This window comes from Capricornis sumatraensis, chromosome X (genome assembly GCF_032405125.1).
Source record: "Capricornis sumatraensis isolate serow.1 chromosome X, serow.2, whole genome shotgun sequence".
Lineage (NCBI taxonomy): Eukaryota > Metazoa > Chordata > Mammalia > Artiodactyla > Bovidae > Capricornis > Capricornis sumatraensis.
In genome coordinates, this window is record NC_091092.1 from 113,005,169 (window position 1) to 113,077,257 (window position 72,089).

Sequence of the window (72,089 nt, forward strand, 5' to 3'; positions counted from 1 at the left end):
GGTGCCATTACTGGGCACAAAGATGTAGAATGAGAAGAGGGCAAAATCCAGGCAAGCATTAATATGACAAGAAAGATGGGTGGAAAACAGGCTATTGTGATGTTATAGAGCCCAAGAAAAAAAAAGGTTTGATCAGTAGTGTCAGATGCTGCAAAGGTTAGGGGCTATAGAATCCAGAAGATATATCATCTGGATTTAGCAGGGGAAAGATGATGCAGAGACAATTTCAGTGAACAGTGGTTTGAGCCAGATTAGAGCAGACTTACTGCAAGGAGCAGAATTGCATAGGGAGGCCAGAAAGCCTAAATCTGTGCATGTATGTGTTATCTGTATCTGTATTCTTTTCCTATATTTGTATTTTTTTAGGTTCACTAGCCTCCATGTTGATGTTGGACATCATTAAAGTGGTCCTAATAGCTATTTTTACCTATGGTTAGGCAAAGTCTTACACATAGGGTTTTGTTGCCACCTCATAGATACAAAGAGTGTAGATTACTCTTGACAGTCTTGGCTTAGAAGGAAGAAAATAGAGAGCTTGATGCTCTCAGTAAAAGTCAACAGATTGCATGCAAAATGAAGGTCACTGCTTATAATTAAGGTCAAATTAGAGTTTACATGGTATTTTTTTTCTCCTTTTTTCTTAAATTTATTTCTTTTTAGTCAAAGGATAATTCATGGTATTTATTTTTAATTATATACTTATTATAAATCAGCAAAAGTAATTCAGTATTTTCCTTTAGCATTTTAAAGTTGTAAAATATTCTCTGTAGTTTCTATAGTGCCCCAGACAATGGTATTATTTAAAGTTCAGGGGGAACCTGTGTGCAAGAGACAGATTTCCATGCATCTTAGGAAGATGCTTCTTAATGCTAGAAATATTTAACCCTATCATGAGTGATCATAGCAGAAATACTGTGAGATTGTGTGGTATACACTGAACAGTTTTCCCCTTATAAAAATGGAAAACAGAGACTAAAAAAGGGATCCATTAATGATATTTGATGGTGCCACTTGATTTATGATTTCATTATTAAGTTCATGAGTTGCCTTTATTACATGGGTGCCTAACTTGACTTGTACCAGTGAGATTGGGGGTCACTTGCATCTACTCAAAGTGTGCCCTCAAATCCTGGCATCTTAGCACCTGTGCCAGTTGCACCATAACTAGGTGAGAGCATAGCTGGGCACGTCGGGCTACTGACAGGCCACCAGCATTGTCTTTGAAAACAAAGGATTCTACATGTCCATGTTTGTTTGTTCAGTAGTTTCATTTAGACATTGAGTTTCCTTTACTCAAACTGCAAATTCAAACCTTTTGACTTCAAAGTACAGGAAGAATGTAAGGCAAACAGGACGTGTTTGATTTGTGGTGTTATTATCAATTCCTGTTGCCTGATTGTATTACTTCAGACACTCAAAATGATTAACCCCCTTTAGAGGAGTGACATGTCATAGGCCTTAGGAAACCATGAGTGATGATATGTAAGTAGGACTTGTCAAGACTTGGAAAAATATGGTCCCCAAACAGTAATACTCTATATTTTTTAATGTAGCTGCTGCTTTTTTCAGTTTTTAACTATTAAAATGGAACTGAAGTTTGGGGACTTTTTTGTTGTTATTGTTTTGAAACCAGTAATTAGCTATATATTACATCAGAAAAATCTTTGGCTAAGTAGAATTTGTCAATGTCTCAACTGTAGAATTTGGTATACTTAGAATATGTAGATCTCTCTATTTTATGGTATTGATGGTTTCTTTTGGAATAAAGTGAAATATGTGAATAAATCTAACCATACTTTAATTTTTTAAATAGAAAATGACTGCAGTTTTGGAAGACCATTACTATTGGAAGGCCGGTTAGCATCCATTTCCTAAGAGAAACTTGACCTCCGTTTGCTCTGGCATGGCGCAAAGCAGTCCACAGCTTGATATGCAGGTTCTCCATGACCTCCGACAACGTTTCCCTGAGATTCCAGAGGGTGTGGTGTCTCAGTGCATGTTACAGGTAGATTACCCGCCAACGATAGTGATATTACATGACAGTTTTCCTTATTAGAGCTGGCTTTGTATTGTAGTGAGAACTCAGTTTTCTTGTTTATGTTGGGAGACATCTAGAGGAGGATTTCTCAACCATGGCACGGTCAAGATTGTGGGCTAGATATAGTGTCTGTTGTAGGGATCTGCCTGGTGCATTGTAGGATGTTTAGGACCCGCTAAATGCCATTAGTATCCCTGCACTTGTGACAACCAAAAATGTTTACGTGGTAGACAAAATCTCCATGTTCCACAGGAGGCAAAATCTTTCCCATTGACAACCAGTGATGTAGAGAAAAGAACAAAGGCATGTAGCAAAAAGAAGAAAAGAGTTTTTATGCATTTCGCTTCTTACATTTTGAGCTTTGTGTCATCAGTCCCAAAGTCATTAGAACTGAATTTTGAATTGTAAGATTATCGTTATAACTTCATAGACCATATACCTTTTTAAGCCTATTTTTTGAAGTTTTTAGAGCATTCTTGCCCCTCGCTGTTTTTTTTTTCCTGTTTTTCTAGTTGATAAATGCTCACTAATATCTAATTTTAAGTATAAGACTTCTTTCTTTAATTGTGTTAGTTTTGTCTTATTGTCTTCTATTGAAATGAATCTTTCATCTCTGATAGAACGTGTCTTTCCACTCAAGGGGCAGTAGAGAAACAGGTCTAATGCTCCACCTATTGAGTTTTGCATCATCCTTCACAGAATCTCAGTGTGTTTGGGGTTGTAGCATTTCCCTAGTTGGTTGAGCTTTGAGAGCAGCAGTTGTACCCTCCCCACTGAATTTCCTTCCTCAACCAGTTCAAATTCCACCTTACTGTATATGATCTGCAAGCTCTCTCTTACAGTGTGAGTTGCCCGGGATATAATATAAACCTAGATGTAGCTGAGGTTATTTGAGGCTAGAGACTCCCAGATCAATGGTGGTAACAGAGGTGCTTCCTTTGTTTGCAAGCCCTTCTAGTAGGTCTTGTTTTTGTGTTAGAGCTTGTCTTTATTTTCTCACACATAGAATTCCAGTGTGAATTTCCACTCTTTAGCCCCATTTTGGTTTCTGGAGTGAAATCCTTGTAGTGTAAGCCACTTCCTAGCCATCAGTTTCCTAACTTATCTAGGGCCCCACCTAGGTCTGACCTTGTTTTTTTAATATAATTTAATTTAGTCCTTTATTATCTGTAGTCTACTCATGGCTTGTTTTCATGTTACTAAGTTGAAAGAATGGAATTTTAACTCAGCTCAGTAAAGATGTATTGATAACTTAAATTGTCATCAGTTTTTTAGTCTTTTCTTCATCTGGGATTACTGTTGTTTATCAGTATGGAGACTTATCACCTACACTCTCTCTGGAAATTTTCTGTCTGTGGGTAATATATATAAGACACAGTAGTTTACCTTTTTTTCCCGTTTAATTATACTACAGTTGATTTACAGTGTTGTGTTAGTTTCGGGTGTACAGAAAAATGATACAGCTTTTATATATATAAACACACACATATATAAAGCCTTCCTCAGTGATCAGTGCAAAAAATAGAGGAAAACAATAGAATGGGAAAGACTAGAGATCACATCAAGAAAATTAGTGATACCAAGGGAACATTTCATGCAAAGATGGGCACAGTTAAAGTCAGAAATGGTATGGACCTAAGAGAAGCAGAAGATATTAAGAAGAGATGACAAGAATACACCAAAGAACTGTACAAAAAAGATCTTCACGACCCAGATGACTACGATGGTGTGATGACTCACCTAGAGCCAGACATCCAGGAATCCAAAGTCAAGTGGACCTTAGGAAGCATCACTATTAACAAAGCTAGTGGAGGCGATGGAATTCCAGTTGAGCTATTTCAAATCCTAAAAGATGATGCTGTGAAAGGGCTGCACTCAATATGCCAGCAAATTTGGAAAACTCAGCAGTGGCCACAGGGCTAGAAAAGGTCAGCTTTCATTCCAATCCCAAAGAAAGGCAATGCCAAAAAATGTTCAAACAACCACACAGTTGCGCTCATCTCACATGCCAGGAAAGTAATGCTTGAAATTCTCCAAGCCAAGCTTCAGCAGTACATGAACTATGAACTTCCAAATGTTCAAGCTAGATTTAGAAAAGGCAGAGGAACCAGAGATCAAATTGCCAATATCCATTGGATCATCAAAAAAGCACAAGAGTTCCCAAAAAAACATCTACTTCTGCTTTATTGACTATGCCAAAGCCTTTGACTGTGTGGATCACCACAAACTGGAAAATTCTTCAAGATATGGGAATACCAGACCACCTGACCTGCCTCCTGAGAAATCTAGATGCAGGTCAAGAAGCAGCAGTTAGAACTGGAAATGGAACAACAGACTGGTTCCAAATAGGAAAAGGAGTACGTCAAGGCTGTATATTGTCACCCTGCTTATTTAACTTATATGCAGAATACATGATGTGAAATGCCGGGCTGGATGAAGTAGAAGCTGGAATCAAGATTGCCAGGAGAAATATCAGTGACCTCAGATATGCAGATGACACCACCCTTATGGCAGAAAGCGAAGAGGAATTAAAGAGCCTCTTGAGGAGAGAGAAAGTTGGCTTAAAGCTCAACATTCAGAATACTAAGATCATGGCACCCAGTCCCATCACTTCATGGGAAATAGATGGGGAAACAGTGACAGACTTTATTTTTCTGGACTCCAAAATCACTGCAGGTGGTGACTGCAGCCAGGAAATTAAAAGACGCTTGCCTCTTGGAAGAAAAGCTATGACTGTTGTAGACAGCGTATTAAAAAGCAGAGACATTACTTTGCTGACAAAGCTCCGTCTAGTCAAAGTTACGGTTTTTCCAGTAGTCATGTATGGATGTGAGAGTTGGACTATAAAGAAAGCTGACTGCAGAAGAATTGATGCTTTTGAACTGTGGTGTTGGAGAAGACTCTTGAGAGTCCCTTGGACTGCAAGGAGATCCAGCCAGTCCATCCTAAAGGAAATCCATCCTGAATATTCATTGGAAGGACTGATGCTGAAGCTGAAGCTCCAATACTTTGGCCACCTGACGTGAAGAACTGACTCATTGGAAAAGACCCTGATTCTGGGAAAGATTGAAGGTGGGAGGAGAAGGGGATGACAGAGGATGAGATGGTTGGATGGCATCACTGACTCAATGGACATGAGTTTGAGCAAGCTTCAGGAGTTGGTGATGGACAGGGATGCCTGGCGTACTGCAGTCCATGGGGTTGTAAAGAGTCGGACACAACTGAGTGGCTGAATTGATATATATATATATATCCCTTGTTTTTCAGATTCTTTTCCATTATAAGTTATTAAAGATGTTGAATATAAGATAGTTCCCTGTGCTATACAGTAGGTCCTTGTTTATCTGTTTTATCCCAAACTCTAAACATACTCCTTCTTCCCTCCCTCCCTCTTTCTCCAGTAGTTTGAATTTAATATACAGACTTTAAAGGATCCCTCTAGGCTGTCATCCCCCAACGGAGGATCAGTTTTGTGGGATATGATGCCTTATTGCCTCAGTCCTTTCAGGAGTGTTCATATATGTTTTCTTTAAAGTTCTGACCTCTTTGTCTGGCTAAACAGATTATCATTTTTTTTAATTTTTATTTTTACTTTATTTTACTGTATTGGTTTTTGATAAATTTTTTATTCTTTTTTTCTTTTTAAAACATTTAGCAGGTCTGATACAATGTTTGAATCTGTTGTGGTGTTATTATTAAAATATTTCCATAAAGAAAACACTTAACCATCTTTTATTTATGGTTTAAAATTTTTCTTCCTAAGAAAATATACTCAGCCTGTCACTTATAGACATGTGTATGAATAGGCTGACTACTTCCAACTTTGTATCATTAGAATTTTGTTCTTTTTTTTGTGGAAACTAATTCAGTGTAGAAAACATGAAATTTTAGGGTAATTGATAAAAAAATATCAAATAGTAAAGTGGCTGTAACTGCTTTAGATTTCAAATAAAATTCTAGATTTTGTTCTCCTTTTAATCCATAGATTTGTACAAACCTTGAAGGAGCTATTTTATTTTCTCCCTTTTTTTCTTCCCTTCATGTATCTGTCAGTGGCATTGTCTAGTCAGCAACCAGTTTGAATCTTTTGGCTCCAAATTCACTGAATATCTAACAATATCTATATTCTATCTTAATATCTGTGTCCTCTCCGCCCTTGATCAGCATGATTTAAAGCAGGATAAGAAAAAGCCCAAACGTAAATCTTTTCTTTTTCAATGTCAACAATTTGTTTTTTCCTTGGCTTGGGTAATATAAAAAGTATTTGAATTTTAGTATCAAAAGGTTTATAGAAGGCAAAGGAGAAAAGTTATTGTGGCGTTTTGATAAAGCCAAATTGTTGTATTTCATCTCACACAGGTTTGCTTGACTGAATTTTCTTTCACTCCCTAAAGTTTCAGTATAGCAATGTACTTTTGGCATCATACAGTAGCCCCTGAAATTACTGTATGACAATGGAAAGAGCGCTGGGTGTCCAGAATTGAAGAATCTAGAACTGGCTCTCCAGCTAACTAGTTAAGTACCTCTTGTCAAGTCTTGGAACTTCCCAGGCATGTCTTTTTTCATCTGGGAATGAGTTGAGTTGGAGTCAGTAAACCCTAAGAGTTCTCCCTCTAAAATTAAAGCATTTTATGTCATGCTTTTTATTTAGCCATATTCAGTTCTCAGCAGAAGTGAAATGTTTGCTTTTATTGCTTTTGATAAAATGTACTTCTCCCTAAAGTACAGTAATATGTGTATATGTGCATATTTGTATATATATTTATGAAATACAGAGATGGTCATGATAATTGAGAAACTTTAACAGATTACTTCAAAGGCCATGAATAAATGTGTTTTAGACTAATACAATAGTTCTGAATTCTGTTGTTTAATGGAATACTGCTTTATTGCTGTTGATTGAACATCTAAAATGGCAGTTTGTTATTTACCATCTTTGTGTGTGTATGTAATTCTAAAAATTGAAACTTTGAAAGTTTACCAAGCTACTTTTGAGTAAGTAAAAACTTTTGAGACTGTGGGAATGTGAATGAATTTCATTAAGGCAGTCAAGACTGGGTGGGTTTTGTGTTAAATTACTGTAAGTTTGGCAGACTCTTAGAAACATAATTGAAAGAGTGAATTTTTTTTTTTACTGATTTCTTCTGTTAACTTAATCTTTCATAATAAAACAGTTGAAGTGATATAGGGATAACTGTGGTGAAATAAAAAATATAGGCTGCTTGAGAATTGTTACTGTTTTGAATCTTTAGGAGTTTTATTGTTATTTTTTTCACTTTGGGGTTTGTTTGCCTTTTGAAAACTAACGCGTGGTTATTTTCCTGTGTATCAGTGTAAATATTAATAATGGATATGACTTATACTTGTAGATTACAGCAAGTGTGGTGAATCCAAGATTAGCCCAACATTGTAATTTGTTGAAATGCAACAAGTGTAAGATGAGTCCTGGATTTGGAGTCAGAAAAGTTGGGGTTGAGTCACAAGGTTCATTAGTAGGTACTGTACATTTCTGTAGCAGTAGCAGTAGTGGTAGTACTCGTTATGTGAGCTAAATGTCTGTAAAATAATATGAGTGGTTTGGGATCTGCCTTTCAGGATCAATGACCGTGAAGCTTTTTGTGTGTAAAAATACTATTGTCTACTTATTTTCTGACAATCGTGTTTTCATAAATCTGTGGCAAAGCTTCAGTTCCACTATTAGGATCCGTTAATGTTCCCAATGTTCTGTGTACCATTTTTTTTCCCCTAGAATAACAACAACCTGGAAGCCTGTTGCCGAGCCCTTTCCCAGGAGAGTAGCAAATACTTATATATGGAATACCATAGTCCAGATGACAACAGGATGAATAGAAACCGCCTTTTGCATATTAACCTGGGTATTCATTCTCCTAGTAGCTACCACCCAGGAGATGGCATGCAGCTTAATGGCGGTCGAACGCTGGTACATAGCTCAAGTGATGGACATATTGATCCACAGCATGCAGCAGGTAAACAGCTGATATGTTTAGTTCAGGAACCACACTCAGCTCCAGCTGTTGTCGCTGCTACTCCCAACTACAATCCTTTTTTTATGAATGAACAGAACAGAAGTGCAGCTACTCCTCCTTCACAGCCACCTCAACAGCCATCTTCCATGCAAACAGGATTGACTCCATCTGCTATGCAAGGGCCTTCACCACCACCGCCGCCACCTCCTTCCTACATGCACATACCTCGGTATAGTACCAATCCAATTACTGTTACAGTATCCCAAAACCTCCCTTCTGGACAGACTGTACCAAGAGCTTTACAAATTCTTCCACAAATTCCAAGCAATCTGTATGGGTCTCCTGGTTCTATTTATATTAGACAGACATCTCAGAGTTCATCAGGAAGACAGACTCCTCAGAATACGCCGTGGCAGTCCTCACCACAGGGCCCAGTGCCTCATTATAGCCAGCGTCCTTTACCTGTGTATCCACATCAACAAAACTATCCGCCTTCTCAGTATTCTCCCAAACAACAGCAGATCCCTCAACCTGCTTATCATTCACCACCTCCTTCTCAATGTCCTTCACCCTTCAGCTCTCCTCAGCATCAAGTACAACCGTCTCCGTTGGGCCACCCCAGTTCTCATGTCTTTATGCCACCTAGTCCTTCAACGACGCCACCCCATCCATATCAACAAGGACCTCCTGGCTATCAGAAACAGGGAAGCCATTCGGTAGCCTATCTCCCATATACAACATCTAGCTTACCCAAAGGATCCATGAAGAAGATAGAAATTACAGTCGAACCCTCTCAGAGATCTGGAACAGCCATGAATAGGAGTCCTTCCCCTATCAGTAACCAGCCATCTCCACGGAATCAGCACTCATTGTACACAGCCACCACGCCACCGTCAAGTTCTCCTTCCAGAGGGATCTCCAGTCAACCGAAACCTCCGTTTACTGTCAATCCTGTGTATATTACATATACACAGCCCACTGGACCTTCTTGTGCTCCATCACCATCTCCTCGGATGATACCAAACCCAACGACCGTTTTTAAAATCACTGTAGGCCGAGCCACGACTGAAAATCTGTTAAATTTAGTGGACCAAGAAGAACGTTCTGCAGCCCCAGAACCTATTCAGCCCATTTCAGTGATACCAGGCTCTGGGGGAGAAAAGGGAAGCCATAAGTATCAGAGAAGTTCCAGTTCTGGATCTGATGACTATGCCTATACACAAGGTAATTTCAGTCCTTTTATATGACATGTCTTTGTGGGGTGATGGCAATCTCCTACTCAAAAGTAAATAATTTATATTAGGTGTTTAATTAATGTACTATGTATTAAATATTTGGCAGTAACATTACTATTAAGAATGGGGTTAGTGCTTCAAAATCATCTACAGATTTTACTTTAAAATAGAAAAATGCAGTCATGATAAGAGTGCCTTCAAAGACTGTATGTTAAGAAGTGCATTCATCGGGAGAAAATCGTAGGCCAGTGAAATCAACATGGTCCAAAACGCCAACTACAGAGTAGGAAAAAGCAACTCATAGAGGGTGGCCTAAAGCTTATCACAGGGAAAAATTAGAATATTTTTTAAGCGGATGGACTGAAGGGGGTGAGGAAGTTTTAAGTATTGTGTATTTATGGAAAGTAGGGTTGGTAATGAAGAACATTATTTGAGTAGTTCACAGTGGACCTAACTCAGTATAAAGAGAAGAGAGTATCTTTTTTGTTGTTGTTGTTAAATATTTATTTTTACTTTATTTTACTTTACAATACTGTATTGGTTTTGCCATACACTGAGAAGAAAGTATCTTAAAAGTTTGTTAAAAGATAGGGGAGAATTGACTATTCTTTCAGTATATGTGAAATGACACCCAGGGATCGTTGAAGAGAATCTTAGGGAAACTAAGGACAATAGAAGAGTAGGAATGTATAGATGATATTATGTTGGCGGAAGGAACCGGATCCAAATTAAAGCACACAGGAAGGCCAAATCACATTAGCCAAACTTTAGAATAAATGTCAACTGAAGTTGAATGACCGGGGTCTTTATGGGTATTTCATACATTAGCCATGCATGTACATATGTCCCTGTCACTTGTTCAGTGTTATTTTCTGCAATGACTTTGTCTGTAATGCTATAGCTTTGCTGTTACATCAGCGAGCAAGGATGGAGAGGTTAGCAAAGCAATTGAAACTTGAGAAAGAGGAGCTAGAGCGCTTGAAGTCAGAAGTTAATGGTATGGAGCATGACCTGATGCAGAGGCGGCTCAGAAGGGTCAGCTGCACCACGGCGATCCCAACGGTAAGTAGGATCTGCTAGGATGTATTGGGTGGGGACAGGGGGGGCATGTTGCCTGTCTGGGCTTTTTCTTCTGAAGTTAAGTTCTCTTCCCGGTAGAGTTTTGTTCTGTCAGCAGCACATGAAGGATGTTTGCCTTTTGTTCTCAGCCAAATAAATGGATAGTTTCTTTTGTTCTCTTGGGGGAATTCTGTAGTTTCATGAGTATTTTCAAAGATAATTAATGTATGGCAGCTCAGTCATACATTAGATTGCTTTCTGTTAGAATAGAAATGAGAAGTAAAACTTGACCAAATGCTTTATAAGTGTTCACAGGTATTCAACTATGCTTTTGTGTATTATGTACATATATATTTAAGACAGTTATTTTTCTCAGTACATTCATGCACATGAGTTAGAGCAAGATCAGTATGCATGTGAGAAGTCACTTCAACTAGTCGATCTGCATCCTCCATGTACTTTGCTCTCTCACTAGTCATCCTCTGAAGCTCTCTGTGTAGAACTCTTATGTGTTCTTAAAGAATCAACTTGCTCTGTTCTTTTACCTGAAGGCATTCTTAACCTCTTTTGACAAAGGTTAAGTTCAGAGACAAAGAAGGGAAAGAGAAGCTAAGGGTTTGGGAGCTGCTAGCTGGTAGATTGGTTAGGACTTTGCCTCCAAAGGCAAGGGATATGGGTTTGACTCCTGGTTAGGGAAGTAAGATACTAGCTCTAATGGGAGACGACAGGAGACTTGGGGACTGCCAAGGTGATGCCATATCCTTCTCTAGCATCACTGGAGACTTAGGGATTGCAAACCTCACGCAATATCCTTCTTTAGCATCGTCTCAGGAGATTTGGGGACTGCCAACCTAATGCCACATTCTTTTCTAGCATCACAGGATACTTAGGGATTACAAACCTCATGAAGTATCCCTTCTCTAGCATCATCTCAGGAGAGAGGAGATGCCTAAGGGATGGCAAACCTCATGCACTATCCTCTCCCATCGTCTCTGAGACTTAGGGACTGCCAACCTGATGTCGTATCCTTCTCTAGCATTGTCTCAGGAGACAGGAGACTTAGGCATTACAAACGTTATACAGTATCCTTCTCTAGCATCATTTCAGGAGACAGGAGACTGAGACGACTTAAGGATGGCAAAACTCATGCAGTATCCTTCTCCTGCATCATCTCAGAAGACTTAGGGATGGCAAGTCTGATACAGTATCCTTCTCTAGCATCATCACAGGAGACTTGGGGACTGTGAACCTGTTGCAGTATCCTTCTCTAGCATCCCAGGAGACAGGAGATTTAAGGATTACACACCTGATCCAGTATCCTTCTCTTGCATCCATCTCTGGAGACAGGAGACTTAGGGATTGCAAACCTCATTCATTATCCTTCTGTAGAAACCCTCTATGGAGACAGGAAGCTTATTGTGTACAAACCTCATTCATTGTCCTGCTATAGAAATGCTCAATGGATACAGAAGAGAGGAGACTTATTGATTACAAATCTGATTCATTTTCCTTCCTTAGAATCCCTCTATGGAGATAGGATACAGGAGACACTGTTATTGATTACAAACCTGATTCATTATGCATCTATAGAATACCTCTGTGGAGATAGGAGACTTATTTATTAGAAACCTGATTCATTATCCTTCTATAGAATCCCTCTTTGTAGACAGGTAACAGGAGCCATATTGATTACAAACCTGATTTAGTATCCTTCTCTAGAATCGGTGTATATAGACAGGATACATGAGACAGGAGGCATAGGCAACAGGAGACAGGCGATTCAGGAGACAGGAGTCATAGGAGACTGTCAACAACAGACAAAGGAGACAGGAGACGACACTTATTTATTACACACCTAATTCATTATCCTTGTATAGAATCCCTCTATGGAGACAGGAAAACAGGAAATGACACCCTTTTATTGATTATAAACTTGATACATTATCCTTCTATAGACTCCCTCAATGGAGACAGGGAAAGAAGATGACACAGTCTTATTGATTATAAACCTGATATATTATCCTTCTATAGACTCCCTCTATGGAGACAGGAGATACTTGATTACAAACATGATTCATCATACTTCAATTCAAAATATGGAAAAACCTTCCCAGTACACATGTGACTTTGAATCCCTCTTCTCCTATTTCACTTATACCTCCTTGGATAAGCTACTTTCTTTATATTTGGTTTCTCTTCTACAATATCTATGACTACCCATCTCATAGAATGTTTTTACATTTCCAGAAGAACCTAAGATAATATACATTACACATTTTATATAATGCCTAATAAATAGTCTTCTGACTACATAATTTTGGTTTATAAGACAGTGAGAAAATGTGCTTAAATCTGAAATATTTTGAAAATATTTTTCTTTTCACTTTAGGAACCTGTATAACATATAAATATCAAAGCATTTAGTCAGAATTCCCTTTTTGTTCCTAGAGGCTCATTGCTAATGCTTATATCACTTCTTTAACTAGTAGTGCATGAAAACCTGGTTAGAAACCCATGTGCCTCGTCAAACTGAAATGCATATTTGTGACCAACTATAGGTACAGTTGCAGAAACTTAGAGGATCAGCAAAATAATCTTTCCAAGGAGGACTGAAGTGAAAAATGCCTAATAGCCATCATTTCTCAGGCTGTTGTTTGCAAAGCCTTTTATTAAATGCTGTGAGAGATGTCATCGCTTAACCACATCTGTATGCAAAAAGATACACATAGATCCATGAACCTGTACATGGGGGAGGAGTGACAATTGCATGGAGAAGGGGGAAATTTAAGTTATACCTTGAAGGATAACAAGATTTTACTCATCAGCGCTTCCACTTACTCCATCCCATAAGTTTTTTCCTCTTCATTGGTCGTCTGATTAATTGGGTGGTGGCATCAACCAACCCACAGTCCCGGATGCATAATCAAGGCCAAACCATGAAAGAACATCACTGGTCTTTGACCTTCTTCTCTCTGACAAATATTCTCCAACTGATAGAACAGGTGAATTAAGGTATTTCTGCCACGTTTTGTACAAGCTATTTTTTTCCTTAGAAATGTCAGATGTTAAGTATTCTGGAATTTTACAAACAAGCAAGGTTAAATTACACCAAACCCATCTTGAAACCCCACCTTCATGAAAATACACTATAGTTTCCTACAAATATTAGTGATGGTCCAGAAACAGCTATTGTCCCCTCACTCCAAAGCTGTTAGGAGACATAGGAATCTGACAGAAAAAATCGTAGTTTAGTGAGTACCAAGGGTTCTGTTGTCTTTGGAAATGAGCATGTTGACAAGAGCCTTAAGTGCTTTACTACAATGCTCAGATGTGTTTTACAGTTTTAATAGTTAATATAGACAAGGTATAAGCATTTATTTTACATGTTAACATAGGAATGAGAAGAGCAATCCATGATAACTATTTCTCGATGACGTTTTTGTTCCCCTGTCATTCCAAGGGATTGTTGCAGTTATTATAGACTGCCTGTTACATCACTTTTTTAAAACTTTTGACACCACCTAATTTAATGGACATTCCCCAGATATTCTGAGATGTCCTAACAGGATAGTATCTTGCATCATTTGGAATTAACCCATTTCCCAAATTTTCCTTCACTTTTATATTTACCCTTTTAGTAAAAGACCATGTTTAGCAGAAGATGATTTTCTTCTGTCTTCCTGTGATAGCAGATATTTATCTTTTACTTCACGTAGTTACAGTCATCTTAGTAAGTTAGCTGTACTGTGCTGAAAGCTTCATTACCTCTAGAGTCTAAACACTTAACTTCATTTTTTACTGTACTTATATGTAAATAGTAAAGACATTCAGAACGTTGGGGGAAGTAGAGGCTTCCAAAAAGCTTTATCTAATGGAAAAATAGGGCTCTCTTCACATTTCAATGTCTCATGTTCATGTCAAGGCAGAAAGAAACAGACTTGGGGGGAGAATGGAATCTATTTGTTGCTGCAATTTCCATGCAGTAGGTTACTAGCTTCCTTTTATGTAGGAAAAACAGAAGATGCAAAGATTTCTAGAGAAGTTTCTAAAGAAGACTTCTATATAAATCCTGGATCTGCCCATTACGAGTTTTTAAGAACCTTGGGAAAATTATATGACCTGTTTGTGCCTCAGCTTCATCATATATACCCTGGGGGTGATAGCAGTACTTACCTGGGAAGATTATTTTGAGGCAAGAGTGAGAGACTTCTGGTGAACATAGTGCCTGACAGTAACTATTCATTAAAAAAAGTACCACTGTAATTTTTACCAGCCTTGACAAGACTGAAATCATGGAAACTGCTTGTTTACAAGGTTGATGCTTAGTTTCCCTTACCATGCAAATGTAGAAAGAAAATATTCTCAATGCTGTGTGATTAATATATGGTAGTATTTGTATGAGAGAACATAGTGTAGTATGATAGCCCTGCCACATTATGTGAGGATTTTGTTTTTATGTGTCCATATTGATGTCACCATTTCACCTATTCCTTGGAAAACATAGTATAAAGACTTCTTAAACATGCCCTTTAAGGGATTAAGGCCATTTTCTTGGTAATAACCTATCAGAACAGTTAACATGAATACCAGTTCTTAAATGTTGGGCTTGATAATGACTTTCCCACAATTGCTATTTTGGGTCCTTTCTTACTATAGCCTGAGGAAATGACAAGATTGAGAAGCATGAACAGACAACTCCAGATAAATGTTGACTGTACACTGAAAGAAGTTGACCTCCTTCAATCTAGAGGTATAGACTTGATTATTTGGTAAACCATAAGTAATACTGTGGTGTGTTATGCTGCTTCAATAGCAATTATTTTGGTTTTACAGATAGAATGGGTTAAAACTACCTTTTACAAGATCACAGTCGTGGTATAGACATCCCTTACCCCTCAGTCAGATTAGATTTAGGTGATCAAAAATAATTTTACTTAACAACTTCATCATCAAGTTCTTACCATTTGGACTGTTTTATAAAAGGTGGCACTCTATATTTATCATCTTTTAGTCATAGACTATTTCATAAACTGTTGGGTTTTATTTCTAAAACACAGTAGATTTATGTGATAGTCATCTAGGAAAGTGAAAGAAAGTGAAGTCGTTCAGTCGTGTCCGACTCTTTGCGACCCGTGGACGGTAGCCCACCAAGCTCCTCTGTCCGTGGGATTCTCCAGGCAAGAATACTGGAGTGGGTTGCAAACAGGGATCCCAACTTAGAACATCAGATTACTCAGTTTAAAAGGAAAATCTGTATGCCATTTTGTTATCTGTTACATGAAAACATTCAACTATATCTTAGAGACTTCATTTTTGTGGCTTTCTGATTGAAGTCTACTACAGTAAAAGCTCCCTGAGTTCACTTAATTTACTCAGCTCACCAGGTTAGAGATATGCTTCATTTTCCTCTCTAAACTATCCAGCCATGAGGCTGCATTCTGGCAAGTCCACATACTATTGCTCCCATCAGCTGAATTGTCTGCTTACCAACAGACAGTTGTGCCTGTTCTCAAACCTTCTTAGATTACAAAAGGATGATAACTGGCATAATGTTTTTAAAATGGATATGGATGTAAGAAATGCTGCTCTTTCTATTAAAATGATAGGCAGATGCTTTATAAAGACTCAAGGGCAGACACTACAAAAACATAGAGACTGTGAATTAGATATAGTGAAAACAACTGAAAAAGGCTATGAAGGAAAATCATAAACATCTAATAGGATTCTAGTCTCAAATTAACTGTTCTTAAAATATCTTTTTTTTTCTCCATTCTAAAATGAAAACAGGAAATTATAGATCGCGGTGGAGCAAACTAGCCTGCTGTCTGTTTTTGTAAATAGTTTCAGTGGAACATAGCCACACCCATTTCTCTACATATTGTCTGGGCCTGCTTTTGTGTTTGAACACCACAGTTGAGGGCTTCCAGCTGTATTTCAGGTCTACAAAGCTTAAAATGTTTATTGTCTGGCCCTTTACAGTAAAAGTTTGCTCACCCCTACTTTAAGTCATCATTACAGATAGCATTTATTTCTGAAAGACAATATAGAAGTCTGGTCAACACACACAAAGAAAAGGTCTTGGTCTAACATTGAAATATTGCTTTGATCCTATTTTTCTATCCTTAAGGTTGCTGGGTAATTAACTGTTAACAATTCTGTATGCGAGTCAGCCAACCCAACATTACTTACTGTTCTAATTATGGCAGCTGAGAGAGCTTCTACTCTCTTCTCAAGTACCCCATTACCATTTGAAAGCAAGATTACACAGTAGAGGCAGGAGAATAAAAAGACATGGAACTTTGTACAGTAGACAGAAGCACATTTCTATGTGAAACCTGAGCACTCTGGTTGAGTACCCTTATTTTCAGAAGCCTAGGAACTCTACAGCCTAGTAGCTATAAGCAGTGAAAGACACTGTATGAGAGATTATATAAACTACTGTTAAGATATTAGAAGGTTCCATCCATTATTTTGTTTCTGTGTTCTTTGAAGATAAACAAGAATCCCTGAAACATTGCATTAGGATATTTTTAGTAAAGGCCTTATAGGATCGAGAAATTAAATCAGCAGCTGTAACTCAAGAAATTGAAGAAATAGCATAAACAGCATCGTAAACCATAAAAAGATCTAATAAATAAATTAAGTACCATTATGGCTTTCATGAGCCATCATGGGATTTGTTTTCAGAAAATTATTAAACACAGCATACCTAAATGTAATAAAAGTACTTCTATAGTAGGACGTGCAAGGAAAACCATTCTCAAGGTTTTATAAACAAAGACCTACCTGTGTTTTTGGTCTCCAGTGGGCCACAAAGTGCTCTTTTTGGTGCTGTGTTAGTCGCTCAGTGGTGTCTGACTGTGACCTCATGGTCTGTAGCCTGCCAGGCTCCTCTGTCCATGGAACTCTCCAGGCAAGAATACTGGAGTGACTTGCCATTTCCTTCTCCGGGGATCTTCGTGAACCAGGGGTCGAATCTGGGTCTGTGGCATTGCAGCAGATTCTAATCTCCCTTCATAAGGGGTCCAGATATATCTATTTTATACTAAGTTCCATTCTTACATCCTCTGGAAAATTTTGTACTGAGTTTCCAACCTCAGCTTTTCATGTAGAGATTCTAGACATTTTCTGACGTGCAGCATTTGGATTTGATAGTTATCAGTACATGACTTGATAAAAGGCAGCTTTATTTTTACTTTTGGTGAGCAAAACTTTCTTAGGGAAAAAAACTGGGTTTAAAATTAAGGAGATTCAATTTATTTAAGCTATCAGTCCCACACAACATCCTCTGTGAATAAGCATGGATACAGTTTAAAAGCTTAACTGGAATTGTGCAGAACTACTGGCAGGTTGCAATGACAGGTTCACAGATGTGAACATAGGGACCCAAAGCTGGCATTGGATCAAAACCGACCTTAGAGGAATCATGTCAGGAGAAGGAGCTGAAACAGAAACTGTATCAGGGAGTAAACAGTTTAAATGAGAGAGATGAGATTGTTCTGTTATTCTGAAATTGACAGCATATCATTTTTTTTTTTATTATTGATAAGTCTATGGGCAACGTTCGGAGAAGGAAATGGCAACCCACTCCAGTATTCTTGCCTGGAGAATCCCAGGGACAGAGGAGCCTGGTGGGCTGCTATCTATGGGGTCACACAGAGTCAGACACGACTGAAGCGACTTAGCAGCAGCAGCAGCAGCACAGGCAATATTTAAGATTCTCCTTTTCTTAAAGATTGGAATCCCTAAGCTGCTGATATCATAACAACTTCAATAATCTTTGTCAGTGTATATGTATAGATTCTTTACCTGAATTTATAATGAATAAAAATTTAAGGTAAATACAACAGACACAAATGTAAGCTGTGTCATGGTTTTGTTTATTAACATCAAAACAAACAGGAAAATCAGTTCAGTCATCCTTTCATTTCTCTTCATTTACCTAGCTGTGCCACATACTTAATCCTGTGAAGAGAGAAGCTTTATAGTTAAAAAATGTTCCTTTGCATGATAGATTGTAGAAGGACACTTGGGTCCTTTCTCACAATGCTTAAACGCTTTCAGTGAGAGAACAGTAGGACAGTATAATGAATTATAAACTCCTGGAATGACGCAGGATACAGCATGCTTGGGGCTGGTGCATGGGGATGACCCACAGAGATGTTATGGGGAGGGAGGTGGGAGGGGGGTTCATGTTTGGGAACACATGTAAGAATTAAAGATTTTAAAATTAAAAAAAAAAGAAAAATAAACTATATATCTTTAAAAAAAAATAAATAAAAAATAAACTCCTGGAAAAACAGCTCCACTTTTTACGTTTTTTTCCTCCTATATTTTCCCTAACAAAAAAACACATGTAACAGGAGAAAGACCCCTAAATGCCTGCTGATTTTATTTTCTTTATAGGAAACTTTGATCCAAAAGCTATGAATAACTTTTATGACAACATAGAACCTGGTCCAGTTGTACCACCCAAGCCGCCTAAAAAGGGTGAGTAGCAAAATGTCACAGACATCACAGAAATGCATGTGAAAACCATTTCGGAGTTCATCTAAAAAGCTAAAGAAATTTCATTAGAGATAGCATTTTAAATGTTATGTTATTGATAAACTTTACTTTCTAAAAAACAGAGTTATTGTCAAGTGTAACTAAAATGGAATATATAATTATTTTTTTAAATAGCTTTCAGTTCAGTTCAGTCACTCAGTCGTGTCTCTTTGCAGCCCCACGAACCGCAGCACGCCAGGCCTCCGTGTCCATCACCAACTCCCAGAGTCCACCCAAACCCATGTCCATTGAGTTGGTGATGCCATCCAACTGTCTCATCCTCTTTCGTCCCCTTCTCCTCCTGCCCTCAATCTTTCCCAGCATCAGGGTCTTTTCCAATGAGTCAGCTCTTCGCATCAGGTGGCCAGAGTATTGGAGTTTCAGCTTCAGCATCAGTCCTTGCAATGAATACTCAGGACGGATCTCCTTTAGGATGGACTGGTTGGATCTTCTTGCAGTCCAAGGGACTCTCAAGAGTCTTCTCCAACACCACAGTTCAAAAGCATCAATTCTTCAGTGCTCAGCTTTCTTCACAGTCCAACTCTCACATCCATACATGACCACTGGAAAAACCATAGCCTTGACTAGACAGACCTTTGTTGGCAAAGTAATGTCTCTGCTTTTTAATATGTTGTCTAGAATGGTCATAGCTTTTCTTCCAAGGAGCAAATGTCTTTTAATTTCATGGCTGCAGTCACCATCTGCAGTGATTTTGGAGCCCCCCCCAAAAAAAGTGAGCTATTGTTTCCCATCTATTTGCCATGAAGTGACGGGACCGGATGCCGTGATCTTAGTTTTCCGAATGTTAAGCTTTAAGCCAGCTTTTTCACTCTCCTCTTTCACTTTCATCAAGAGGCTCTTTAGTTTTTCTTCACTTTCTGCCATAAGGGTGGTGTCATCTGCATATCTCAGAGAAGGCAATGGCACCCTACTCCAGTTTGCTTGCCTGGAAAATCCCATAGATGGAGGAGCCTGGTAGGCTGCAGTCCATGGGGTCAGAAAGACACGACTGAACGACTTCACTTTCACTTTTCACTCATGCATTGGAGAAGGAAATGGCAACCCACTCCAGTGTTCTTACCTGGAGAATCCCATGGACAGCGGAGCCTGATGGGCTGACGTCTGTGGGGTCCCACAGATTCTGACATGACTGAAGCAACTTAGCAGCAGCAGCATCTGCATATCTGAGGTTGTTGATATTTCTCCCGGCAATCTTGATTCCAGCTTGTGCTTCTTCCAGCCCAGCATTTCTCATGATGTACTCTGTGTATAAGTTAAATAAGCAGGGTGACAATATACAGTCTTGATGTACTCCTTTTCCTATTTGGAACCAGTCTGTTGTTCCATGTCCAGTTCTAACTGTTGCTTCCTGACCTGCATACAGATTTCTCAAGAGGCAGGTCAGGTGCTCTGGTATTCCCATCTCTTGAAGAATTTTCCACAGTTTATTGTGATCCACACAGTCAAAGGCTTTGGCATAGTCAGTAAAGCAGAAATCGATGTTTTTCTGGAACTCTCTTGCTTTTTCCATGATCCAGCAGATGTTGGCAATTTGATCTCTGGTTCCTCTGCCTTTTCTAAAACCAGCTTGAACATCTGGAAGTTCACGGTTCATGTATTGCTGAAGCCTGGCTTGGAGAATTTTGAGCATTACTTTACTAGCGTGTGAAATGAGTGCAATTGTGTGGTACTTTGAGCATTCTTTGGCATTGCCTTTCTTTGGGATTGGAATGAAAACTGACTTTTCCAGTCCTGTGGCCACTGCTGAGTTTTCCAAATTTGCTGGCATACTGAGTATAGCACTTTCACAGCATCATCTTTCAGGATTTGAAATAGCTCCACTGGAATTCCATCACCTCCACTAGCTTTGTTCATAGTGATGCTTTCTAAGGCCCACTTGACTTCACATCCCAGGATGTCTGGCTCTAGGTGAGTGATCACACCATCGTGATTATCTGGGTTGTAAAGCTCTTTTTTATACAGTTCTTCTGTGTATTCTTGCCACCTCTTCTTTTTTTTTTTTTTTGCCACCTCTTAATATCTTCTGCTTCTGTTAGGTCCATACCATTTCTGTCCTTTATTGAGCCCATCTTTGCATGAAATGTTCCCTTGATATCTCTAATTTTCTTGAAGAGATCTCTAGACTTTCCCATTCTATTGTTTTCCTCTGTTTTTTTGCACTGATCACTGAGGAAGGCTTTCTTATCTCTCCTTGCTATTTGGATCTCCACATTCAAATGGGTATATCTTTGCTTTTCACTTCCCTTCTTTTCACAGCTATTTGTAGAGCCTCCTCAGACAGCCATTTTGCTTTTTTGCATTTGTTTTTCTTGGGGTTGGTCTTGATTCCTGTCTCATGTACAGTGTCACGAACCTCTGGCCATAGTTCATCAGGCACTCTTATCAGATCTAGTCCCTTAAATCTATTTCTCACTTCCACTGTAATAAGTCATAAGTGATTTGATTTAGATCATACCTGAATGGTCTAGTGGTTTTCTCTACTTTCTTCAATTTCTAGGATTATTTGAGAGGCCACAAAAGAATTCTTGTGTATATAACAGGCGGGCATAGCAGTTAGATTGACAGTAGGTGTCTCTTCATCAAGGACAAAATAAATGCTACATAACCAAGATTTGGAGGAGTCCACTTTTGCATCATTTTTAAATCATTTCCGCGTGATATACTGAACTTCCAATTAATCATTTTCTTCTCCATTCTAATAATTCTCAAGAATGTCATGAACTATGCATTTCATATCTTAATTTTTTTTGCTTAATCTCTTTTTGCTTTAAGCAACTCAAGATAAACTGATCATCAAGACATAATATTGATATTTAGAAAATGCATTACCTAAGGATGTAACATTTTATAATCTCAAAACTTAAAGCAGAATTGAAAATTCTACACAAATAATGTTACCTTAGCTACAGTACTTAAATTTTGGTTGAACAGCTTTGTGTGCAACACTCAGTACAAAGTGTTTTAAGTATTTCATTTATAGGTTGCAATGGAGTACATGTTCTTTCCTTTGTTTAATAGTACTATGGATATTTCAACTGACCTGAATTAAAAATAGCCTCCTGCTGTCTAAAAACAGTGTGAAGAAGAATCTTAATGGATGACTACCAAGTACCAGATTTGTGTCTAGTGAATTGATTCAAGGGCTGTCATGGAAGAATCACCCTATTTAAGGGATATATCCAGTGTGAACCACCTTATTAGCATAAATTCTATGGTTTGAAGGGCCCACCATATTTCATAAAAATACTTCTATTTCTTGGGACATTTCAAGATTTTAGAGGTAATCTTCCAGGAGCTAGGGACAAAGCTAGACCTCTCTTTGAGCAAGGCCTGATTCTTTACAGTAGTACATAGAAGGAAATTTATAGCTTTAAATGCTCATGTAAGACAAAGAGATCTAATATCAGTGACATACAATTCTACCTAAGAATCGAGAAAAGAACCAAAGTAAGTGGAAGAAAGAAAATACAAGAACCATCAATGACACAAAAATAACAGAGAAAGTTATCAACACCAAACATTTGATCTTTGAAGAATTAAAAAAAAAAAAACCACAGGAAAAAAAGCCGATTACCAAAATCAGAAACGAAAAGCTAGGATGAAATAACTTAATAGTTGTGTATGTAATTAAATAAATTGAATCCATTATCAAAAGTTTCCCCACAATGAAAACTTCAGAACTGGATGGTGACACTGATGATCCTCATAGAAATCAAGTATTTAATGAAGAGATAATACCATACAAATTCTGAGGAAACAGAGAAGGAAGGAAAGCATCTAATTTTCTTATGAAGCCAGTAGGACTCTGATTCCAAAACCTGATGCACATTACCTACCTCCCCAAAAGAAAACAAACTTACAGATCAAATCCTCATGAACATAAAAGCCAAAACAAAGAATATTCACAATATAAAAAAGATAATACATCATGACCAACTTGGGTTTAGCTCAAGAATGCAGTGTTCAGAAAGTAAAGGAAAAAAGCATATAATAATTTCATTATACAGGAAAAAACATCTGATAGAATTTAGCAGCCATTCCAGATGACATGATTATTTGTGAAGAAAATCTAGCGATACCCAGAAATGACCATTAGAATTAAAAAGTGACACACTTACTAATAAATTTAACCAGATATGTACATTGAATATGATAAAACACTACCAAAAGAAATCAAATAATACCTAAATAGTCATAAACCATGTCTTTTTTAAATCAATATTGTTAAGATACCTATTCTTTTCATATTGATGAAAAGAATTTTAACCAATTTTAACTGTAACTTTTCTTTTTTTGGTATGCATTAATCTGATTCTGAAATTCATATGGAAATGCACAAGACTTAGAATATCCAAGTGGAATATAGATGTTTATCTGAATAATAAGTGTGATAATTTAAGAGAAAGAAGGAAAGACAGAGAAACCTTTTTGGACTAGACTTTGCAGTTAAGCAACATCATATGTGTGTGTGTAAGCTCTTCAGCTGATTCAGAAAGTATCCCCCCCACCTTGACTTACAGTGGAGAGGGCACTGACCTTGCTGTCATACAACTTTAGCACTGGTTCTGATTGTCTTGGCCACCTGACCTTGTTTATATCCAGTTTGTACACCAATAGAGGCGATCAGTGCAAGTATTTAGCTTCTTTACAGGGTTGTTATAAGAGTCAGTGAGAAGGAGGTATGTGATGAGGTTACAAATCTAAGAAATAGAACTTATTCTTTGGCACCTAAAGGAGATGTTTACTTTGCTTCACAACACTTACCATTGTGAAACATTGGTCTCCTCCAAAGGTTGGTTGAACTAGAGGACTGCTTATAGGCTCAGAGCAGATTACAAAATTTAAAATGTTTGTTTCTTAAGGTTAAATAATATGAAGTCTGCCTTTTTTTACTTTTGTGTATGTGTTAGTTGCTCAGTTGTGTCCAACTGTTTGTGATCCCATGGACTGTAGCCCACCAGACTCTTCTGACCACAGGATTTCCCAGGCAAGAATACTGGAGTGGGTTGCCATTTCCTTCTCCAGGAGATCTTTCCAACCCAGGGATCGAATCCAGGTCTCCCACATTGCAGCCAGACTCTACTGTTTTTACTTAATACAAAACACTGCTTACTGATTACCTAAAAATTAATAGAAACAGTATTCTAGCCAGAAATGGGTATGCCTGCAGTCCATGTTGTGAGGGCTGCTGGACTTTTGCACACATAGGTAACTGGAATTTATGAACAACTGGGGAGTGTGTTACCAGTACATAATATTACTTTGAGTTGGTTTTGATTTTTCAAGTACTATTTTGGTTCTTTATTTATAAAATGCTGTAGTCTACTGTTACCTTTAATATGGATAGTGGACTTTAAACCCATAATTTTCTAGTAACTATTGGTTAATCAGGGAATTGCTAAAGTATAATGTCCCAAATTTTGTGTGCATACCGACATTTAATTATTAGCACTAAGTTTGCACCCTAACTCACTTGAACCTGGGAAATTGGTGAAATCAGGCATGCATTCCAAGTAATGAGAGAGGATGAAAAAACTTTTAAGAGCCATTCTGGATAGGTTGTAAAAGCAGTATTAAATACGGCCCTTGCCTTCCTGGGAGAACTAATGGTAGCATCAAGTAACACAAAGAATAAATAACTGCATGTGTCCTATGAAAGATTCTTGAGAGCCTGTCCACTCTCTTCTAATGAACGGCTTGATCCCTTCTTCCTGGCTTTGCTTCTTCTCATGCAGACTCATCAGACCCCTGCACAATTGAGAGGAAAGCCCGAAGAATTAGCGTGACCTCCAGAGTACAGGAGGACGTCCATGACACCCAGGCAGCAGCTGCAGATGGTTTGTACTTGTATGTCTAGACTTTGTGCAGTGTCCAAACACGTGTTAACCCATGTAGAGTTATCATAAGTAAAGGTCAACCTTGTTTTCCTTTAAGACGTTACTCTTTACTGAGTTCCTAAGGCTGTGCAGTCCAATAGCAACACAATTAGAGCCACATACATGATTTAAAATTTTCCCTTAGCCAAAGTTTAAGAGTGAAGTATTTTTTTGTACCTTCTTTATTTCATACTAACTTTTCAAAATTTGGTGTATATTTTCTATTTACAGCACATCTCAATTCAAAGTGACTGCATATCAAGTGGCTAGTAGCCCACCATATTGGACAGATTCTTAGTGTTTAGTCTTCCCAGGTGGCTCAGACAATAGAGTCTGCCTGCAATGCGGGAGACCCAGGTTTGATCCCTGGGTCAGCAAGATCCCATGGGTCAGCAAGATCCCAAGGAAATGGGAATCCACTGCAGTATTCTGGCCTGGAGAACTCCATAGACGGAGAAGCCTGGCAGGTCCCAATCCATGGGGTTGCAAAGAGTTGAACATGACTGAGTGACTAACACACTCAACACAGAAAACAAGGCCACACATGATACTTCTTAAATTCCCCTTAATGCAGAAATAGTATATAACTGGGTGAAAAGGTCTCCACCATAGGAACAAACCAACCATGAAACTACATTGTACTTCATATAATTACAGAACAAACCCTTTCTTTGCCTAGTTGGCATATTTCCAGTTATTTGAAAAATAACTTTTCTATGAGGTTATCTGTAAAACTATAGAAAATGTTGAGAATTTTTTACAGTTTGAGTTGTATCGTTTTGATCAGTTTCTATGTTTCCATTATTATATAATACAAACAATATGGATTAACCTCTAAGTTGCCAACTTTTGACATTTGTAAGGACAGTCATTTTTACGAAAAATTGCCCAATTAAGTTTAATCCATTTAAAAAGAGTCTTAAAGGAAACATTCAGTTATTTGTATATAAATATACATATTCTTTAGATGTTTTGTTTTCCACGAGGCATGAGACATCTTTGCTTTTTAATATTCCATAAAACATTTCACACCTTAAATCACATGAAAGCAAACATCTAAAATGTCTTTGGGATTTTACATGCTTTTATTTAAGCAGTTTCCCTACAATGACTGTTAGTTGCTCAGCAGTGTCCAACTCTTTGTGACCCCGTGGACAGACTGTAGCCCTCCAGTCAAGAATACTGGAGCGGGAACCCATTCCCTTCCCCAGGGTGTCTTCCCAACCCAGGGATCAAACCTGGGTCTTCTGCGTTGCAAATGGATTCTTTACCATCAGAGCCTCCAGGGAATGGGTGCTAGTGGTAAAGAACCCACCTGCAGTGCAGGAGACCCAAGAGACACTGGTTTGATTCCTGGGTCAGGAAGATCCCTTGAAGGAGATTTAAGGCATGGCTCTCCAGGAATCCACTCCAGGATTCTTGCCTGGAGAATTCCATGGACAGAGGAGCCTAGCGGGTTACAGTCCCTAGGGTCACAGAGAGTCGGACACAACTTAAGTGACTTAGCACACAAGCATGCACCCTATGATGAAATGAGCAGTGTCTTTTTTTAGGACCAACAATAATTCTTAGATGCCTTTTACATATTTTTTTGATTAGTTACTTCACCATGACTTGCTGTTCCAAATTACATTGTTATGGTATTGAAGAGTAACATAACATGCCATCCCAAAATATGCCTCTTTGGCATTAGGATTATGCTGAGCAACTGCAGATACTAGAAAGCTCGGAAATATTAGTTATACCCTTTTGTAAGGGACATTTACATTTATAAAGGCAGTCTCCTGTGTCTCTCTTGTGACTCTAAATGACAAGATCATCAATGGAGAAGGCACTGACTTAAATCTGCATAACAAACCTTGTGTTTATTTACTCTGCTTTTCCTGGTAAACTCCCATACACACTCCAATCTGTTCTGTCTTAGCTAAAGATGCTAAGATTTCAGCCATCCCAGCAAGTTACTCAGTTTTCCTGGGTATCGCTCATGTATACGGGAGTATACATGTTAATAAACTTTAATCTTTTATTGCAGGGGTGTCTCAGCCAAGAACTCAGAAAGGTAGAGGAAAAAGAATTTTTCTGCCCTACAGTCAAAACAGTGAAGAGAGCCCCAGGTACCCTAGATTAGTTAGTTTAAAAGATTTTCCAGTTATTTCTGTAGGTTAGAAAAAAAGGAGTTTGAAAAACCTTTACATATTAAACATTTGCATTGCCACAATCTAAAACTGAAAGCTATGTTTGGAGTTAGCACAGAAAGATGGAGTATAACAGTTTATGGGTTTAACATCTGAACTTTTCTGACTATGATAAATTCTTCACAAAATAACAAGTTGCCTGCCCTAGAAAAGCATAAAGACTACTATTCAAGAGAGGCCCTTTTATGGAAATGGCATACAGCACATTTTTCCTCAAACAGAAGCTTCAACAGAAGTGTCTTTTATTCCTCCATATAAGACAAAAGATACAACTATTACACTTACATCTTTAGGAGTCGTGAGCCTGTAGATGCAAAAAAAAATAGTTGATCTGCAGAAGAAATGAAAAATTTTATTTGAGCTAACCTGAGAATTATAATCTGGGAGAGAGTCTTTGAGAAAGTACTGAGGACCGTTCCATCCATTTGAAGTCAAAGCACAGTTATAAGGAGGAACACCATTGGGTTCATAAGCAAGCATGTGAACAATTATTAAATTAATTGGCATACTGGCCTGGCCCAGCATCTTGGATCAGCTGTCTACTTCCTGCGTGTCTTCTCCTCATCCTGGTGATCTGGTAGCACTGGTCTTCATCAGTTTGGGATGTCAGAAATAGGAGTTGCAGAGCCTGATACAGCCCCTTCCAGTGTGGCTGTAAAGAATCCTTTATCTAATGTATTTTCCAGTATGCATACTCTCCTCGTTGCAGGTCATGAGGCATTTGATCTTCATCCAAAGATAGATTACTGAAACAACCTTTACAGTAATTAGTCTTGGGCAATAAATACAAAAACCTTAAAGACAACATGAAAACATAATGTCCTTAGTAGAATTTTTCCCTCTAAAATTACCCTCATTTGTATAGAATATCACCAGATTAAGATTTGCAAAATAAGTCTGGCTTCAGTAAACTTGGCCTGATTATTTACATAAGTATAATTTATCATACAGACTCTTTAAAGTTGACTGTGCTTGAAAGTTGTTGCTGTAAGTCATAATTAGCTTGAAGGGAAGGGTTTCCTTATATATGGAAAATACAAGTTCAAACCCAAAATATTTCAGAGGGAAAAATACTTATATTCATCAATTCACTGAGTCCTATGTGACTAATCTTTGGTCTTGTTATTCTGTTAATCAGATTTAAGAAGCCATCAGGCTTGTCATTCTTTTAATTTCTTACCCAGTTCAGTGGTATGATCTGAAAGTTATTAGAAACCTATCTATACCAATCAGAAAGTCCTTTCTATATATCTTCTTGAAGATGAAGCTTTTTTTTGCAGAAATCATCAGAATAAAGCAGTTAAAGGTCTCTATAGGACTTATAAAGGCATCTTTAAAAGATCTGACTGCAATGCAAATGAACAAAAATTTTCCTATTTCTGTGGCATACCACGATTTATGATAATTACGATTGATAACATTTTGCTAGTGTGTACCATGTACCAGGTTTTTAGGAGCTCAACATAATTTCTATATCTACCCATATAATATAACCTAAGAAGATTTGTCAGCATTTGACCATGCTTCCCATGTAATTTAACATACCAGATAAGCCTAATTTATTATCTTTTCTTTGATAAGTAGAGGAAACATTTCTCTTAAGGTGTTCCAGGGGCCCTTTGGAAAAACCTCAGAGTTATCTAAGAAGTCAAAAGAATTTCACTTAGAATGTGATCTTAAGGAATTTTGTCAAAAATATTAAGATTTCAAAGCACTTAGTCACAAACAGGATCATTAGTAGTTCGTGATCGTGCTTCACGATTACTATGAAGCAATACTTATTTTCCCTTAGTCAAAATGACAATAAAAGGTTTCAAAACCAAATACAGAAAGGTATAAAACAGATTGCTTAAAATGTAAAGGAACTTTACAATATGTTATCAGAAGCAGATTAATAGTAGAAGAAAATTTTGAAAACCAAATTCAGGTTTTGTACCATTTTTCCCTTTAATATTAAAATTCATATACTCAAATTTACTTAGTCCTGACCACCCATAGAATTCCATTCTAAAGATTCTTTTCTCATAAACTTTCTTCAACTTTCTATATTCATATTAATTTGTTCCTTATTTTCTTTCCCATTTATAAATAACCAGCTTTATGACAAAATTACTTACCATTCCATTAACAAAACATTTTCATTTATTATACCTTTTTCTTCCTTGCATACAAAGATGTTTCCCTTATTAGAAACCTTAAGTTTCTAGCAAAAACTTAAGAAACAAGTAATTATGAACTATTTGCCAATCAGGAAATGCTGGCATGACAAACTGTGGACATATACGATAACCCAGTTTCTTTCTTTTTTTTTTTATTAACACAAGCCTCTTAAGATAAATAGAATAGATTTGGGGCATGTTAAAGGACTGTGGGCTTTGGACTGTTCCTGGAGCCACACCTCTGGTTCTGTAAAAACTTGTTTTGTAAAACAAGCACAGCTCTTTTTAATTTCTCAAAGAAGTGCATGGCCCCCTTAATGACATCAGAGGCCTGATGATATGCCCATCCACCTTTGGTAGAATGTTTCTCATGTCCTCATTTAACTTAGTGTGTGCGTGCACACCCATTCATTCAATCATGTCTGACTCTTTGCAGCTCCGTGGACTGTAGCCCACCCAGCTCTTCTGTCCATGGGATTTCTTAGACAAGAATACTGGAGTTGGTTGCCATTTCTTTCTCGAGGAGATCTTCCCGACCCAGGGATCAAACCCGTATCTCTTGTGTCTCCTGCATTAGCAGACGGATTCTTTGCTACTCAGCCACCTGAGAAAGCCCCATTTAGTTTGGGGAGAAGCCAAAAAAATATCCAGTCAGGCTCTGAATATCAGATACATGTCAGTTTAGTCAGAAGTGGCCTCCCATCTTGATTATCTGTTTACAAAAACTTTTGAGGGTCCACCCTGGGTCTAAGAAATTCTTTACCTAGGGCACTCAGTTCAGCCTTTGATCTGAAGACGCTTGCATACAGTCTTAAGTTGTCTCATTTCTAATAACCATTTAATACTCTCTTCAGAGTGGAACGGTAACTCAGAGAATTACTAGAATACAAGGACTCAAAGGACAGAGGAGAGCATAATTATGTCAGCTTATAAAGTTTTTGTTTAGGTACCTTTCATTGAGGTTATTTTGGGAGTTTTAAAGCCTTTGGGGGCTTTGCATACCAATTAAAATAGCTATTAATACAGCATTTCAGGATGAGAGCTCTCTAAAATGTTAACAATTTAGAAGACTTACCAATTTAAAGGATCCAAGGAGCTAGCCCTATATTTTCTCCTGCTAACCTCAGTTTGGAAAAGAGAACGCCTCTCATCACTTTTATTTCCAGTAGAGGAATCCAGGAGATAGTGACATGACAAGCCTATTCTGCTAGGCTTTCTCTTCAGTGCAGTTTTGGAGTGCCCAAGAATCCCATCTTGGCCATTCCAGGGTGGGATTTCCTTTTAATTCCTAATTATGTAAGTACTTGTAAGCATACAGAAACCCAGCTGGTATCCCAATAGGTTGCTGCCCACCTGGAAGCTGTTGGGCCTGAGGCACAATTTCCCAGTATTGATTTAGTGGTTGAATTTCAATATGCATATGATCTGAGCTTTCTGAGGACATTGTGGTGGATCAGATAGATGCTGCTTCTGACTGTAGTTCCCCAAAGAGTTGCCCTTGGCTCAGTTTCTCCCTCTGACAGTCTACTGTGCCTGTGGGTCATCAGAGCACTGGATGATTTATCCTTACCGTATGCATCCTTAGAAGAGCAGTGTTTAATTTACGGTTGTAGTGGAGTTCCCCTGCTGGACCACCACTGCCAGTCACAAGGATTGATCTTCAGACACTAACGCTAGGTTGTCAGTCACCTGAGAACACCATGTGGCTGAAAGGAGCAAAATGTCCTGTGTTCTTAGGAGCTAAATAATGAAGTCTCTGTTTTACTACCAGAAGTTTTTTCCCAGCCATATAGCAACTTTTTTTCTTTAGGCCAGTTTACCAAAAACACAACCACCTGTGTTTCCCTGTGTCTCCTGCCCAAGATCCCATCCATCCTTGTGTAGGAAATGCATGTGGGACTCTTAAAGAGTCCAAGTCTTAAATAAAAACAGCTCAAATAGAATTTTTAGGATTATCAAGGCAGTAAGGTCCAGATATCAGAAGAACTCACTGAACACCTAAGAAGTACCAAGAAGCTGGTGGGGCTTAATGGGCCCATGCTGGTATCGAGTGCTGATTCGGGGTAGACTCCAGCTGTCCTCATGAGTGTATCTGATATCCTGCCAGCTTCACTATGCATATTCAATGAAAAAATCAGTAGGTGATCTGAGAAAGAAATGGAAAATTTTTATTTGAACCCACCTGAGGATTATAACCTGGGAGACAGAAAGCTGTGAGGACTGTTAGAAGTCCAACTACAGTTCTGCAAGTTGTTTTAGACAAAGAATTACACTTCAGATGATGTGTCAACAGTTTATACAATCCAGAACTGCATGTACAAAGTGAGGAGTGGGTCATCCTGACCCTTTACAAGATTAAGAAGGAATGGTATCTCCTAAGGAGATTGGGTTGATACAAATGCACAGTACACGCTAAAGGGGAAGGAGGAAGCCCAAACAGGCAGAAAATTAATTTTCTGTTTAAATTCTTCTGGGCATGCCATAAAATACAACTATTACTTCATCAAGCCAAAAGATACAAGGTGGATGCTAATGGGCAGTTAAAAGCAATAGTTGAAGCCAGAGTCAACAAACCCATCTCTTTTTATAGTCACGAATAGGCTGGAAAAGCCAGTGTTTTTCTGTTCTACTGGAAGGTTGAGAATACCTTCCTGATTGAGCCTGAGCCTTACTATACCTGCAAAAAAGTTCAGGGTTTAAACTCAGTTCTCATTACCTCTTGGGGAATAGTCACACAGACATTTGTCATTAAAGACCAACTGATAAAGCACATTTCCAATGGACAGTGTGCTTAACCCCAGATGGTAACTGATTAAAGCTTCCCCAGATCTCAGTTTCTTTTGTCACCTGCGTAGGAAAGCTGCTTACCTTAGATCTTAATTCCATTTGCAGTTTTTAGTGAGGATTTCTAGGTGTATGGGTAGATTTCCCCAGCCTGCTGACCTTGTTCATATTCCAGGGTGGTTTTCCAGCTGGAACTTGGGAGCCTGCTAGTCCCTAACTCCACTTTCAGTAGGTACTGTTCATGGAAGGCAACTCTAAAAGCAAAGAACCTTTTTGAGTACAAGGCCAGAGAGAATGAGGACCTAGGAGGAATATAAATTTTAAGTTTTTTTTAAATCCTGAGGACCACCATAAGGCTGCCAGCATTTATATTGCCAGGTATAGACATGTTTAATAATGCATATCTGAAAGATCTTTAAATTTATTGACAAAAGGCAGGGAAGAATTGAGGATAAAAGTCATATTGAATGAATTTAGCTTCATGAAAAACCACAGTCTTTTATATTTCTGTTTTAACCTTTCTGGGAGAAACTTTTATGAACTGTCACACCATTGACAAACCATTATTGTTAAAAACATGAATATTTTGGAGCTGAAAGTCTCAAGGAAGAAGGCACGCATTTTATGAGATGTTTGATATAGTATGGCTAGTACTGTGGGTGGTGGGAGTCACTGGCAGGCTGAGGTGGTGAGGGAGAACTTAGAAGGTAGAATTTAACATGCTGTATAACATTTTTCCATTTGATGGAATAGAGCGTAACTGTCCACTATCTAGAGACAATAAACTTGGAAGGTAGTCTGTGCTGGACTTCTGGCTACTTGGAGGAATAAAATAAATTGTTGAGAACAAATTAGAGTGTATATCCTAAACTTACTGTTTGGTTCTGCATTTCTAGCAGCTGTGCATACAACTTGGCTTTCTCGTTTCACAAAACCTTTTCCCTTGCTTTTGGTGGGGGGTAATTTTCAATATCCATTCGGATTATACTTTGAAAAAAAATTCAGTCTATTTTTTGTTTTCTCTCTTTCATTCTTAACTTCTCTTAGAGCACCCAGGTGGCTCCAAACAGAGTCCTCGGACACAACCCCGAGATGAAGACTATGAAGGGGCTCCATGGAATTGTGATAGCTGCACCTTTCTGAACCACCCCGCACTAAATCGCTGTGAGCAGTGTGAGATGCCACGGTACACTTGAATTCCCAAGAGTCTGCACTAGGTTGAGAGTGTAACTTTGAGCACCCGTTAGAAGAAAAGGAAACCTGGGGAATCTGTTCATCTACCCGGCCTTTTCATTTCAGATGACATGGGGTGGGGGGTGGGGAGAAGGACACTGTAGCCACTTGTGCTCAATAAAGGAAAAATGGGGAAGGATTTTTCCCCCCACTGTCTTAACTCAGTGCAGTTAGAGATAGAAAGGGATACTTGAAATGGGGAAAGGATTCACTCCTGAAAGAATGTACACAGAGAAGTCAAGAGCTCTTCTGTGAAACCCCAATCATTCAAGTTACTGCTGAGTGACCCTTATTTTATAAACTAGAACTTTGAATCATGGTGTAACATGTTACAGTTTATGCAGACAAACTGTGAATTGCCAGAGCAGACTTACCTGGTCACAGATCTCTGGAAAACCCAGGCTCCCCAGGCTTCTTCCTGTTGCTTCCTACTGAGGAAAAGGACAGGAAAAGCACTCAGAGGATGTTTTTGGTGGGGGGCAAAACAATAAGGGTATTTGTAATTGCTGCTTTTTTCAGGGGTAATTTCAAACACAGAAATAAGATGTTTTAAAATGTGACTTGTAGCAGTCAGGAATTCGGCATATCATGCCCTTTGTTTGAAAGTACAATCAGAGGTGATAAGATTCCTTTTGCTTGTACAATGATTCATCAAGCTATATCAACACTGGTAACTAAGACCTAATTATGCCGCAGAATAGATAGATTTTTTAAGTTACTGCATGCTTTTATTAGGCCACTGGTTTTTTAAATAACCAACAAGTCCTTATAAATTCTGATTTTATGAATGACCTTCTCGTAAAATTGCGCTTTGCCAATAGCATAGTGAATGTATGCCGAATGTAAATCCATTCCAAAATCCACTTGGAATCTTGAGCTCAGCTGTGGTTCTATAAGAAACGTTTGCAGTCCATAGAGCCGCCCCGCCTTCCAATTTTGTGATGAGTTCATGATGTTTACAGCACAGAGAATACTTGTGCCATAATCCTAATCTAGCTGAAAAAAATTACTATTACTCGTTCAATAAAGATGTATTTGCACATATGTTAACAAATAAGTGTGAGGAAAATTATAGTTAGCCAATATCATAAAGTTGCACACTGCGCTATTTGGGGAGGAAGAAAAGGCTAGTCAAGAAATAAGATTAAGAGAAAGGTGAATACAAAGGACTTTGAAATTTAGAACTTAATTTTTACCATACTGTATTTAGAGATGATACTAGGTTTGTTCAGATAGTTCAGATGATACTAAAGCACTCCTTATTTATGAAACTAGAAACTTAGAGTATAAGTAACTGAGGAGATATAAAATCATTTGAGTCACTAAAGTGCACCACCAGAAAATTATTAATAGGACACTGAATTAGGGCGGTTGACGTTTCTTCCAAGCTCAGAATTGGATTTTGGAATCTCCCCTTATTTGGGTACATATAAACAGCAATAAAATTGGTAAGTTTCCTAATCCTAAAGGATTTTACCTCAGGTTATCACCTGAGGAGTATCTGCTCTCCCATACCAGCTGTCCCCCTTCTCTCTCACTCACACACAGGCACGCACGCTCGCTTCAAGTTGTCATTATATGCTAATTTAGCAGTAATCTCTGGCAGATCTGGAAAAACAAGCTGCACTTAATAGCATAATGAAACCAAAGGCATAATAACTTATCATAGCTTTCCATCAAAATCACAATTTCACACTGTACCTGCAGCTCTGAAAACATTTTTTTCATACGTGGAAAATGTCCTGAAAGTATCTACTTGTCTCACAGAGTTAGCGTGGCTATGTAATTACACTGATAAAACATCTCTCATATAACAACTGTGGCAAAACTGTGAAAATAAAGGTGAGAAAGCAGATGGGCTTAAAACCATTGATCTGAAAATAGCACTCATTCTCTAAAAGCTTTTGTAGCACTGGTGTCTGTCAGTCTCCAGTAAGTCTATCAGTCCTCCTGTTCTGTAATAATGCCAATGCCTTTGCCTTTGTATGGTTTCATATCTCTTTAGAGATGGTAAACCCCACTTGGTATTAAGTAACAATATAGGGTAAAAATACACATATTGCTTGATGTTCTAGCTAAAGGTTTACCCAGTATTCTTAGTGATATGCTGAAGTGGCAGCAGTTAACTTGGCAGTTGTCAGTTGAGGGTGAAGGTAGCATGTATGAAAACAGTTTGATGCTTTATTAAAACCATGTAGATGACTTTAAAACTATTGCATGAACATACATCCAGGTTATTGAACTGTTATCACACAGTAGATGCATGGTTCCAGTCCTCTGGTGATCTATCTAGTAAATTATTGTTTTCACCTGCCAGGAAAAATGAGATACCAGTCTTATTTGATAGGTGTAGAGGGTGGGGTTTGAGACATCAGAGATTGATGTTTACGGGAGTTTTGTATGCATTCATTTCTGGTTCTGCACACGTTTCATACACCAACATAGGCTGTAGTCAGTTTTTTTAATTAGCAAAATTACTTGACACCGATACATTTGATATATTTAACTATGTCCCATAAATAGACTACTTCTGGCTTATGACCAGTTTGAACAAGAATTCTGTCATCTTTAAAGATGCCTTTTAAGAAGGATCTGGCTGCTGAGGTGCCTATGCTTTTTGGATCAGTTGGTGCACTTCTTGTTCCTAGAAAAAGGTGTTTTCTTAAATTACAACCAGTTTGATGTATCTGGTAACATAGACCTGACTATACATTTTACATTATTTCACTGTTTTGTAACTGAGTGTTTTGACAGCACATTTGTCATTTTGTCCAAGTACATTGCCCCTTATGTTTTGAGGTAGGTCTTAAAAGTTTAAAGTGGCAAAAGAGGAGCCAGAAACTTTCTAAGCCTTGTAAAATGTTTCAAATAATGACCTTGTTTGAGAGAGTTAGAGGCGTGGTGTTTTAAACAAAAGAAATGCATTGTAATAAAGGTAGTTTTAGAGCAGATTAATGATGGTGGGGAAAGTGTTGCTAATTTGTTTATTTCCCTGAAAAAATGGGAGTGTGATGAGCAGTTTAATAATTTTTAAGGAGCTGGTCTCAACTTTAGTACTTATAATTATTATAAGAAATCAATGTTTCCTTAAATTTTGACATTGCTTTGTCCCGGTTATCTAAGGTTCATATTCCAACTTTCTGTGGCAACTGAACTTTATATAGTATTTTAAAAGGTAACTAATGTTTTTGACAGTATAAAACAAAAAGAATATAAGGCCTAGAAAAATTGTCCTTCAAAAATATCAACGATGTACCCTGGAATGTGAAGATGTCCCCTTATAGTTTAAATTGATTTATTTGAATATTGTAATCATTCTTCAGAGTTTGAATGAGTCGTTACAGTGTGTATCTGTATATCTGTAGAGAAAAATGACAACTGAAATGTAACTTTAAAATCAGAATAAATTTGGCACTGTCTGTTGCACCACTACTGTATCTTTTTGAAAGAATTAACAGTATTTTCTTTTTTTAAAAGGTAATTCTGATGATGCCACATTCACCAGACATGTATTTTTTTTCCTGTATTATTGGCATCCCCAAATATTTAATACAAGTAGGTTTTGAACGGCTTGAGCATTGAGAGATTAACAGAATGACAACTCAATTTTAATTTCTAAAGCCATGAGATGTTGCTTTGAGACTGAACAATTCTGAATTCTTATTTATAATGACACCCAATGTCCATGTTTCCCTACTGTAAAAGAACTGATCAGTTTCTTGCCTACAACAGCAAGAACTTATTAAATCTTGTAAATACCGTGTCTCTTTTAGATTTCTGTGTATGCTGTGAATCAAATTATTTTGAGGTGAAATTGTATTAAGACAAAGCCATTTGAAAAGGCTATGCATGCATCAAACCTCCAAACAGTACATACTCGGAAAGTCAAAGATTCCTGCGAAATAAATTAATAAAGTAAAAGCAAACACTACATTCTGTATCCTTTCTGTGTAGCTAGAAATGATTTATAATATCAAACCAGTCTAGTTCCTACATTCATATTTCTGGACTGAAATATGCTGTCTCAGAAACCTCATCTTTCATCACATCTCTGTTCTTCTGTTAGAATATGTACTCATGTTATTTTGGGGGTATTCAGTATTTGTACATTACTGTAACTTAGAAATTGGCTAAAAGTATAAATAAGCAAATTTTATATAACAGGTGGCATATGTTAAGAATTTACATTTTTCACTCCACATTAATACATGTTACTTACAAAAGAATGACTGGTTCTTTTTCTTTATGTCATTTGTAGTTAGTTTTTCAAAGGGAAATAATCACCCTCCTAATCTCTAGTCTCTCTTCCCAAACTTGTGCACAAAGAATATTGCACATGAATTTTTGAAGCTAGCTTTCTCAATGATTAGGCTTTATTTAAAGTCAGAATCACTTCCACTACATTTTTTACATATATGAAAATTGGCAGACATACATACACAAGTTCAGTTCAGTCGCTCAGTCATGTCCAACTCTGCAACCCCATGGACTGCAGCACGCCAGGCCTCCCTGTCCATCACCAACTCCTGGAGTTTAACTCATGTCCATCCCACCATCCCATCCCACCCCACGATCCCCATCCCACCATCTCATCCTCTGTCATCCCCTTCTCCCACCTTCAATCTTTCCCAGAATCAGGGTCATTTCCAATGAGTCAGTTCTTCGCATCAGGTGGCCAAAGTATTGGAGTTTCAACTTCAGCATCAGTCCTTCCAATGAATATTCAGAACTGATCTCCTTTAGAATAGACTGGTTGGATCTCCTTGCAGTCCAAGGGACTCTCAAGAGTCTTCTCCAGCATCACAGTTCAAAAGCATCAATTCTTCGGCACTCAGCTTTCTTTATAGTCCAACTCTTAATTCACACATGACTACTAGAAAAACCATAGCCTTGACTAGACGGACCTTTGTTAGCAAAGTAATGTCTCTGCTTTTTAATATGCTATCTAGGCTGGTCATAGCTTTTCTTCCAAGAAGCAAGCCTCTTTTAATTTTATGGCTGCAGTCACCATCTGCAGTGATTTTGGAGTCCATAAAACAGTCTGTCACTGTTTCCATTGTTTCCCCATCTATTTGCCGTGAAGTGATGGGACTGGATGCCATTATCTTCATTTTCTGAATGTTGAGTCTTAAGCCAACTTTTTCACTCTTCTCTTTCACTTTCATCAAGAGGCTCTTTAGTTCTTCACTTTCTGTCATAAGGGTGCTGTCATCTGCATATCTGAGGTTATTGATATTTCTCCCAGCAATCTTGATTCCAGCTTGTCCTTCCTCCAGCCCAGCGTTCCTCATGATGTACTCTGCATGTAAGGTAAATAAGCAGAGTGACAATATACAGCCTTGACGTACTCCTTTTCCTATTTGGAACCAGTCTTCTGTTCCATCCCCAGTTCTAACTGTGGCTTCCTGACCTGCATACAGACTTCTCAGGAGGCAGATCAGGTGGTCTGGTATTCCCATCTCTTGAAGAATTTTCCACAGTTTCTTGTGATCCACACAGTCAAAGGCTTTGGCATAGTCAATAAAGCAGAAGTAGAAACCACAATCACAAAACTAACCAATCTGATCACATGGACCACAGCCTTGTTTAACTCAATGAAGCTATGAGCCATGCAGTGTAGGGTCACCCAAGACAAATGGGTCATGGTGGAGCGTGCTGACAAAACATAGTCCACTGGAGAAGGGAATGGCAAATCACTTCAGTATTCTTGCCTTGAGAACCCCATGAACAGTATGAAAAGGCCAAAAAGATAACACAAGTACAGAAGGATCCTATAATCCCCATTTACTCATTTCCCCACTTCCAAAATTATCCATATATAGGCAATCTTATTTCATCTACATTCTCATCCACCACCATCCCCATTATTTTAAAACAAACCCTAGACATTGTAGCAACTCCTGTAAATAAACTTGAACATAAGCATGTTATCACATCTTACAAGATAATACCCAGTGTGAAATTTCCCTAATGGTTTCACCATTTTTTATAAGCATGTCTAAACGGGGTCTCAATATTGAGAATACTTGAAACTGATTATTCTGTATTGTACATCTTTAACCTGCATGTATACCTTCGCTCCGTCTCAGATGTTATAAGGAAACTACCTCATCAAATATTTGGTTACCCTCTACCACATCTTAGTGTAAAGTAACACACAGAACATCAAAGATAACTTTAAACATAGTATGTGAGGTTTGTTTTTTTCCCCCTCTTCTCATCATTTCCCACATCCTGTGTTGTCCCTTTTAAACAATCTGTTTTGAAATAGAAACTTACTTCAAATCTCAATACCATAATAGTGATTTCCTTATGTTGCTCACTCTGCTACTTAGGCATCTGTGAGACCTCCACCATCTATCTGTAATCCCACTACCCATATAGTGATTTCCCTTCAGGTACTCACCAGTTCCATTTCCCACACAGAAGTGTGGGGAGACTGCTGGGTGTAGCATGTGTCTCCCACTCCGATTCTTCCAAAGACTTCCTGACTTCACTTGGACCAAGAGGCCTTTTCCTAAGGCACTGTCCAAGTGGTATGTAAAAGCGGAGCTTCCAAAGGTTTTAATATGATATAGAATGTATGGGTGGGATTTGGGTACTCCAGTTTCAGACTCAGAGTGTTCAAACCATCTCACTTGTCCTGCCTTCAGAAAAGCAATGGGTATACTTTTAGCCAGCCTCTCCTGACATTCTAGTGGTAAGAAAGAGAATGTGGGAACATCAGGTGATGCAGCCTAGGTTACTCGGTTTCATACGGTGATTTGGGAACAATATAATACTAACTTTTCACTTGGAGACTGAACCTGATTTGAGGGAAGCTCCTGTTCCCTTAGGACTTCTGTGGTTGCTCAGACGGTAAAGCATCTGTCTACAATGTGGAAGACCCGGGTTCAGTCCCTGGTTTGGGAAGATCCCCTGGAGAAGGAAATGACAATCCACTCTAGTACCATTGCCTGGAAAATCCCATGGACAGAGGAGCCTGGTAGGCTACAGTCCATGGGGTCACACCACTAACAGCCATTTCTAAATTCTATCCCCCAGTTATGACTTCTTTTAAGTCAGTAAAAATAGTCTGCTCTGGGTGTACATGACTCAAAAAAAGGTCTTTATCTGAAAGGCACTTGAGGCTTGGGGAGGAAAAATTGGATTAGCATAATGGAATACATTCTGTGTACACTGTCACAATGAATCAAATGGTCACAGCTGGCAGGGGTACTCCAATTTTGAGAGTCTCATTTGAGTGTCTCTTCGCAAATTCTACTGAAATAACTAGTGATAACATTTTTAAGGGTTGGAGAACAGGGCAGGCTGCACTTACGGTAGGAAATGACAAGATGCAGATGTTCAGTTACTTAGTCATGTCCAACTCTGCGACCCGATGACCTGCAGCACGCTAGGCCTCCCTGTCCTTCACCATCTCCTGGAGTTTGCTCAGACTCATGCCCATTGAGTCAATGGTGCCATCCAAACATCGCATCCTCTGTCGCTCTCTTCCTCCTGCCCTCGATCTTTCCCAGCATCAGGGTCTTTTCCAATGAGTCAACTCTTTGCATCAGGTGGCTGAAGGAAGCAGATGGGGGGTGTACTGAGGGTGTTAGCAACCAGTGTCAAGCAGCACACAGTGCCAGCTGCCACTGAAGGTTAACCTATAAATCAAGTCTTTGGGGCTTGCAAATGGAGGCTATAAAGAGCCCTAGATTCTGAGTAGCACATGGATCTGTGCTGAGCAGAAAGTGGGGAGATTGTGGCAACTGCCTTCTGTCTCACTTGCACCACAGCTGACTAAGAAAGGTTTACTCAGTCCAACTTGTTTGCTTCCATTCTTAAGGAGCCTGAGGCACTCAGTCACTTCAAGCTGCCATATGAATATGGAGGAAAATCTTAGCCTAGCTCAACGTTGCAAGGAGCAACCTTCAACCCTGCAGTAAACACCTAAAATCAGCACCCATTGGCATTTGCTTATTGACTAGCTAGAAGCAAATGCTTAGCACAACATTGTACGTCAGGTGGTGCTAGTGGTAAAGAACCTGCCTGACAATGCAGAAGACATTAGAGACTCAAGTTCGATCCCTGGGTGGGGAAGATCCCTGGAGGAGGAAATGGCAACCCACTCCTGTATTCCTGCCTGGGAAATCCCATGGACAGAGGAGCTTGGTGGGCTACAGTCTATGGGGTCACCAAGAGTAGGACATGAGTGAGGCGACTTAGCATGCACACGTCTTTCCTATACTCTGTAACCAAGTAATTTCTGAGAAGAAGCTACAGAAAAAAGTAGAAAACTTAATGTTCTCTTTGTCATTTAGGATTAGAAGATTTAAGCAGTATGACCACATTATCTTTCTAAACATTCCTTAAAAATCAGTCAACAGATGAAAACATTTAGTCTCCTGGAAAAGGGACTTCATTCTAACCAGAATCAGAGCAGAAGAGCAAACTTTGATTTCTGATTTCAGTTCAAAACAAAATTTACTGCTATGTCATATTTCTCAAAAACAGGAATGGTTGTTTTTGAATAAACTTTTTCCTGAAGTTGTAAACCAAAAATGTAGGTAGTGAGACTTCACAAAACTGAGTCAAGAAAGAAACTATTCTAGAATTCAGAGCTAACACAAAAAATAATGTGTTTTCTAGATGCAGGAAATACAATAAGGCATGCCAGAAGGAACCAACACAACAGATAGAGGAGAGGCAAGAAATACAGAAGAAACATGGGGATGAGAGGGTTTTAAAATATTACCTATCAAGATAAACAGTAAACAAAGGTGACATCAGAATTCTAAATTTGTAAAACTTGAACATATCTAATTTTGACATGCAGAACAGACTAGTACATATTATAATCAGTATAATTAAATCTCCATATAATCAAATTTTCTATGTCATGTGAACTAAATGTTTTTTCAATTCACCATTTACAAAAAGATTTATCAAGAAAACCTCAATTTTTACAATAATTATACAGGCCACATTTTTCTGATTGTAAGACATTAAAGCTTTAAAATTTACTTAATCAAATCAAGCCACTCAGTGGACATGAATTTGAGTCAACTCTGTGGCTCAGATGGTAAAAAAAAAAAAAAAAATCTGCCTGCAATGCGGGAGACCCAGGTTCAACCTCTGGGTCAGAAAGATCCCCTGGAGGAGAGGGCATGGCAGCCTACTCCAGTATGCTTGCCTGGGAAATCCCATGGACAGAAGAGCCTGGTGGGCTACAGTCCATGGGGTCTCAAAGAGTTGGACATGACTGAGTAACTAAACAACAACATAAAAGGGGAAAAAAAAAAAAAGCTAAAGCTCTTCATCCAAAAACTAGAATTGAAAACAAAAGATTTAGTGCAGGCTAATCCTCAACAAGAGGCTTTGGCAAAGATATGTTGAAAGCAAGCTTTGAACACCCAGAAAATGGCAGATTAAAAAGTGTGGTATCTCGGTGACGTTTTAGAAAATCCATCTACTGAAATATTTCTAGATGCAAATACATCATCCACACTTGTAATAGAACAAGCTGCACAAAGAAATAATTCAGAACTTGAGTTGATGAAATACATTTCCAGGATTAGATGTCTTTGTGCTAACTAATAGTGAAACCAAAATGTGCAAAGTCAGTTCAACTATACTCCAGGAGAAAATACACACTGTACCTAATACAGCCAGTGTTAAGAAGCCTTAGAAAAGAACTGGATTGGAGGTTTTCCAAGGGCCAGCTGATGTGCAACATACATGGAGAAGTGGTTTTAGAAGACAGCAGCTTGAGAAGGCACATGAGTATACACAAAGGGCTCAAACTCTACCTCAGCTACATGTGTGGGAAGAGATTCACCCAGTGCAACCAGCTGAAAACATACTGGTGAGAAACAATATGAAAGAATTATGTGATAGATGCTTTGCTCAAAAATGCCAGGTTACTCATCATTCATTGTGGTGAAGAAAAAAACCTTGAAGTGTGATTTATGTGATTGACAAGTTATAGCTTCTGCAATTTCAAGATTCACATGTGGACAGATAGTGGAGAGAAGCCTAAGTCTAAGACAGGAGTGGACAAAGATTGACCCAGCCCAGAACGCTGACCTCTCAGTCACAGGCTTACTGAGGGAAAGCCCTCCAGGCCTCAAGGAGACCTGTGCTCTCTAGCTCTCCTATCCCACACTCTCCAAGTGCACAGGGGAAAACCCTAATAGGCAGCTGTCTGTGGGAACACTTCAGCACAAAAAATCTTTCGATCTCATGATTAAGGCCATTTGTTATGTAGAAACACAAAGCTATTAAAAATGGAAAGAATCATAAAATCCAAGTCCAGTCAAGGCAGAACTCTATATTCCAGTGCTAGATTCCCTATGGAAACACCCAGTATTGGAAACTATAGCTGGGAGGCTTTTTGAAAAACAAACTATAGCTGGGAGGCTTTCTAAAATGACTTAACCAGATGATAATCAGTCTCTTTCATCAGATACTTATTTGGTTAGCTAGAATAAGAGTTAATTTGGAGAGGGTGGTGGCCACAGTTAACTGACTTTGTGAGCAAAAGAAAATTGCTTGTGTGTCTCTGTTATGTGTTAAGAAACAAAAGCATCTCTGGTAATACTTTCTGCACCTTCAGTGTGCAATGCTTGTTTCGACATTTTGCTTTTGAAGTCTAGTTATACACACAGCTTTTTAAGGAATGAATGACTATGGCAATACATCTGAATAGAGTGCTATTTTGCTTTTTAATTTGTTAATTTTCAAGCTGGCTTCATTCCATTTTTATTTTGCATTCACTATTGCCTTTCATTTATTTAAGTAGAATCTATCTTAGTGGTATCAACATATAATCTATTCATGATTCATTTTTGACCTAGGAAATTTTTTTCTCTCCTCAAAATGTAAGCAAAATTCTTAACAATATCAGCCCAAGAGTGTTGTTGTTTGTAAGCCCAATAGACCAATATGCAACCAATGGAGAAAAAATGAAATTTCACACTTCTAAGATATTTGGGCTATTTTTCTTAACATATTCAACTAGAGTATAAACGTTTCTCATAAAAAGCAAGACAGTATATAAGTGTTAACATTGTTTTGTTGAAGTATAATGGATATGCTTGTACAGAACTCAGTATTACAGAGAAAATTCAAAGACACTGGTTTTGGTTTGAGACATTTTCAAAATTAATTTTAAATAACTATCTGGTGTTTTTATGTTGCCAAAGACAATTTCAAAATTCAACTTGTTTCATTTTTAATAGATGTATTTGATGAAGATAAGGAAAATATACTGAGTTTTGAAATTTTTTGAGAATCCCTTGGTGTACCTGTTACACATTTTTTTAAATGCATATTAAAATCTAAATATAAACAATGCATAATTGGAAATCCCTTGTTTTCTGAATCAGATGCATTATCTTCTATAAAGACTGAGAAATTAATTTTGATATTTTGAGCTACTAGAAGGCAAATTTATTTTACATTTGAGTGTCTATAAGCTGTACATTTAAAATTTTTCATGTATTGAAACATAGCATTTGGTTATTATAGTTTCAAAGGGCCCTTTTCTTGCTTAATGGATATTTTTAAAATGTAGGATTATCCAGTGTTAATTATTACCCTTCCCCTTTATTCTTTGATCCTGCACTGATTTATTTCACTGCTTGATCTTTCTTCATTAAGTAATCAGTTCCACAAATTCAGTTCCTATACTGCTGACCAAACTACCAGTGACAGTATTATTTCTGCCCAGCATTACCTGTGGTTTACTTATTTCCTAGTTTTAAGCTACACCTGTAATAAAGTTAGTGTATTTTCTACTGGTGGCGATTTCTTCAATTGTCATTTTCTCTGTTTAGAGGTCCAGGTCAAAAGAATCAATCTAATATAGCTTGAATTTAACAGTAATCTATTTGAACAAATACTATCAGTAGATATATGAAAAATGTAATACCCAGAACTTGGGGGCCTTCCCACACTGCTAGACATCAGTTTGGCAACATTTAAACTAAGTCTAAATGTGGGTCCATCGACTTCCCTGGTGGCTCAGTGTAAACAATCCGCTGGCCAGGGCAGGAGACAGGTTTGATTCTTGATCTGGAAAGATCCCACATGCCAAGGATCAGCTAAGCCTGTGCACCACAACTACTAACCTGCAGTCTAGAGCCCTCAAGCCACAACTACTAGCCCTGAGAGCCTAGAAACTGCACTCCCCAGCAAGAGAAGCCACCAGAATGAGAAGCCCACACACCACAACAAAGAGTAGCCCCTGCTCAATGCAACTAGAGAAAGCTCACATGTAGCAACAAAGACCCACTGCAACCCAAAACAAATAATTAAAAACTGAATGTGGGTCCAGTTCTGGCAAGTTTAAAAAAAAAAAAAAAAAAACATTGAACTGTTCTTATTTTATGATGCAAAGTGACAGTAAAAGTCCCTCAGTCATGTCCAACTCTTTGCAACCCCATGGACTATGCAATCCATGGAATTCTCCCCGTCAGAATACTGGAGTGGGTAGATGTTCCCTTCTCCAGGGGATCTTCCCAACCCAGGGATTGAATCCAGGTCTTCCACATTGCAGGCAGATTCTTTACCAGCTGAGCCACCAGGGAAACCTGGGCATGTAATAATTTTGTAATCACAAGTATCAAAAGGTCTAAGGAAAGGAAATTGGCCAAGATGGCAGAGTAGGAAGACCTTGAATTCATTTCTTCACACAGGCACACCAAAATTATATCTAAGAACACCTAACAACAAGAAAGAGTAGAACCTACCAGCAAAGACCTTCTACAACTAAAGATGGAAAGAAGAAACCTCAACATGGGTAGGAGTGGAGCCATAGTATAGTCAAGACCCTAACCCCAGGTGGCTGACCCACAGATCAGAGGGTAATTACAATTGCAGACGTTTTCTCCAAGGACTGAGGGGTCAAAGCCCCACATCAGGCTCCCCGGCCTGAGGATGCTGCACCAGTAATATTAAACTCTGGAACTCTTGGCTTTGAATGCCAGAAAGGCTTACCTATGGGAGTCCCAAAGGGCTGTAAGAAATAGAGACTCCACTCTTAAAAGACCAAAAAATGCATACACTCTGAGACCCAAGGCAGAAACAGTAATTTTAAAGAAGCCTGGGTCAGACTTACCTGCTGATTTTGGCGAGTCTCCCAGAGAGGCAGAAGGCCAGTGGCACTCAACCTGGGGTCATAAACACTGGTGGCAGCCATTTGGGGGAGCTTGTTCTATCATGTGGACACTGGTACTGGCAAGTGCTATTTTGGAATCCCCCCATTTACCTTATGAGCCTCAGGACTCTGCCCTACCCTCGCCTATTAGCCTGTAGGCACCAATATTGAGAAACCTCAGTACAGTCAACTAGCCAGGTGACCACAAAGCCCTACCCACTAGCAGACAGGCTGCTGGAAGACCCCTTGAGCCCAAGGATGCCCCTAGACATAGTCCTATCCAGTGCTCAGTTGAGTCACTCAGTTGTGTCCAACTCTTTGCGACCCCATGAACTGCACCATGCCAGGCCTCCCTGTCCATCACCAACTCCTGGAGTTTACACAAACTCATGTCCATTGAGTCAGTGATGCCATCCAGCCATCTCATCCTCTGTCATCCCCTTCTCCTCCCACCTTCAATCTTTCCCAGTATCAGGGTCATTTCCAATGAGTCAGTTCTTCGCATCAGGTGGCCAAAGTATTGGAGTTTCAGCTTCAGCATCAGTCCTTCCAATGAATATTCAGGACTGGTCTCCTTTAGGATAGACTGGTTGGATCTCCTTGCAGTCCAAGGGACTCTCAAGAGTCTTCTCCAACACCACAGTTCAAAAGCATCAATTCTTTGGAGTTCAGCTTTCTTTATAGTCCAACTCTCACATCCACACATGACCACAGGAAAAACCATAGCCTTGACTAGACGGACCTTTGTTGGCAAAGTAATGTCTCTGCTTTTTAATATGCTATCTAGGTTGGTCATAGCTTTTCTTCCAAGGACCAAGTGTCTTAATTTCATGGCTGCAGTTACCATCTGCAGTGATTTTGGAGCCCAAGAAAACAGTCTGTCACTGTTTCCACTGTTTCCCCATCTATTTGCTTTTCAATATGCTGTCTGAATTGGTCATAACTTTCCTTCCAAGGAGTAAGCATCTTTTAATTTCATGGCTGCAATCACCATCTGCAATGATTTTGGAGCCCAGAAAAATAAAGTCAGCCACTGTTTCCCCATCTATTTGCCATGAAGTGATGGGACTGGATGCCATGATCTTAGGTTTCTGAATGTTGAGCTCTAAGCCAACTTTTTCACTCTCCTCTTTCACTTTCATCAAGAGGCTCTTTAGTTCTTCTTCACTTTCTGCCTTAAGGGTGGTGTCATCTGCATATCTGAGATTATTGATATTTCTCCTGGCAACCTTGATTTCAGCTTGTGCTTCCTGCAGCCCAGCGTTTCTCATGATGTATTCTGCATAGAAGTTAAATAAGCAGGGTGACAATATACAGTCTAGACGTACCCCATTTCCTATTTGGAACCAGTCTGTAGTTCCATATCCAGTTCTAACTGTTGCTTCCTGACCTGCATACAGATTTCTCAGGAGGCAGGGCAGGTGGTCTGGTATTCCCATCTCTTGAAGAATTTTCCAGTTTCTTGTGATCCACACAGTCAAAGGCTTTGGCATAGTCAATAAAGCAGAAATGTTTTTCTGGAACTCTTGCTTTTTCAGTGATTCAGCAGATGTTGGCAATTTGATCTCTGGTTCCTCTGCCTTTTGTAAAACCAGACTGAACAACCGGAAGTTCACGGTTCACATATTGTTGAAGCCTGGCTTGGAAAATTTTGAGCATTACTTTACTAGTGTGTGAGATGAGTGCAGTTGTGTGGTAGTTTGAGCATTCTTTGGCATTGCCTTTCTTTGGTATATCCAATGCTGCTGCTGCTGCTGCTGCTGCTAAGTCACTTCAGTCATATCCGACTCTGTGCAATCCCATAGACAGCAGCCCACCAGGCTCCCCCGTCCCTGGGATTCTCCAGGCAAAAACACTGGAGTGAGTAGGAGATTAGAAATAAACTACAAGAAAAACAGGGCTTCCCTGGTGGCTCAGATGGTACAGAATCTGCCTGCAAGATGGGAGACCTGGGTTCAATCCCTGGCTTGGGAAAATCCCCTGGATGAGGGAATAGCAACCTGTATTCTTGCCTGGAGAATTTCCATGGACAGAGGAGCCTGACAAGCTACAGTCCATGGGGTCACAAAGAGTTGGACATGACTGAGTGACCAAACACAGCACAAGAAAAACAACTGCAGAAACACAAATATGTGAAGGTTAAACAATATACTACTAACCAACCAATGGATCACTGAAGAATTCAAAGAGAAAATAAAAATAAAAAAACCTGGAGACAAATGAAAACAAAACCACAATGATCTAAAACCTATGGCACAAGGCAAACACAGGTTTAAGAGACAAATTTGTAGCAATACAAGCTTACCTCAGGAAATAAGAACAGTCTCAAATAAACAACCTAGACTTACACCTAAAGCAACTTGAGAAAGAAAAACAAACAAAACCCAAAGTTAGTAGAAGGAAAGAAATCATAAAGATCAGAGTATTAATACATGAAAGAGACTTAAAAACAAGAATAAAAAGATCAATGAATCTAAAAGCTGGGAGATAATGAAAATTGATATATCTTTAGCCAGACTTATCAAGAAACAAAGGGCAAGGACTCATATCAATAAAATTAAAAATCAGAAAGGATTAGGTACAACATACACCATAGAAAAACAAAGGATCATAGACACTACTACCAACAACTATATGCCAATAAGATGGAAAACCTAGAAGAAACAAATTATTAGAAAAAAATCTCCCAAGAATGAACCAGAAAGAAATAGAAAATATGAACAGATCAATTACAAGAACTGAAACTGTAATTTAAAAACTTTCAACAAACAAAAGTCCAGGGTCACATGGCATCATGGGTGAATTCTATCAAACATTTATCAAAGGGTTAACACCTATTCTTCTGAAACTATTCCAAAAAAACTGCAGAGGAACACTTCCAAACACATTCCATGAGACCACAATCACCCTGATACTAAAACTAGACAAAGTTACAAAAAAAAAGAAGAAGAAAATTACATGCCACTATCACTGATGATGATGTATATGCAAAAATCCTTAAGAAAATACCAGCAAACAAAATCTAACAAATCATAAAAAAGATCATATACCATGAACAACTGGGATTTATCCCATGGATGCAAGGATTTTTCCACATTCTCAAGTCAGTGTGATATACCACATTAACAACTTTAAGAATTAAAAGCATATGTTCAACAAAATAGATGCAGAAAAAAATTTTGATAAAATTCAGCATCCATTTATGATAAAAACTCTCCAGAAAGTGGGCATAGGAGGAACCCACCTCAACATAATAAAAGCCAAATATGACAAGCCCATAGCTAACATCATACTCAACAGTGCAAAGCTGAAAGGAGGAATAAGACAAGGTCCACTCTCAGTATTTTTATTCAATACAGTTTTGGAAGTCCTAGCCATAGCAATCAAAGACGAAAAAACATAATAAAAGGAACCCAAATTGGAAAAAAATGTAAAAATGTCACTGCAGATGACATGATACTGTACATCAGTCAGTCAGTTCAGTCGCAGAGTTGTGTCCGGGCCTTTGCAACCCCATGGACTGCAGCAAGCCAGGCTTCCCTGTCCATCACCAACTCCCAGAGCTTACTCAAACTCATGTCTACTGAGTTGGTAATGCCATCCAACCATCTCAGCCTCTGTCATCCCCTTCTCCTCCTGCCTTCAATATTTCTCAGCATCAGGGTCTTTTCAAATGAGTCAGTTCTTTGCATCAGGTGGCCAAAGTATTAGTTTCAGCTTCAGTATCAGTTCTTCCAGTGAATATTCGGGACTGATTTCCTGGACTGGATGGACTAGTTGGATCTCCTTGCTGTCTGAGGGACTCTCAAGATCCTTCTCCAACACCACAGTTCAAAAGCATCAATACTATACATAGAGAATCCTAAAGACATTACCAGATAACTACTAGAGCTCATCTATCAATTTGGTGAAGTTGCAAGATACAGAATTAATACACAGAAATCTATTGCATTTCTACACACTAACAACAAAAGATCAAAAGGAGAAATTAAGGAAACAGTCCCATTTATCACTGCATCAAAAAGAAGAAAATACCTAGAAATTAATCTACCTAAAGAAGCAAAAGACCTCTACTCTGAAACTTGTAAAACACTAATGAAAGAAACTGAAGATGAAACAGATGGAAAGATAGCCCACGTTCTTGGATTGGAAGACTCAATATTGTCTAAATTCTATACTAAAGGCATTCAATGCAAGCCCTATCAAGATACCAATGACATTTTTCACAGAACTAGAACGAAAAATATTTAAATTTGTATAGAGACACAAAAGACCCCGAATAGTCAAAACATGTTGAGAAAAATAACCAGAACAATCAGGCTACCTGACTTCAGACTACACTACTAAGCTACAGTAATCAAAACAGTATGTATTGGTGCAAACCAGAAATATAGATCAATGGAACAGGATTCAAAGTTCAGAAATGGACCCACACATCTATGGTTAACTAATCTATGAAAAAGGAAGCAACCATATACAATGGAGAAAAGACAGTCTCTTCAGTAAGTGGTGTTGGGAAAACTGGACAGTCACATGTAAAATAATAAAATTAGAACATTCTCTAGCACCATGTACAAAAGTCAACTCAAAGTGGATTAAGGACCTAAATGTAAGACCAGATACTATAAAATTCCTTGAGGAACATAGGAACAATACTCTTTGACCTGCATCACTGCAATATCTTTTTGGACTCACCTCCTAGAGTAATCAAAGTAGGAACAAAAATAAACAAATGGGACCCAATTAAACTTAAGTGTTTGCATAGCAGAGAAAACCAGAAATAAAATGAAAGGAAAACCTAGAGAATGGGAGAAAATATGTGCAATACAATGCAATCGACAAGGGATAAATTCCCCCAAAACACACAAATAGCACATATAGCTCAATATTAAAAAAAAAAAAAAAACACACACACACACACACAAAAACAAAGCAACCACAAATTGGGCAGGATATCTGAATGGACACTTTTTCAAAGAAGAGATACAGATGGTTAAAATGCACAGGAAAAGATGCTCAACATTGCTAATTATTAGCAAGTGCAAATCAAAACTATCTCACATCAGTCAGAATACCCATCATCAAAAAGCCTGCAAACATTACATGTGGGAAGGGATATGGAGAAAAAAAGAACCCTCCTACACTGTTGGTGGGAGTGTAAATTGATGTAGCTGCTATGGAAAACAATATGGAGGCCACTTAAAAACTAAAACTAGACTTATCATGTGATCCACAATCCCACTCCTGGGCATACATGCAGAAAACACAAAAGTAGTAATTCAAAGAGACACATGTACTCCAATGTTCACAGCAAATGTATTTACAATAGCCAAGACACGTAAGAAACCTAATTATCAACTGATGAATGGATAAAGATGTGGTGTATATATACACACACACACACAATGGAATATGACTCAGTCATATAAAGAATAAAAAAATGCCTTTTGCAGCAACATAGATGGACCTAGAGATGACCATCCTAAGGAAAGTAAAGTCAGAAAGAGAAAGAAAAATATCACATGATATTACTTATATGTGGAATCTAAAAAATGATACAAATGAATGGATTTACAAAACAGATTCACAGATTCACAAACTTATGATACCAAAGGGGAAAGATGAGGGGAAGGATAAACTAGGCATCTGGGATGAACACATACAGACTACTATATGTAAAATAGATAATAAACAAGGACTTGGCGTATAGCACAGGGAACTCTACTCAATATTCTGCAATAATCTAAATGGGAAAATAATCTGAGAAAGAATAGATACATGTATATATAAAAGCGAATCACTTTGCTATATACCTGAAACTAGCACATGCTGAATCAATGTACTCCAATATAGAATTAAAAATTTCTTAAAAAAAGAAACAATTGTGACAAAGGAAAAAACTCAAAAAATACAATGAGGACATACAGATGTCCAAAATGCACATGAAATATGCTCAACATCACTAATTATTAGAGAAATGCCAATCCATCCACACTACAATAAACTATCACCTCACACCAGTCAGAATGGCTATCATCAAAAAGTCTACAAATAATAAATACTAGAGCGGATGTGTAGAACCCTCCTACACTATTAATGGGAATGTAAATTCATAAAGCCACTATGGAGGTTCCTTAAAAACCTAAATGTAGACATAGCATATGATCCTCCAACCCACTACAGGGCATATATCCTGAGATAACCATAATTCAAAAACATACATGAACCCCAATGTTCACTGCAGCCTAATTACAATAGACAAGACATGGAAGCAACCTAAATGTTCATCAACAGAGGAATATATAAAGGCATGGTATGTGGTAGCACATACGCACACAGTAGAATATTACTCAGCCATAAAAAAGCATGATACAATGTCAATTTACAGTAATATGGATGGACTGAGAGATTATCTTAAGTAAGTCAAAGACAAATATCATGACATCATTTATATGTGGAGTCTGAAAAATGATATAAATGAACTGATTTATAAAACAGAAACACTCATGGATTTAGAAAATAAATTTATGAAACTAAAGGGGAGAGGAGTGGGATTAACATATACACGTATACTGTATGCAAATCAACAAGGACCTACTATATAACACAGGGAACTCTGCTCAATATTCTGTAATAACCTGTATGAGAAAAGAATCTGAACAAGTTTCTTAAATCTTAAAGGGAAAAAATATTGAGAAAGGGGAAAAAAAACTCAGAAAAAAGAGAGACACATAGATGGCCAAAAGGCACATGAAAACATGCTCAACTTTGCTATTTACTATAAAAATGCACATCAAAACTACAATGAGGTATCACCTCACAGTAATGAGAACAGCCATCATCAAAAAGTGAACCAACAATACAAGCTGGAGAAGATGTGGAGAAAAGGGAACACACTGTTGCTGGAAATGTAAATTTGGGTACAGTCACTATGAACTTTCCTTGAAAAACTTAACAGAACTACCATATGATCCAGCAATGCCACTCCTGGGCATATGTCCAGAGAAAACCATAATTTGACACCCCAATATTTTTTGCAGCCCTATTTACAATCACAAGAGATGGACACAATCTAAATGTCCATCAACAGATGAATAAAGAAGGTGTGATATATTACTCAGCCATAAAAAATGAAATAATGCCATTTGTAGTGACATGGATGGTCCTAGAGATTGTCATACCGAGTGAAGTACATCAGACAAAGACAACTATCATATGGTATCACTTATATGTAAAATCTTAAAAATTTGTACAAATGAACTGCTCTTCAAAACAGAACTACAGTTAGAGGTGTAGAAATCAAACTTATGACTACTAGAGGGATACATTGGGAGATTGGGATTGACATATATGCACTGCTGCTGAGTCGCTTCAGTCGTGTCTGACTCTGTGTAACCCCATAGACAGCAGCCCACCAGGCTCTGCTGTCCCTGGGATTCTCCAGGCAAGAACGCTGGAGTGGGTTGCCATTTCCTTCTCCAATGCATGAAAGTGAAAAGTGAAAGTGAAGTCACTCAGTCATGTCCTACCCTCAGCGACCCCAAGGACTGCAGCCCACCAGGCTCCTCCATCCTTGGGATTTGCCAGGCAAGAGTACTGGAGTGGGTTGCCATTGCCTTCTCTGCATATATGCACTACTATAAATAAAATAGATAACTAATAAGTACCTACTGTGTAGTGCAAGAAAGTCTACTCAATACTCTGTAATGACCTATGTGGGAAATGAAAATAAAAATGAGTGCATATGTGTATATGTATAGCTGAATTACTTCGCTGTACAAGGGAAACTAACACGTAGTCAATCAACTATACTCCAATAAAATTTTGAAAAAAAAATAATACAAGAAAAAAGAAACCAACAAAAGAGAAAAATACTTTAAAAAAAAGACATAGGGATGGCCATAACACACATACAAATATGTCCAACATTACCATTACAGAAAAGAAACTCAAAACTACAATGAGGTATCACCTTACACTGGTCAGAATGGCCATCATCAAAAAAAAAAAAAAAAGCCTACAAATAAGAAATGCTGGAAAGGGTGTTGAGAAAGGGGAACCCTTCAACACTGTGTTGGTGAGGCTGTGGAGGAAAGGAACTCTCCTACACTGTTGATAGGAATGTAAATTGGCTCAGGGGCTATTGAAAACAATATGGAGGTCCCTTAAAAAATTAAAGTTACCATACGATCCAGAGTAAACAAAAACTTCAAAAAGATACATGCAGCCCAATGTTCACAGTAGCTCTATTAACAACAGCCAAGACATGGAAGCAACCTAAATGCTCACAAGTGGATCAATACATAAAAATGATGTGTGTATGTATCTGTGTGTGTGTGTGTGTGTGTGTGTGTGTATGGAATATTACACAGCCATAAAAGAATGAAACAATACCATTTGCAGCACCATGGATAGACCTAGAGATTATCATCCTATGTGAACTAAGTCAGACAGAGAAAGACAAGTATCATATGATATCACTTTTATGTGGAAGGTAAAAAATGATACAAGTGACCTGATTTACAAAGCAGAAATATGATACCAAGAGAAAAACATAAGAGGAGGGATAAACTAGGCATTTGGGATTAATATATACACACTACTATATGTAAAATTGGTAATCAACAAGGACCTACTTTATCACACAGGGAACACTACTCAATATTCTATAATAACCTAAATGGGAAGATAATCTGAAAAAGAATAGATACATGTATACATATAACTGAACTACTTTACTGGACCCCTGAAATTAACACAACATGGTAAATCAACTGAACTCCAATATAAACTTTTTTCAAAAAAGAAAAAACAACTGTAACAAAAGAGAAAAAGCTCAGAACAAAAGTAAGACATACAGATGGCCAAAAGTCCCATGAAAAGATGTTGAACATCACTAAATATTAAAGAAATGCAAATCAAAACTACAATAAGGTATCACCTCAGACCAATCAGAACAGCCATCATCAAAAAGTCTACAAATAATAAACGCTGGAGAGGGTGTGGAGAAAAAGGAACTCTCTTACACTATTGGTGGGAATGTAATACTTACAGTCACTATGGAGAACAGTATGGAGGTTCTGTAAACTAACAGTAGTGCTAATATATGACCCAGCAATCCCATTCCTGGGCATATATCCAGAGATAACCATAATTTGACAAAATACACCCTATCATTCATTGCAGCACTATTTTAATAGCCAAGACAAGGAAACAGCCTAAACATCTATCAAGAGATGAATGAATAAAGAACGTGCGGTATATATCCAGTGGAATATTACTCAATAAAAAAGAATGAAATAATACCATGTGCAGCAACATGAATGGACCCAGAGATGATTATACTAAGCAAAGTAAGCAAAGCCCAGTAAGACAAAATGTTATATGATATCACTTATTTGTGGAAGCTAAAAAATGATACAAATGAACTTATTTATAAAATAGATAGTCACAGATGTAGAAAACAAATTTATGGTTACCAAAGGGAAAGGAGAGTGGGAGAAGGGATAATTAACAGATACACATTACTATATATGTAAAATAGATAACCAACAAGAACCTGCTGCACAGCACAGGGAATATACTTAGTATTTTGTAATAACCTATAAGGGAAAAGAATCTGAAAAACAATGTGTGTTGCATAACTGACTCACTGTGCTGTACACCTGAAACTAACCCAACATTCTAAAACAACTACACTTAAATATTAAAAACTCACCTGAAAAAAAATTTCTAAAGCTTACCTGATAACAAATGCAAAAACAAAAACAGTGGTATTATTCCAACCACAAAAGGAAGGGATAATTATATAACAGGATAGGGGTGCTAGTTAGTGCTAAAATGGCAATCATATTACTATATATATCCATAAATTTATTAAATTTACATGCTGTATCCATTAAATGGACACATCACATATAAAATATATTTTAATAAAAAATAAGTAAAAAAATATTTTTCAAACAATAAAAGAAACACTGCTTAATTCACTTTTAAAATCTATGGCATTAAAATTTGCATGTAGTTTTTCTGTTGGGGATATGTCTTTGTCACATTCTGATTTCAAACTATTTAAAAAATCTATAGTATAGATTTTCCTGGTGCTCCAGTGGCTAAGACTCTGCACTCCCAATGCAGGGGGCCTGGGATGGATCCCTGGTCACAGAACTAGATCCCACATGCCGCAACTAAGGGCCTGCATGCTGCAACTAAGATCCGACATGGCCAAGTAAATAAAATTAACGAAAAAGGTCACTCTTGTTTCTAAGTAACCCTTGCATTCAAGCCAGTGGTACTTGAAAAATAAATAAATAAAAGAACAAAATCTATGTTAATCAAAACAGTATGGTACTGACAGAAAAACAAAACACAGATCACTGCAGCAGAAGACAAAGCACAGAAAGTAACCCATGCATACATGATCAATTACCTTATGACAAAGGAGCCAAGAATATACAATGGGAAAAGAACAATCTCTTATACTCATTGACAATCTCTATACTGGTATAGAGAAAACTGGACAGCCATATGCAAATGAAATGGGAACACTGTCCTACTCTGTACACAGGATTTTCTCAAAATGGATTAAACACTTGAATATTAAGACCTGAAACCATTCGATTCCTAAAAGAAGGCAAAATTGGCAAGCTTCTGGACATTGATCTTGGTGATAATTTTGGGGGATTTGACACCAAAACCCAAGGCAAAAATAAATCAGACTACATCAAACAAACAAAAAGCTTCTGCACAGCAAAGGAACCATCAATAACATTATAAGGCAGGGGCTTCTGTGGTGTCCAGTGGTTAAGAATTCACCTTGCAATGTAGGAGACACAGGTTCGAACCTGATCCAACAAGATCCCACACGCCGCAGGCCATCTAAGTCCGTGTGCCACCATCATCGAGCCTGCGCTCTAGAGCCCACATGCTGCAACCGCTGAGCCCGCGTGCCCTAGAGCGCATGCTCCACAAGAGAAGCCACCACAGTGAGAAGCCGGAACACCACAACTAAACTGCAAGCCCTGCTCACCGCAACCACAGAAAAGGCCACATGGCGACGAAGACCCAGCACGGCCACAAATAAATAAAAGTATTTTAAAAAATGAACAGGCAACCTCCTGAATGGGAGAAAATATTTGAAAATCATATACCTGATAAGGGGGTAATATCCAAAATATATAAAGAACTCATAAATATAACTAGCAACACCCCCAACGCCCACCCCAAAGAACAATCCAATTTAAAAATTGGCAGAAGATCTCACTAGACATTTTTCCAGTGACAACCTACAGATGGCCAACTGGTACATGAAAAGATGCTCAATATCATTAATCATCAGGGAAGTGCAAATTAAAACCACAGTGAGACACCACCTCATACCCGTTAGAATGGCTATTATCAAAAAGACTTTAGATAACAAGTGTGGTGAAAATGTGGAGAAAAGGGAACCCTTGTGCAATGGTAGTGGGAATATAAATTGGTATAGCTGCTATGGAAAATAGTATAGAATTAAAAAATTAAAAACAGAACTTACCTTCTGACCCAAATATTCCAATTCTGGGTATTTATCTGAAGAATATAAAATGCTACTTTGAAAAAATATATCCACCCCTATGTTCATTGTAGTAATATTTACAACAGCAAGATATGAAAACACCTATGTGTCCTTTGATGAGTGAATGAGTAAAGATGTGGCATAAACAATACTAAACCATAAACAAGGAAATTCTGCCACTTACAACAACAGGGATGGACCTCGAGGGTATTTGCTAAATGAAGTAAGTCAGAGAAAGACGATATTGTATGATGTTACATATATGCAGATTTAAAACAAAAGCAAACCAAGTTCATAGTTACAGAGAACATATTGGTGGTTGCCAGCGACAGGGGCAGAGGCAATAGGGGTGGGCCAAATGGATGAAGGAAGTCAAAAGGTACAAACTTCCCATTAAAACATTAAGTCATAGGGATGTAATATATGGTGACTATAGTTAATAGTACTGTATTGTGTATTTGGATGTTGCTAAGCAGGTCAATCTTTCCTTCCTAATCACAAGGAAAAAATTCCTGTAACTATGCATGGTGATGAATGTCACCTAGACTTATCATAGAGATCCTTCTGCAACATACACAAACATCAAATTGCTCTGTTGTACCCCTGAAATTAATGTAATATTGTATGCCAATTTTGCTTCAGTTTTAAAAATTACATGACCTTGTGCTCTCAGGGCTTGCCAGGTGGCACTAGTGGTAAAGAACTCTCCTGCCAAGGCAGGAGATATAAGAGACACGAGTTCGATCCCTGGGTCAGGAAGATCCCCTGAAGGAGGACATGGCAATCCATTAAGTTATTCTTGCCTGCAGATTCCCATGGACAAAGGAGCCTGGCAGACTATAGTCCATAGGCTTTCAGAGAGTCAGACACGACTGAAACAGCTTAGCACACATGCAGGTGCTCTTGGGAATGTGCAACTTTGTTCCATTCATAGGGAAACACAGGACCCCAAAACGATGTACCCTATCTGCTTACATTTCTACTTTCCCCCAGAATTACTATGTGTGTCCTAAAGACAACTTCTTACACATATGCCTTACTTCCCTACTGGAAATTAATTCCACATACTCTCTCCCCCAGGGAGCTGAAATGAAATAAATGAAGCCACGTGTATGGTAGGTGTAAAAGTGTGTATGTGTCTCAAAATGCTATCACTTAAAATGTGTCTACTTTTTAATGCTTTTGAATTGTTTCACACACCAAAAAAAATAAATAAATAAATAGGTTTACAAAATTGTAGCTGAAGCTCACAGTTTCAAAACCAAGCTAAAAATCATGAGTTTTTCACAGGAGGAGGATTAGGCAAACTTTGGCCGCAGATGACTTCACAAGATGTGAAGAAGTTAGGACTCTTCAAAGGACTGCTTTTTTATGTTCCTTAGTGTGATGTACCTCACAAATGAGTTTTGCTTTTTTTTTTAAACAAAAGCACCTGCTGATCTCATTTCTGATCTCTAGGTCTCCTCTGAGAGAACCCTATGTCTCATCTCCAACAAGATGGAACTAGCCCATCTCTATCTTAGAAACTCAATGAGATTAAGTTTTATACCCCCAGCTTTGAGCAGATGACCTTTGTCCTTGGTTCGGTCTTTAAGGACATTTGCTTGGAGGATGATACCTGATGATTGGTTCCCCTAAGATTGCTGGAGTTATGGAATTTCAGTTGATGGATGGCTTGTCGTTTTAGTCCCTTTATTATCTTTTTAGACCAATGTGGATGACAAAAATTTATTTCCCAACCTTCTAAGGCACAGTGCTGCTCTACAGGGTTAGATCTCAGTCAGACCTCACCCTAGTCCACCTGAATCAGAACGGAATCAGTATTTTAACAAAGTTCCCTGGGCAATGGTAATCTCTAGCCAAGGATTGGAGAAGGAAATGGCAACCCACTCCAGTGTTCTTGCCTGGAGAATCCCAGGGACGGGGGAGCCTTGTGGGCTGCCATCTCTGGGGTCACACAGAGTCGGACACGACTGAAGCGACTTAGCAGCAGCAGCAGCAGCAGCCAAGGATTAGAACCACTGGACTAGACCAGCCTCTTTAAAATGTCCGAGCACTAGGATTTTGTCCTCCTGACATACCACATACTTCAGTGAAATACCTGAGATCCTGTGTGCATGAAGCAAGTATCTCAACAATTTAACTTTGTCAATCTTGTGGGAGTGGGGCTCTTTCCCTGTGAGACTTCTGAGTGTATCCTCATTGGAAGTGAGTCATAGATTTGGTTCAATCACATGCTCATCAAAGTATATTTGGCTTGAAGTACCCTCACATTGGGGCACAGTGGTAAAGAATTGCCTGCCAATGCAGGAGATGCAAGATACGTGAGTTTAAAACCTGGCCCGGGAAGATCCCCTGGAGAAGGAAATGGTATGCTGCTCCAGTATTCTTGCCTGGGAAATCCCGTGGACAGAGGAGCCTGGAGGGCTACAGTCCATGGGTTTGCAAAGAGTCAGACACAACTGAGCACATGCACACACACGCTTACATCATTAACTCTCTTTTTAAACTGACAAATGTTGTGCTGCTGTTTTTGGCAAAAGTCAAATTGAAAGAACTCTCTCTCATTCAAACATTTACATACATGCATACACAACCCCCCACCCCCCACCCCCACCCCACCCCACACACAGGCTTACTTTTCTCAGTTGTTTTCTGATAACTAGTTATCGGAATACTATAAACATGAGAAATGGAATATTTCTGGCCATATCAGAAAAGAAAGGATTTCACAGTCATTAAAGACTGCAGTCCTCAAATGTGAGCAGGCAAGCCCTGAGGACACTTAGGAAGGAAAAGAACCGTCTACCAGCTATCAGACTGCAGCCACTCCCCATGATGAGCCCTGAGGGAACTCAGGATGTGATAACACAGGATCCTGACCCCAGATAGTTGAGGTGCATATCAAAGGAATGGCTTCTGTGAGCCCAGACTCTTGAATCTTCCCACACATAGGAAAGTGCTATATTCCTTGAGATATCTGATTTTAACTAATGATAATCTTTTGCTGCTATGCAAGCTGGATTGTGGAGGAACCAGAGTTCAAATTGCCAACATCTCTTGGATCATAGAAAAAGCAAGAGAATTCCAGAAAAATGTCTACTTCTTCTGCATTCACTACACTAAAGCCTTTCACTATGTGGATCGCAATAAAGTGTGGAAAATCCTTAAAGAGATGGGAATACCAGACCACCTTACTTGCCTCCTGAGAAATCTGTATGCAGGTCAAGAAGCAACAGCTAAAACCAGACATGAAACAATAGACCAGTTCTAAATTGAGAAAGGAGTACGTCAAGGCTGTATATTGTCACCCTTCTTATTTAACTTATATGCAGAGTATATCATGCGAAATGCTGGGCTGGATGAAGCACAAGCTGGAATCAAGATTGCCAGGAGAAATATCAATAACTTCACATATGCAGATGACACCACCCTTATGGCAGAAAGTGAAGAAGAACTAAAGAGCCTCTTGACGAAAGTGAAACGAGAGTGAAAAAGTTGGCTTAAAACTCAACATTCAAAAAAATAAGATCATAGCATCTGGTCCTATTACTTCATGGCAAATAGATGGGGAAACAATGGAAACAGTGACAGACTTTATTTTCTTGGGCTCCAAAGTCACTGCCACAAAATTAAAACAGGCTTGCTCCTTGGAAGAAAAGCTATGACCAACCTAGACAGTATACTAAAAAGCAGAGACATTACTTAGCCAACAAAAATTCCATCTAGTCAAAGCTATGTGTTTTCCAGTAGTCACGTATGGATGTGAGAGTTGGACCATAAAGAAGGCTGAATGCCGAAGAATTGATGGTTTTGAGCTGTGGTGTTGGAGAATACTCTTGAGAATCCCTTGGACTGCAAGGAGATCAAACCAGTCAATCCTAAAGGAAATCAATCCTGAATATTCATTAGGAGGAGTGATGCTGAAGCTGAAGTTTCAATACTCTGGCCACCTGATGTGAGGAATCAAGTCATTGGAAAAGACTTTGATGCTGGGAAAGACTGAAGGCAGGAGGAGAAGGGGGTGACAGAGGAAGAGATGGTTGGATGGCTTCACCGACTCAATGGACGTAAGTTTGAGCAAGCTCCAGGAGATGGTGAAGGACAGGGAAGCCTGGCATGCTGCAGTCCGTGGGGTTGCAAAGAGTTGGACATGGCTAAGCAACTGAATAACAACAACAATCTTTTGATGTTCCTGAGTACCTGCCCTTTGTTGCAAAACTTCTATATAATCTGGCTCCTCCCCTTACCTCCTGGAAAGTTTCTCAGAGCTATCTGAAATGCTCCCGCTGGGGCTTCAGTCCTTGTTTTGCCTCAAATAAAACTTAACTTGCAACTCTAACATTGAATTACTTTTTTATTTTTAACACATTTACTTTGAGTAATGGACAGGCTTTCCATGTGGAATAGTCTGCAACACCTTCTTACCACCTAAGTCCATCCTCTGATAGATGTGCTGCTAAAGGACAACTCAGGGCAAAAGCAAGCTAACCTACATCCCTACTGATGTTTTGTATATACATATGAAGTGTATAAATTCCCTGGTAAACATTAATAATAAATGCTTAATAAAGACTTGGTTGAATGAATGTATGGGATACTTGAGTCAATGAGCAGAGGGGGCTGCTGGGAGACAGGATGGGCAACTGAATACAGTCATATTTTATGAATGAACAATGGCTGACTTCCCTGGTGGTCTAGTGGTTAAAAATCCACCTGCCAATGCAGGGGACATAGGTTCAGTCCTGGGTCCAGGAAGATCCCACATGCTGCAGGACAACAAATCCTGTGCCCCAAACTACTGAAGCCTTACAGCCTGTGCTTCACAACAAGAGAAGCCACCATAATGAGAAGCCTGCACACCACAACTAGAGAGTAGCCCCCTCTCCCCGCAACTAGGAAAAGCCAACATGCAGCAACGAAGACCCAGCACAGCCAAAAATAAATTAACTACACCAATAGCAACAAACAATGGGACCACTGAGAAAGATTTTGTCATAGGGTAAACAGAAGCTTGGTACAGCAAGCCAGTCTCAGCTGAGGGTTGAAAGGAAGTGATGATTTTGACCCTACGGTGACAATAACACTTGTGTGGTGGTGCCAGAGCCATGCTGGCCTAAACTTCCAAGGAGGGGTGCCTTGCCCTGAGAACAAAGCCTGCAGGCATGAGCTGAACTAACTATAAACATTCCCAGGCCCTAGGACTCTTCTCTGGGACCCTCCTTTTTCTGAGAAAAACACCAGAGGGTCCTATGCCCTTCCTTTTTAGGAACATAACTGGTGGAGAAAGTTTTACATCATCAGGAATGAACAAGACGGCACAGCTGAGAGCTGTAGCTCCAGAGACACGGTTTGTTGCTGAGACACCAGCTCCTCTAGCCAGGACGGCCTTCTTTACCAGAACTGTAGACACATATAAAGGGGCTTGGGCTCCCCAGAAACACTTGGTCTATACAGCCTCCTAACTGTGCCACAGGATTCATTTTCCTCATCTTCCTCTTAGTTCTAGAACCCCCCCAAGTTCCAGTTTATAGCATATAAGTATATGGCTTCTGTTTGTGGTATATATGCAGGTTTTGTTGTTATGAAAAAGAAAAAAGAGGAATGAGCTTTTCTTTTTCCCTTTTCTGAGAACAAAGAAGATAAAGAGAACAGTGAGCAGGCCTGAACATTCTTAGTTTTTCACTTTAATTGCTCCTAAGTCTGCATGTCTGTGACTAAGTCTGCTTTTTTGCCCCCTAACTCTGCAAGAGATATAATTCACATTTTCTCCTATTGGTTCTATGTTAAATGCATCCCCTATCTGGTGTTTTACCCTTACAACAATGCTTCCCCTTGTAGTTACATATCAGAAAGTAGGTTGCAGGGCCACCGAACTGCTAGACTCAATAACTGGGTTACTGATTCCAGTTTATGGGTGTCTTTGAAACGATGCAAGAGGAAGAAATCAAGATCCTATTACCTCATTACCTTTGTTCCTCGTTACCAACTCCTGACTCTGAGCCCTTGCCTTATATAAGCCCCTAGACTCCCCATGGAGAGGGGGCGCAGTGCTTGAGGCATGAGCCTACTCTGTTCCTCTCTCCACTGGCTGAGAACAAAAGCCCCCTTTCTATTTCCCCCAGACTCTCTCTCCGTGTATTTCATTTGGCTTCAGTGGACAGAGAAGGCCAAGATTTTGGCCAGCAACAGTTTCTGTTATTTAATGAAAAATTTTAATTCTCCACATTATTCCAGTTTACTCCAGAATCCTGACCACAGTACCAGACCAGGGATTTTACTAATATTCTATAATGCAGAGCCAGAGGGGATTGTACAAGAGAAATTTAGGGGAAAAAATACACGTGTAAATAAACATGGACTCAAGAGACCAAGTGGAACATGAGATCAAGTGGAAAAGAGAGAGGCTGGTGTCTGTTTTTTCGTAACACCACCCCAGTTTTCAGTGGACAATGAGCAATGTCCCACAATTCAACTCAGTCTTGATACTATCAACCTGAAGATAGCATGAGATTACATTGGTTAAGGGCTAAGGCCTACAAGACTGCTCCTCCCCAACATATACACACACACTTTAGATGCCAGTCTCAAATCCAGGTTGTCTTGCTCTGACCCACCTGTCATAGGTCAGAGGTTCCCACAACTCCCTCCTCAGGCTCTATTAATTTCCTAGAGTAGCTCACAGAACTCAGAGAAACATCTACTAATGGATCATGGATGAGATGGTTGGATGGCATCACCGATTCAATGGACATGTTTGAGGAAACTCTGGGAGACAGTGAAGGACAGGGGAGCCTGGTGTGCTGCAGTCCATGGGGTCGCAAAGAGTCGGACACGAATGAGTGACTGAACAACAATATGATAGAAGGCCAAAATTCAGGAACAGCAAGATGGGAGAGATGAGTAGGGCAAGACATAGGGAAAGGGGGCGGAGCTTTCATGCTCTCTCTAGGTGAGCCTCTCCCCCCAAATCTTCCAATGTTCACCAACCTGGAAGCTCTACAAACTCTGTCCTTTTGAGTGTTTATGGAGGCATGATTGATTAAGTCATTGGCCACTGGTAACTGAACTAAATTCCCAGCCCCTCTCCTCTCCAGGAGACCTGAGGATGGGACTAAAAGGTTCAACCCTCTCATCACCTCATCACCCTGTGGATTCCCCTGGCAACCAGCCCCCATTTTTGGAGACAGAGGTTTTCCAAGAACTATCCTTAACATAACAAAGGCATCTTTATCACCCTCATTACTAAGGAAATTCCAAGCATTTTAGCTCTGCGCCAGCAATGGGACAAAGACTAAATATACATTTCTCATTATAAATCATAATGTCACAGATGTCAAGAAAAGAATTAATTTAATGAGAGAGGATAAGGGACTGTTTCCTTAAGTTATTAATAGTATGTGAAAGTACATAAATTTTAAGAGCACAGTCTGGGTATGTAGAGTCTCATGTGACCACCAACCACAACACAGTATGGAATATTTTCAGCACCTAGAAGGTTTTTTTTGTGTCCTCTCCACGTTGATTGTCCCCAAAGGGTAACCATTATTTTAATGTATCATCATAGACTAGTTTTGCCTATTTTAACCTTTATATGGTTAAATGTAGTTAATGAATGGATGAATGAAATAGAAAATGGAACACTAAAACAGATTCATATACTAGTAAAAGCATATGTTTTAGGTAACTGAGTTCAAGGCTTAGTTCCTTGATTAACTGCATATGTAACTTTAGTCACAGATCAAAAAGGTACTGTAAAGTTCATCATACTGGTTGAAATGAATCTAGCTGGAAAATAAAGGTACCAACTAGAGGTGCCTATGATTTCATAAAGAGTTATGGCCTTATGGCTGTAATATGAATACCACAGCTTATGCATGACAGGGTGTACATGTGGGGAAGAAGTTCTCCTTACATGCCCTGTTCCTTTCATGGTGGGGATGGGTGGGAGGGAATCTTTCCCAGAAGCCTCCTATAATTTCCCTTTTATCTCATTGGCCACAATTGAGTCACATTGCCAATTCTGACTGCAAAGTTGGCTAGATAGTGAAGACTGGGTATTTTCAACCTCTATATGGAGATAGGCAAGGAAGAAGGCTGGGAATGGCTGTCGACCAGCCAGTCGACAGTCTGCTACAAGTCAGCTCACTGGTTTTAATGATGATGAAGATGAGTCCAGAGAAGTGACTTACAGCAATTTAGTTAGGGCCAGAATCAAAATTAGAACTTATACCTTCTCATTGTGCAGTTCTGAGCATCCCCTAGTGGCCATAGTGCTTCTTCAAAGGTACCATACTGGGACTTCCCTCATGGTCCAGTGGCTAAGAATTTGCATGCCAAGGCAGGGGACACACATTCGACCTCTGGTCCAGGAAGATCCTATGTTTCACGGAGCAACTAAGCCCATGTACCACAACTATTGAGCCTACGTGCCTAGAACCGGTAAGCCACAACAAAAGAAGTCACCACAATGAGAAGGCCCCACTCATCAGAACTAGAGAAAGCCTGAGCAAAGCAACAAGGATCCAGTGCAGCCAAATATAAAAATAATTTTAAAATAGTGAAAGTGAAGTCACTCAGTCACTCAGTTGTATCCAACTCTTTGCGACCCATGGATGGAGAAGCCTGGTAGGCTACAGTCCATGGGATTTTCCAGGCAAGAGTACTGGAGTGGGTTGCCATTTCCTTCTCCAGGGGATCTTCCTGACCCAGGGATTGAACCTGGGTCTCCCACATTGCCGGCAGACGCTTTACCCTCTGAGCCACCAGGGAAGCCCTTATTTAAAAAAAAAGTTATTATTTATTTTTTAAAAAGGTGTCATATCTTCAGCTCTGAGATAAGGGGGTTGACTAGAAGCAATTAATTCAGAAATGTATAAATGGGCATCAATTGAGCACTTAATATATTCCAAATAATGAGTGAAGTACAGGAGATCAAAAGATAATAGTTTCTTCCCTCAAAATCTGAATGATGTTAATATTTTATATTCGTAGATAACAATTATAATTTTAAAGCAATAAAGTGAATCAATTATCCATTCTGAGAAAAGGTTTAGAAGGTACATATAAATCAGAAAATATTGCTACTAGCTTAGAATATTATCTAAGGCAGGGGTTAACAAACTGTAGCCTGTGGACCAAATTCAGCCTACTGTTTGGATATAAATGAAGTTTTATTGGAACATAGCCATATATATTTATTCTATGACTGCCTTCCTAATACAGTGGCATAGCTGAGCAGTTGCAACAGAATCGAACAGTTGAGATGGAAACCATAGATTGCAAAGTCTAAAATATTTACTATCTGGCTCTTTACAGAAAATGTTTGCCAATCCCTTTAAGGGGGAAAGGAAGAATGTTTATATAAAATAATAGATGGCTCTTGTTTATCTCATCATGTCCTCCAAATGTTTTAATGACATTTGACTCTCCGGTTTCTGGCTTCCTACCAATTCAGCAGATTGGACATCAACATCAGTAATATAAGACTTTGATTGCTTGTGCCACTGCTACTTTGAAAACATTCAAAGAATGCTTCAGTTAGCAGATGAGTTATTTTTGTTTCAGAGAGCAGTTATTCACTCTGTTCAAGATGATGAAGATTTTATTTGGTTGGCTTAAATGACATTTTTGGAGAACTTGAATTTATCAGCGCATATGTAAGTATATTGTGTGAGGCAAGTCAAATTCAGCTGACTCCAGTTTGTTTCCTGGCATCAGCCAAGACACCTGGAAGTTTTCCTTCCTCTGGTGGCTGAATATCCACACCTAAATGCTTGTCCGTGTCTCAGATACAGGTTTCAAGTTCAACTCAGCCCTTCTCTCCACACTGTTTATAGTATCCCCCACCTAACCAGATGTTCCACAGGCTGGGGTTCTCATTCTGACTTCACCACTCTTGGAATTTGGGCCCACTTTTCAAATTGTCTCAAGCTTCAGTTTTCTTTTTTGTACAATGGAGAGAATTGTATTCACCTCTCTTAGGATTGGTGTAAAAATTAAAGGAGACATTGAGTATAAAGTGCTTGGCACACAGCAGATGTAAAAAAAATTACTTCTCCTTCCACACACTTCTCAAAACATTAGGCTTTAAATCTCAAGAATTCAGCTTCTGCTTCAGGCTTCAAATCTTTTCCAAAAACGTAGCTATCACCTTGCTTCTTCCCTGTGTATGTGCTAAGTCGCTTCAGTCGTGTCCATCTCTTTGAGACCCTATGGACTGTAGCCTGCCAGGCTCCTCTGTCCATGGGTTTCTCTAGGCAAGAATACTGGAGTGGGTTGCCATGCCGTCTTCCAGGGATCTTCCCGACAGAGTTCAAACCCGCATTTTCTGCATTGGCAGCTGATTCTTTACAACTAGGGCCACCTGGGAAGCTTTTCCTCTAAATGGCTGCAATTATCTCCCATCTCTTCTTCCTTGCTCTGATTGCATGCTTTTTGAGCCATCTTACTACAATTTTGCTTAGCAATCTACATTTACAACAAAATAAAACTCCATTCTTAGTTTGCTACATTTCGATCAATTCAATCATGATCCGCTTTTCTCTCCAAGCCCATCTCTGCTCCACCTGGTGTCTCACCTTCCAATCGGCCAGCCCAAGCGTCATCCAATGGTGGACTTGGGGTCCCAAAGAGCAGAAGAAAATTTCCAGTGAGCCAGCACTTTTCGAGTCTCTGTGTCTTTTTCTTATTGCAGTATATTTAACATACCTGCTTGTGTCTTCTTCTTATTGCAGTATATTTAACATACCTGCTTGTGTCTTCGTTTATGTCTGATTGGATGTAACAAGTTACATGGCCTAGAGTCAGTGTGGATAAAAGAGTATGTGTATAAGGAGAAGTTCTTCTTGGGGGGGGTGGGGCATTACTGTAACAATTAGCCCAGTCACTTCCTGCTTATGTGACACTTAACAAGTCACTTACCTCACTGACACTGTTTCTTAAATGTGTACAATGCAGACACCATTCATAAGATCCCTATAAAGATGAATACTTTTTAATTTCTTACATATATTGTGCCTTACACATAAACCCATTGTTATACGACCTTGCTAGGAACTAAGGAGAACTAAAGAAAAACAAAGGGTGTCAGTAACTATTTGCTGTTTATATAAATGAAATGATTGCCTTGAGAAATGGACTAGTTGTAATATGGTCTTTGTCAGAGATGTTTTCCACTTTAATGACTTTTTTCCTCCTGATTTAGAAGTGTATCTTTAGAGTAGAAAAATAGAGGAAAGTAAAATTAACTAAGATCCCGTTCATAAGAGAACCACTCTTAATATCCCATCCAATTCCTCTTTAACCTTGTTTTCTATGGATTTTTTAAAATTTGGATTTCAAGCTTATTAACACTTACAAGCAAAGTTGAAACATCTTCTGAAAAGAGAAAACGGGTTTAATTATTTCCACTTTTAAACCTTACTAAAAACATTTGTGTGTCGAAATAAAAGCCAACTTACTGACATACCATATAATTTTTGTTAATAAGGCATCAAGAATGGTGACTGAGAGATTGCCAGGAGACAGAAAAACATTCACTTGCTTGTTTAGCAGCTAAGAAGAAGTCACAGCCATAAAACTTACAATAACTGACAAGTTATAAATATGCCCTATTTTCCTTCTTTAAAAGAATTCGTCATAATCAAAATCATTTCCTTTACTTGACTCATCACAGGCGCCTTCTGCCAAGAGTATCTTCTCCATGCAAGAGTGAAAAAGCAGCTCCACCTTTTTACAGTTTTTTGTTTTTCACATAGGCTACTATTGTCTAATCTTTCGGCAGTTCCTGGTTTTTTATGTGTTCCTTATTCATCTCTTGGCAGCCCTGATCAATTTCACTGAACTTTTAGCAAGCGTATTGGTATGTCCTTGGGGTCTTTCCCATTCATAACTGTTGCAAATACACATGAGCCTCATGAATGCAGTTTAAACTGTCTCAATCTATCAGATTTCCACTTTATTAGTGAGACTTTATGCATGGTTAAAAAAGTAATATGGGCAAATAGAAAGAACTTTACCCTAATTACAAACCCGTCATTGACTTAGTGACCTGCTACTAAGCTAACAAGGACGATTTCAGAGGTATTACATTTATTACCAATATACTGGAAGGGAGGAAGGGAGGAGGAAAGGAGGAAGGACTAGTAAATAATGTCTAATTTCGCTATCGTGAAGAATTAAGTCATCTTTCCATGTCTATGTCAATACGCATCTTTTTGGAATGAATTTTCAAAGGTAACCAAGTAAGCTTTAGGACTACTCGGTTTCAAAATCACAATCATGGTTGAATGCGTTGAGGGAGTTCAGATAGCCTAAGGGGTAAGTTCAAATAATTGATTTTAGAGGAGTTGGAAAAAATGTTTTTGGCCAACCATATAGATTATTTGGCTGGGACAAGGCTGGGCATACGCTTTCACCAAGACATCTGTTGAGTAGTGACCAAATCTCTATCTGAAGTTAATCGATCTCACCCATCAAGCAATCAGTGAATAAATGAGGAGCACCATCAAAAGCTGGGGCTTCCCTGGTGGCTCAGAGGGTCAAGAATCTGCCTGCAATGCAGGTTCGATCGCTGGGTCGGGAAGGTCCCCTGGAGAAGGAAATGGCAACCCACTCCAGTATTCTTGCCTGGAGAATCCCCATGGGCAGAGGAGCCTGGCAGGCTGCAGTCCATGGGGTCACAGTTGCCACTGAGTGACTAAGCTCATACACATGGCCAAAAGTTGTTCTGCGTTGTTTCCTTTTCAAAAGGTAGTTTCAAGTGAAACCCTATCAAAATGGTGAAGTCACTCGAGGTTAATCCCTTCCTCCAAGGTTTACTCCCATCCCAAGTGTGCCTGCTTTGTTTCACCCTCTGGAGCCTTTAGGCAGTTATTTCATATTTTGTTCGAGTTGTCAGTTCTCTTTGCTGAGTCACTTTATTAGGAGCCTCCTTGGCCACACAGGAAGTGGAATTCCAGGTGAATCACGTTTAGCTCAGAGAACATGACCGGTATGGTACTGATTCTTTGGCCTATGTTGATACCTCTTTCATGGACCAATTTTCCCAAACTGTGTGTTTGAAAAGAATGTGTAATTCTGCCACTATTGGGTGCAGTGTTGCTTTCAGGTCAAATGGGATTGTGTACTTCAAATTGTCCATGGCCTTAATGGTCTTTATCTTTGTGATATAGTAAATCAGAAGAGTACATTAATATTTTCCACTATGATTGTGGATTTGTCTACTTATCCTTGTATTTCTATCAATTTTGACTATTTATTTGCAGTCTGTATTAAGTGCATAACATTTTTAGTTGTTTTGACTTCCTGGCATATTGAAACTTTTATCATAATAATCATTTTAAAAAGTCTTTGGAAAAAAATTTTAAGGGCGGGTAGGGGAAAAAAAAAAAAGGCTCATGGTCCATTGGTTAGGAATCCACCTTGCAATTCAAGGGACACTGGTTCAATCCCTGGCTTGGGAAGCTCCCACATGCCAAGAGGCAACTAAACCAGTGCACAACTAATGACTCCCTCACATTCTAGAGCCTGTGCTCCACAACAAGAGAAGCCACCACAATGAGAAGCCTGCACACAGCAGCTGGAGGGTAACCCCCACTTGCTGCAACTAGAGAAAGCTCGTGTACAGCATGAAGACCCAGCACAGCCCCCCAAAAAGAGTCTTCACAGAGGTTCTTTGCAGTGTAATTGTATTCTGTGCTCTGTCTAGATCTCTCGGTTCACAGCTGTATTATAGACTTGATTTACAGAACATTTATCATCTATCTCATCAGAACAATGACCTTCTTTAAGGACATGCTCCTTCCTCACTTCATCCAATTTCTGGAACTGCCGACCATAGTCTCTCTGTCCCCTCGTCCACAGTATGTAGTCTGAGAAGTAAGCAAATGGCCCCAGCTGGGCCAAAGTTCTTCCCCAGACTTTTCTGGATCATTAGCTAGACAGAAAGTTTTCCTTCTTCAGTAGTCAGAAAACTACTGAGATGGCTGCCCAGGATTTCCAGGTGAGGTACTCTCTCTGGAAAATTCTCTCTGCCGTGGAAGAAAATGATACCAGCAGTGAGAGAGCAGCAGAGATAACATATTGTGTGTGTGTGTGCATGCATGTGTGCGCGCCCTGGGGGCTTATGTGAGATGGTAAATTTCTACTTTAACATATTGTGTGTGTGTGTTCGCACGCGCGCGTGTGCTGGGAGCTTACGTGAGATGGTAAATTTCTACTTCACCCTTTCCCCACAAGGCAGTCTATGTGTCCG

General features: G+C 38.9%; 1 protein-coding gene across 3 annotated transcripts; it reads left to right on the forward strand.

Moving 5' to 3' along the window:
- Positions 1-1,903: 1,903 nt before the first annotated feature.
- TAB3 (TGF-beta activated kinase 1 (MAP3K7) binding protein 3) lies at positions 1,904-33,097 on the forward strand. Of its 3 annotated transcripts, XM_068962748.1 has the most exons (7): positions 1,904-2,005; positions 7,788-9,249; positions 10,162-10,322; positions 14,976-15,069; positions 18,726-18,809; positions 24,623-24,724; positions 32,949-33,097. In XM_068962748.1, exons 1-7 carry the CDS (start codon positions 1,904-1,906, stop codon positions 33,095-33,097), a joined length of 2,154 nt encoding a protein of 717 aa, XP_068818849.1. The 3 variants fall into 3 exon arrangements, with proteins under 3 accessions (XP_068818849.1, XP_068818851.1, XP_068818850.1); XM_068962750.1 differs by lacking the exon at positions 24,623-24,724; XM_068962749.1 differs by lacking the exon at positions 18,726-18,809.
- The last annotated feature ends 38,992 nt before the right edge of the window (positions 33,098-72,089 follow it).

Bases quoted from the DNA above. Each gene is read 5' to 3' on its own strand.
- TAB3 (XM_068962748.1), top strand. From the start codon at position 1,904: ATGGCGCAAAGCAGTCCACAGCTTGATATGCAGGTTCTCCATGACCTC. The intron at 9,250-10,161 runs GTAATTTCAGTC...GTAATGCTATAG, and splicing joins TGACTATGCCTATACACAAG to CTTTGCTGTTACATCAGCGA. The intron at 24,725-32,948 runs GTTTGTACTTGT...AACTTCTCTTAG, and splicing joins CCAGGCAGCAGCTGCAGATG to AGCACCCAGGTGGCTCCAAA.